At 46.3% G+C, this 71,905-nt stretch overlaps 2 protein-coding genes across 3 annotated transcripts in view; both read left to right on the top strand.

Moving 5' to 3' along the window:
• The window catches only part of ube4a (ubiquitination factor E4A (UFD2 homolog, yeast)), a 26,806-nt gene extending 14,130 nt beyond the window's left edge, over window positions 1-12,676 (top strand). For both annotated transcript variants that reach the window (XM_046315660.1, XM_046315659.1), the window contains exons 9-20: window positions 4,551-4,884; window positions 4,968-5,094; window positions 5,353-5,660; window positions 6,632-6,764; window positions 7,015-7,205; window positions 7,348-7,448; window positions 7,591-7,704; window positions 9,374-9,548; window positions 10,324-10,504; window positions 10,838-10,985; window positions 11,070-11,227; window positions 11,469-12,676. In XM_046315660.1, the coding sequence (XP_046171616.1) occupies window positions 4,551-4,884; window positions 4,968-5,094; window positions 5,353-5,660; window positions 6,632-6,764; window positions 7,015-7,205; window positions 7,348-7,448; window positions 7,591-7,704; window positions 9,374-9,548; window positions 10,324-10,504; window positions 10,838-10,985; window positions 11,070-11,227; window positions 11,469-11,598 (2,100 nt within the window). In that variant the 3' untranslated portion in view covers window positions 11,599-12,676. The remainder of the gene's footprint in view (window positions 1-4,550; window positions 4,885-4,967; window positions 5,095-5,352; window positions 5,661-6,631; window positions 6,765-7,014; window positions 7,206-7,347; window positions 7,449-7,590; window positions 7,705-9,373; window positions 9,549-10,323; window positions 10,505-10,837; window positions 10,986-11,069; window positions 11,228-11,468) is intronic.
• Window positions 12,677-22,529: 9,853 nt separating this feature from the next.
• Window positions 22,530-68,323, top strand: LOC124006249 (histone-lysine N-methyltransferase 2A-like). Its single transcript, XM_046316138.1, is given in 35 exon segments — window positions 22,530-22,781; window positions 34,925-34,997; window positions 35,541-38,887; window positions 39,601-39,778; window positions 40,032-40,266; window positions 40,372-40,436; window positions 40,529-41,065; window positions 41,255-41,334; window positions 41,494-41,736; window positions 42,385-42,531; window positions 42,740-42,835; window positions 43,087-43,207; window positions 43,437-43,550; window positions 43,874-44,058; window positions 44,370-44,540; window positions 44,886-44,996; window positions 45,890-45,963; window positions 48,279-48,490; window positions 48,675-48,775; window positions 48,904-49,041; window positions 53,879-54,037; window positions 54,340-54,457; window positions 54,576-54,654; window positions 54,740-54,900; window positions 55,097-55,264; window positions 55,375-59,884; window positions 59,990-60,058; window positions 60,149-60,369; window positions 60,583-60,657; window positions 60,813-60,939; window positions 60,941-60,988; window positions 62,571-62,675; window positions 62,899-62,982; window positions 63,360-63,489; window positions 63,768-68,323. Coding segments are annotated over 35 exon segments (12,804 nt in total). The 5' UTR covers window positions 22,530-22,535; the 3' UTR covers window positions 64,044-68,323.
• The last annotated feature ends 3,582 nt before the right edge of the window (window positions 68,324-71,905 follow it).

Genomic DNA, 71,905 nt, shown 5'->3' with positions numbered 1-71,905 from the left:
TAGTCAGCCACCAATTGTTCTCCCAGAGAGAGGCCTGTAATTTTCATCATAGGTACACTTCAACTATGACAGACAAAATGAGATAGAAAAAATCCAGAAAATCACATTGTAGGATTTTGAATGAATTTATTTGCAAATTATGGTGGAAAATAAGTATTTGGTCACCTACAAACAAGCAAGATTTCTGTCTCTCACAGACCTGTAACTTCTTCTTTAAGAGGCTCCTCTGTCCTCCACTCGTTACCTGTATTAATGGCACCTGTTTGAACTTGTTATCAGTATAAAAGACACCTGTCCACAACCTCAAACAGTCACACTCCAAACTCCACTATGGCCAAGACCAAAGAGCTGTCAAAGGACACCAGAAACAAAAATGTAGACCTGCACCAGGCTGGGAAGACTGAATCCACAATAGGTAAGCAGCTTGGTTTGAAGAAATCAACTGTGGGAGCAATTATTAGGAAATGGAAGACATACAAGACCACTGATAATCTCCCTCGATCTGGGGCTCCACGCAAGATCTCACCCCGTGGGGTCAAAATGATCACAAGAGCGGTGAGCAAAAATCCCAGAACCACACGGTGGGACCTAGTGAATGACCTGCAGAGAGCTGGGACCAAAGTAACAAAGCCTACCATTAGTAACACACTACGCCACCAGGGACTCAAATCCTGCAGTGCCAGACGTGTCCCCCTGCTTAAGCCAGTACATGTCCAGGCCCGTCTGATCCAGAAGAAGATTGGGAGAATGTCATATGGTCAGATGAAACCAAAATATAACTTTTTGGTAAAAACTCAACTCATCGTGTTTGGAGGACAAAGAATGCTGAGTTGCATCCAAAGAACACCATACCTACTGTGAAGCATGGGGGTGGAAACATCATGCTTTGGGGCTGTTTTTCTGCAAAGGGACCAGGACGACTGATCCGTATAAAGGAAAGAATGAATGGGGCAATGTATCGTGAGATTTTGAGTGAAAATCTCCTTCCATCAGCAAGGGCATTGAAGATAAAACGTGGCTGGGTCTTTCAGCATGACAATGATCCCAAACACACCGCCCGGGCAACGAAGGAGTGGCTTCGTAAGAAGCATTTCAAGGTCCTGGAGTGGCCTAGCCAGTCTCCAGATCTCAACCCCATAGAAAATCTTTGGAGGGAGTTGAAAGTCCATTTGACCTCTGTCATTGCCAACAAAGGGTATATAACAAAGTATTGAGATAAACTTTAGTTATTGACCAAATACTTATTTTCCACGATAATTTGCAAATAAATTCATTAAAAGTCCTACAATGTGATTTTCAGGATTTCTTTTCTCATTTTCTCTGTCATAGTTGAAGTGTACCTATGATGACAATTACAGGCCTCTCATCTTTTTAAGTGGGAGAACCTGCACAATTGGTGGCTGACTAAATACTTTTTTTGCCCCACTGTACCTACGTGTGGGTGTGCAAGTTGTATATTATTATTTTTTTCCTGTTCATCAGATCTCTTGTAACCCATTATACTCAATATTATGTTACTTTATCTATAGTAACCCATTATACATTTGTGTTACATCACAGATTACTCTTCTACACCAGTGTTCTATACATACAGAGGTTTAAATATTCACTCTAGTGTACTATTTGACAGCAAATTGGAATAGTAGTCTTTCATATTTCCATACATTTACATTACATTACATTTAAGTCATTTAGCAGACGCTCTTATCCAGAGCGACTTACAAATTGGTGCATTCACCTTATGACATCCAGTGGAACAACCACTTTACAATAGTGCATCTAAATATTTTAAGGGGGGAGGGGGTGAGAAGGATTACTTTATCCTATCCTAGGTATTCCTTAAAGAGGTGAGGTTTCAGGTGTCTCCGGAAGGTGGTGATTGACTCCGCTGTCCTGGCGTCGTGAGGGAGTTTGTTCCACCATTGGGGAGCCAGAGCAGCGAACAGTTTTGACTGGGCTGAGCGGGAACTGTACTTCCTCAGTGGTAGGGAGGCGAGCAGGCCAGAGGTGGATGAACGCAGTGCCCTTATTTGGGTGTAGGGCCTGATCAGAGCCTGGAGGTACTGAGGTGCCGTTCCCCTCACAGCTCCGTAGGCAAGCACCATGGTCTTGTAGCGGATGCGAGCTTCAACTGGAAGCCAGTGGAGAGAGCGGAGGAGCGGGGTGACGTGAGAGAACTTGGGAAGGTTGAACACTAGACGGGCTGCGGCGTACAGAACCTCTATATAAAGTTATAAATCTTTGGTTATTCACATCCACAGCAACTATCACAGCACAGCAGCCCGAGAGATACACATCTCTTTCATATCGAGGAAATCAGTGTCCGGGGGCTGTTATCCTCTCAATTTTTTGGAATCGATGGGCCAGTGGTGGACAGAACTCCTAGATAACGTTATGGATCTAAAAACTCAGCTCACACAACTGGTTGGGGTATTCATTATTTTCGTTATTTAACTATAGTTAGGTATTCACATCAACACCACTCCATGTGCATCCTATGCACCATATGTATCTATACATATAAAACAACACCCCGTGCTTAATAACACTTGTGCTATTATTAGTAGTCCCAGACTCAATCAGCTTATTATCCAAATTTAAATCTTAATAGTAGTAATTTCAATCAATTTATTATCCAAATTTCAATCAGCTTAATATGTAATTTCTCATATCGCACAACGATTCTCTTTCGTTACTTCCTATGCACCATATGTATCTACACTATACATATAGAATAGCACCTTGTGCTATTATCAGTGGCTGCAGACCACGTAGACACTTATCTTATGCCTACAGACAGCTGTCAGCGGGGCATGGTACTGTTACTTGCCCTCACTCTAGTCTTCTGTCTTATGTATCATTGCCACGGTTCCTCTATAGTTTCTGCAGTCCCCATAGTCTCTTAAATATCTATAGTCCCTGAGCATCCATAGTCCCTATAGCATCACAGTCCCAATAGCATCCATAGTATCTATGGTCCCTATAGCATCATAGTCCCTACAGCATCTATAGTCCCTCAGCATCCATAGTATCAATAGTTTATATAATCATAAATGCTATGGTCTCTATAGACTCTATAGTCTTGCCGCATAAACAGAATAACACACTCAGTAACTCCACACTCACACCACTTTCACATCCACTACATGCTATTACTTGACTTAGGATTAGTGGTACCCTCTCCTCCTTCATTTGAGTTTTTTTGCAAAAAATAATGTTGCCCCTTTTTTCTTCCCAATTTTTGCGATATCCAATTGCGATCCAGTTACGATCTTGTCTCATTGCTGCAACTCCCCAACGGGTTCGCAAGAGGCGAAGGTTGAGTCATAAGTCCTCTGAAACATGCGTCTTAACACCCGTCCGTTTCACTCAGAAGCCAGCTGCACCAATGTGCCGGAGGAAACACCATTCAACTGACAACCTGAAGTCAGCCTGCAGGCGCCCGGCCCGCCATGAGTCACTAGAGTGCGATGAGCCAAGTAATGCCTCCCCCCCGGCTAAACCCTCTACTAACGAGGATGATGCTGGGCCAATTGTGCGCAGACCTATGCTCCACCGGTTTTCCTCGCACACCCCCCACTGGAAAGCTGCACAGGCAGAATCAATTATACAGTTCATGACGCCAATTCGTTCTCTTAAAAGTTTAGTTAATTTTTGTTATATCTATCTATATCCATCATTTATTTTGGCTCAATAAGCCTGGCATATTCCCACTTTCAATGAGCTTTCCATTTTGATAGGGTTATTTTGCCTAAAAATCTTTTAGGCCTACCTAATAGAAGAGGAAAAAAACAACTGCATCTCATTCACAGCCTGGCAAAGAGTGGCCAAAAGGGTGTTTAGCATCCCCAGTGGCTCTGCAGGTGTGGAGAGGGTATTCTCTGCTGCTGGTCTGCTCTCCAGACACCATCGCATGAGCCTGAAGCCACAGACTGGCCAAACTCATGTTTGTTAATTAATTACACTGAGCCTAATAAGGCATTTTTCATCTAATTTGTATTTAATTCGAAGGAAGTCAGAGCCGATATGCACAATTTATAGACTATAATGATTTAATACAACAAATGTTTAAATGTTGAGAGCTTCATGTCCCTACCAGCATATGGTGTCGTACTCGCAAATGCTTCACAATATATTTCTTTGTAGGCTATAGCCTTGAAGTAATATAGCCTAAATAATTCATTTTTGTTCCTTCTTAAGCTCCCTGTCTAGATCCTGATCTATTACGAGTTGTATATGCTGTTTAATATGACAGGTAGCCTATTTGAAATGGTGAGCGCTTCTAAATTACTTCTCATTCAAATCATATGGTTTGGTTTCAATACTTCAAAACCAAATGGTAGATCCAGATAGTCAAGAAATTAGATGGGTGTTGGTTAAATTGTTAATGAATGGAGCGAATTTGGAGCAGCAGCGAACGCGGAGCGGTTTTTAGCGAAGTGGTTGAAAATGACATGGAGAGCCGGAGCTTGCGCACCACTCCATGAGTAATGAGCGGGATTTCAGACCACTCAACTACACTCACATACTCTGCTCTCCTTTCCTCCCAGTTCATGGACCAGTTTCATGACAAGCTGCACCAGCTCCTGAAGAACCTGCTGCAGCAGTCAGGTGAGACGCGCCATCTGCTGCTCTCCTGGCTGGGCGGTTGCCTGCAGGCCAATGCCGGGCGCGCCAAGATCTGGGCCAACCAGATGCCCGAGATCTTCTTCCAGATGTATGCCTCAGATGCCTTCTTCCTCAACCTGGGCGCCGCGCTGCTCAAGCTGTGCCAGCCCTTCTGCCGGCCGCGTTCGCCCAAACTGCTCACCTTCAACCCCACCTACTGCGCCCTCAAGGAGCTCAGCGAGGAGGAGCGGCGCAACCGCAACGTGCATGCCAGAGGTGTGTGTGCACATGTATATGCGTGCATGCGTGTCTGGGTCATTGGATATCCTTTTTACATAATAAAATCTCTATTTTATTAGGTCTGGACAAAGAGACGTGTCTCGTCCCCCTTCCCCCCCAGCAGTCAGTGGAGTACGCCCAGTCATACAGCCTCCTCACTGAGAACCTCATCCTCACCCAGATGACCCTGCACCTAGGCTTCCACAGGTAACTAACTGGCCCTGTTCAGAAGGGTGCAACGTTACAGAACATTCAGATATAATGCAAATTATAGGATAGATATGATTGTCTTTCAAGTAGAATAGGGAATCATGTCAGGTCCATTCTCATAGTGTAATCCTTCATAACAGCTGAGCCATGTGTACTGTATCTAATGTTGTGAACTGGACCTTGACAAATTTCCGTTGTTCGCTCTAACATATGGTTATTAAAGTTGTATTGTGTCTTCTCCTTGCCTCTCCCTAGACTCCACGAGCAGATGGTGAAGATGAACCAGTCGCTCCACCGGCTGCAGGGTACGTGGCGGGAGGCCCAGCTCACGGGCGGACCGGCGGCCGAGCAGCTCCGCGAGCAGTTCGAGCGCCTCATGACGGTCTACCTGTCGACCAAGGCAGCAGCCACCCAGCCGGGCATGCTGCAGTGCTGCCTCAACCTGCAGGCGTCCAGCGCCACACTCCTGGTTCAACTAGGCCTCAGCAACCAGGGGCCCGAGCACGCCCAGCTCTCCTTCCCCCTGCCGCCGCTACACAACAGCCTGCTCTGTCACATGCCAGGTAGCTACCCCTCCCTCCCTCTGTCATTTTACTTTTTTGATTTTATTTAGCTGGGCGACTTACAGTCAAGGCATTTAACTAAGGTAGGAAAGACAACCAAGTATCACAGTCATTGCAGGTAAAACTTTCCGTCAACCTTACTTACTTAGACCAATCGCCCCATGAGGAGCACAGGCCATCAAGAACTCTTTTGGAAGTCATTTCAATGTTGACACCATATCTTCAGTCATTTGAAAGATGCTCTTATGCTGGCTTGCAGTCAGTGCGTACAATAGAGGTGCTAAATCAGTGGTTTTCAACCAGTGTGCCACTGCAGGGACTCTCAGGTGTGCCGCAAATGTATTCCTAATCTTGATAATTGTTTTGAACACTCACTTATAAACATGACCTGTGGAGTGGGCGCACCAGTGCCGCTCTGATAATACATTGAATGGCACATGTTTACATCTGTATCGTTGTTTCAATTCCAGTTAGCTTAGGCTGTTGTTACATTTGTATAATTTGAGGGGCACGCATCACGTGCAAAGTCATTTGTAATCATTTTACTTTACCTGTGAGAACCATTAGCACAGACAAGTCTGATTAGGCTTAGCTGTACAACAGCCGCTGCCATAGAAACAAACGGAACATTGCTTTGTGGTGGTTGCACAAGTACAATGGAGAAAACCGCTCGTCTGTAGCGGCTGTTGACAGTGCAATAAAAGAGTTGTGAGAGAATAACACATATGTCGAGAGCAGAGGAGGCTGGTGGTAGTACCTATAGGAGGTTGGACTCATTGCAAATGCTGGAATGGAAGTAATGGAAACATCTAACACATCAATCACATGGAAATGTTTGATTCCATTCCAGCCATTTAAAACGAGCCTGTCCTCCTATAGCCTCTCCCACCAGCCTCCTCTGGTGGAGAGTGTATTAAAAGGATGACTAGTAGGAGGGGTTGGTTATCACAAGGATTCTTGTACGTCTGCAGAGTTCTTTGCGGAGAACTTGGGAGATTTCTTTGTCTTCCTCCGCCGCTTCGCCGACGAGGTCCTGGAGTCTTCTGCCGAGAGCTTGGAGCAGGTCCTCAACTTCATCACTGTGTTCATGGGAAACGTGGAGAGGTAGGGGAAAGAGAGGGAGATGCCTTGAGTTCATCCACGCACACATGCACAGTACCCGGCCACATGTTTACACCTCATCCATGTGTCCTGGTACACACAATGCCTTGAGGTCTGTTTATCTCAATTGTGGATCCCCGTCGGCTGTTACCACAGTCACTCTTCTGGATGTGATATTCCTAAGGGGTTTTATGTGTCTACCATTTGGACTCATCTATGTTCAAATTGTGTTACCCTTTATCCATGTACCCAGGATGAAGAACCCTCATTTGCGGGCAAAGCTGGCAGAGGTGCTGGAGGCAGTGATGCCCCACATGGAGCCGGCATTGGCCGGCTCGGCCCAGCCAGTCATGTTCCAGCGCCAAAGGGTCTTCTGCTCCTACCGCCACGCCCCTCACCTGGCCGAGGCGCTCATCGCTGTGTTTGTGGACATTGAGTTCACTGGTGGGTTTAGTGTGTGTGTGTGGCATATGTGTGTGTTTGTGTCTTGCACACATGTGTTTGTGCGTGCTAGCATCTAAACCTTTGTGATGAAGCTCAAGTGCATGCGTGATGTCACTTTTATGTTATTGACTTTTCTCCTCAGGTGATCCTCACCAGTTTGAACAGAAGTTCAACTACAGGAGACCTATGTATCCCATCCTCAAGTACATGTGGGGGAAGGAGAGCTACAGAGAGAGCATTAAGGCAAGCTCATTTCCCTTTTTCTTTCTTAGTTACTTAGATGGTACCACATGTAGAGTCGTCCTTATTGAAGACACACGGTATTGTTCTTCAGTTCTGCACCATTATGTACCAAACTGCTTATGTGGAATGTTGTTTACTTCAGAGTCTTGCTGTTTATGCTTCCGAGAACCTCGAAGCCATGAATCCTCCACTCTTCCTGCGGTATCTGAATCTCCTGATGAACGACGCCATCTTCCTACTCGACGAAGCTATACAGGTAAGAAACTGTCAGCGTTTAGCTCTTGTTTTATGAAAAGAACATTCCTGGTATTGACTTATAGCCATCTCAGTGGCGGCTGGTGCCACTTTAAATTGGAGGTCGGTTTTTATTTTAATGGCTGGAATGGAGCCAACAAACGGTATTAAACACATTTCTATGTGTTTGATACCATTCTATTCATTCCATTCCAACCATTGCTATAAGTCATCCTCACCTTACCAGCCTCTACTAATCCATCTTTTTTTGTGGGGGGCGGAGGCAAATAAAAGACTGTAAAAACACCAGCAAATCAGCTCCAATTTGTTTTCATTTTGGAAATCTGCTCCAAAGTATTCCCACAAATACTAAAGAGATACTCGTACGCGAAGCCCAAACATAGTGCCTTGCGAAAGTATTCGGCCCCCTTGGACTTTGCGACCTTTTGCCACATTTCAGCCTTCAAAAATAAAGATATAAAACTGTATTTTTTGTGAAGAATCAACAACAAGTGGGACACAATCATGAAGTGGAACGACATTTATTGGATATTTCAAACTTTTTTAACAAATCAAAAACTGAAAAATTGGGCGTGCAAAATTATTCAGCCCCTTTACTTTCAGTGCAGCAAACTCTCTCCAGAAGTTCAGTGAGGATCTCTGAATGATCCAATGTTGACCTAAATGACTAATGATGATAAATACAATCCACCTGTGTGTAATCAAGTCTCCGTATAAATGCACCTGCACTGTGATAGTCTCAGAAGTCCGTTAAAAGCGCAGAGAGCATCATGAAGAACAAGGAACACACCATAAAAAGTGTTGTTTAAAGTTTGCCACAAGCCACCTGGGAGACACACCAAACATGTGGAAGAAGGTGCTCTGGTCAGATGAAACCAAAATTGAACTTTTTGACAACAATGCAAAACGTTATGTTTGGCGTAAAAGCAACACAGCTCATCACCCTGAACACACCATCCCCACTGTCAAACATGGTGGTGGCAGCATCATGGTTTGGGCCTGCTTTTCTTCAGCAGGGACAGGGAAGATGGTTAATATTGATGGGAAGATGGATGGAGCCTAATACAGGACCATTCTGGAAGAAAACCTGATGGAGTCTGCAAAAGACCTGAGACTGGGACGGAGATTTGTCTTCCAACAAGACAATGATCCAAAACATAAAGCAAAATCTACAATGGAATGGTTCAAAAATAAACATATCCAGGTGTTAGAATGGCCAAGTCAAAGTCCAGACCTGAATACAATCGAGAATCTGTGGAAAGAACTGAAAACTGCTGTTCACAAATGCTCTCAAATTTTGCACGCCCAATTTTTCAGTTTTTGATTTGTTAAAAAAGTTTGAAATATCCAATAAATGTTGTTCCACTTTATGATTGTGTCCCACTTGTTGTTGATTCTTCACAAAAAAATACAGTTTTATATCTTTATGTTTGAAACCTGAAATGTGGCAAAAGGTCGCAAAGTTCAAGGGGGCCGAATACTTTCGCAAGGCACTGTATGTTTGGGTTTCTTGTGGTCAATTTGCCATCTACAATTTGCCATCAGCTCAAGAAGAAATTGGCCCGCGATTGAATCTAGTTGATGTCCTCTAGTTTACAAGAAGATCCTACATTTCAACTGTGTCATATGTTGTCACTACTTCTGTCTGGCCTGGTCCTTGTCGGTGGTAGTACCTGAGCAAGATCAAGCTACTACAGCTGGAGAAGGACCATGGCGAGTGGGAGGGCCTGGCTCCTGATGCCCTCAGAGAGAAGGAGTCCAGTCTGCAGATGTTGGGACAGCTGGCACGCTTCCATAACATCATGTCCAACGAGACCATCGGCACACTGGCTTTCCTCACATCAGGTTAGTTGGAGAAGGAGGATGAATGGATAGCAATGATTGGATGACGTCTTGGACATACGTCTGTACCTAGAGCTACACACACTATGGGTGTTTGTGTATTTTTGTTGATATTGTTGTCCAATTCATTGTTAGTGAAACCATAAGCAGAATTAAGAGATTGCCCTGTTAAAGATGAATGGCAATCATTTATATTTGATGGCATTGTGTTGAACAACTGACGATACAGACATTAGGAACACCTTTCTCATATTGAGTTGAATCCCCTTTTGTCCTCGGGAACAGCTTCAATTCATCAGGGCATGGACTCTACAAGGTGTCGAAAGCGTTCCATAGGGATGCAGGCCCATTATGACTCCAATGCTTCCCGCAGTTGTCAAGTTGGCTGGATGTCCTGTGGGTGGTGGACCATTCTTGATACACATGGAAAACTGTTGAGCATGAAAAACCCAGCTGCATTGCGGTTCTTGACACATTCAAACTTGTGCGCCTGGCACCTTCTACCATACCCCGTTCAAAGGCACTTAAATATTTTGTCTTGCCCATTCACCCTTTGAATGGCACACACACAATCCATGTCTCAAGGTTTAAAGATCTTTCTTTACCCTGTCTCCTCCCCTTCATCTACACTGATTGAAGTGGATTTAACAAGTGGGATTATAGCTTTCACCTGGTTAGTCTGTCATGGAAAGAGCAGGTGTTCCTAATGTTTTGTACACTCAGTGTATATGAATATATTGAAACTCATACTCGCTTCTCCCTCTTCATGATATCCCAGAGATCAAGGGTATTTTTGTTCACCCTTTCATGGCCGAGAGGATCATCTCCATGCTCAACCACTTCCTGCAGCACCTGGTCGGACCCAAGATGGGCGCCCTGAAGGTGAAAGACTTCAGCGAGTTTGACTTCAAGCCCCAACAACTAGTTTCCGATATCTGCAACATCTACCTTAACCTGGGGTACGTTTCAAAACTGCAATATTTCAAGGCTAAGACAAGGCTCAAGTAATTTGGGTTGAAATTTGCTTGTTTTTTTCAATCTGTACTTCAGACCTGTATTCTGATAGTATTTGAAATCCTTCAAATACTTTGAGCATCTGCCTGAAGTGCCAGGTGGGGCGGGTTTGCATGTTTTGCATGGTTCCATCGGTACTATTGTGTCAGGCAAGCACAGTCAGGCAAGGCTAAATGAGTTTGTACACTTTGTTAAGTACCATTTGAATCCATGTGTGGCATATAAGGTGACGGTTTGGTTTTTAGTGATTCTAACAATGTCCATTTTCTCTTTGACAGTGATGAAGAGAATTTCTGTGCCACTGTCCCAAAAGACGGGCGCTCCTACTCTCCCACGCTCTTCTCTCAGACTGTCCGAGTCCTGAAGAAGATCAACAAGCCCGGAGAAGTTATTGTGGGTTTCGGTCTCCTTGCTGACAAAATAAAGGTTAGATCTGTAGTAGTATAAAATCATATTATACTGTACCACTCCATAGCATAACCCTAAATGAATAACTACTTCCTGTCTTAGTCTCATGCAGACCGACAGCTGCAGGATGAGGAAACATACGCGGACGCCCCGGACGAGTTCCTGGACCCCATTATGTCCACGCTGATGCTCGACCCTGTGCTGCTCCCCTCTTCCAATGTCACGGTCGATCGCTCGACTATAGCACGGCACTTACTCAGGTGAGTGATTCCCTTAGGAGTAGTATGTCTACGTGCTGCTGGTTTATTCCAGGGGCTGTATGCATCAAGCATTTCAGAGTAGGAGTGTTGATCTAGGATCAGGTCTCCCCTTGTCCATGTAGTCTTATTCATTGTGATCTAAAATGCAAAATCAGCAGTCTTACTCTGAGATGCTTAAAACATATGGCCCGAGATCACGTTTTTTGTACGATATCAGGTATCAATTTTCATTTCCCTACAGCGACCAGACAGACCCATTCAACCGCAGCCCACTCACAATGGACCAGATCCGGCCCAACGAGGAGCTGAAGCAACAGATCTTACAGTGGCTGGCCCAGCAGGAGCGGCTGCAGATGGGCCCTAGTGGCTAGCCCTGGGAACTTCTCAAATAAACTATGATTGTACCATACCTTTCCTTACCGACAGTAGTATGCTCCACTTTGACTCATCCATGTGTGCTTGCCTTCAAGCTTCGGACTTCAAACCACATGAGAGACTGTTATCTCCCTCTCATGCAGCGCACATGTCACTTAAAAACCCTCACCAGTCAATGGAAGATCCCAGGTCTCAGAAACTGTCAGGAGAGCAGGGAGTGGTACAATTGAAAACTGAGTTGCACTGCTACATTGATATGCTCTATGGTGGTTTGGAATTCTGCCCCCTGCTTCAGAGAATATACTGTTTACTATCAGTGGTTGCAGTCTGGTCAGAACCATTGGTCTAACTGGAAAATAGTCGTTTAGCAATTCCTAAATGATCATCAGCTCTGCCAAATGTTTTATATTTTAAAAGTAGGTAAAGTATACTGAAAACTTGTAGTTCAGAACAAAATATTGTCTTATTCATTTCCCCTTGTCTCTATATTAACCATAGTCTATATGCACCATCCATCTATGAACCTAAACAAGATTATCTGATGTTATTTAGCAGTTACCATTGAAATAATGTGTTATGCAAGCATATAATACCCATAAAATAAAATGTGGTTAAACCAATCTTCATTGAAAGAATTGGTGCCTAAAACCACCAGCCTTGCTTTAATTTCATCAAATGAGACCAGACATTTTTCAAGTTATTATTTTGTGTCTTTGTTCCATTTCTGATATTAAATGCGCCGTCAATGGATATGTCTTATATCATAAACAAGAGATGGTATAGACCGTGGAGGAGACAGGGTGTCACTTGCTTTGGTTATTTACAAACTTGTGTGAGTTGCTCTTGTTTGGAATTTGAGACTTAATTCAAGTAAATTGTGATTTGCTAAAGAAATTAGTAGAACTTGGGAAAGAATACCCATTTGATAGCATGCATTTGCATATGGCATATCTATCAACTTAATGATTACCAGGGTGAAATTATAATGCAATATTTTAAATGTCAAAATGTATTTGGAATGTACAGTATGACTAATAAATAAAAAGCTTTGATGTGTTACAGTATCAAGCTTTCAACAAGTGTTTGCATTACTTTTTCCAGTACCATAATAACTGGCAATAACCAAGTATGGTTATTAATTGGTAGATGTTTGTACGCAAACAGTCACTCATTTATTCCTAATACTCACATACTAAAGTTACCATAACATAATGATAATTGAATGGTATTAGGCACTGAACATGAAAGTACTTCCTAATTAACACTATCCAGTTACACTTAACAAAAATAGAAATGCAACATGTAAAGTGTTGGTCCCATGTTTCATGAGCTAAAATTTAAGATCCCAGAAATTGTCCATATGCACAAAAAGTGTATTTCCCTCAAATGTTGTGCACAAATTTGTTAACATCCCTGTTAGTGAGCATTTCTCCTTTTGAATGTTCATTTCTCTACTACTTCTCTAAAACGTTGTTTTAGAAAATTTGGAAGTACGTCCAACCGGTCTCACAACCGCAGACCATGTGTTACCATGCCAGCCCAGGACCTCCACATCCAGGTTCCTCTCCTAGGGAGTCATCAGAGATAAGCCACCCAGACAGCTGATGAAAATGTGGGTTTGACCAACTGAAAAATGTCTTCACAAACTGTCAGAAACCATCTCAGGGAAACTAATCTGCGTGCTTGTCATTCTCACCAGGGTCTTGACCTGACTGCAGTTCAGTGTCGTAACCGACTTCGATGGCCACTGGCACGCTGAAGAAGTGTGCTCTTCCGAGATAAATCCCAGTTTCAACTCTACCGGGCAGATGGCAGACAGCTTGTATGGCAGTGTGCAGGCGAGCGGTTTGCTTATGTCAATGTTGTGAACAGAGTGCTTTATGGTGGCAGTGGGGTTATGGTATGGATAGGCATAAGCTAAGGACAATAAACAAAATTGCATTTTATCAATGGCAATTTGAAGGCACATCGCTGTGCCATTAATTCGCCATTATCAACATGTTTTAGCATGATAATGCACAGCCCCATGTCGCAAGGATTTGTACACAGTTCCTGGAAGCTGAAAATGTCCCACTTCTTCCCTGACCTGCATACTCACCAGAAATGTCACCCATTGAGCATGTTTGGAATGCTCTGGATTGACGTGTACGTCAGAGTGTTCCAGTTCCTGACAATATACAGCAACATTGCACAGGCCACAATCGACAGCCTTATCAACTCTTATGCAAATGAGATATGCCACGCTGCATGAAGCAAATGGTGGTCACACTAGATACTGACTGGTTTTCTGATCCACGCTCCTACCTTTTTGTAAGGTATCTGTGACCAACAGATGCATATCTGTATTCCCAGTCATGTGAAATCCATAGATTAGGGCCTAATGAATTTGATTCAATTGAGTGATTCTCTTATATGAACTGTAACGTAGTCAAATCTTTGAAATTGTTGCATGTTGCGTTTATATTTTTGTTCAGAGTAGCTAAGGACATCCATTTAGTGATTTGGTTGTTCTAATAGACGCTTCTACACACACTTTTTTATTGTTCGACGGTATCTGTGCAAAAATTGGAATAGAAAACAAATGTCGACCAATAAAAAAAGTGTGTTGAAGCGTGTACTTGACCAACCACATTACTCAGTTTATCATGAGTCTTGTGTAATTTTACAAAGATCACTATTACCTTGGTTTTAACCATTTTCTGAGGCCCTATGGGAAATCAACACTGAACGGTGCGGGTCACTTTCAGGTTTTAGAAAACAGTATCAGGGGGTGATTTCAATTTTAAGTGGCGTTGTCAGGACCCGGTTACGAACCCGGGTCTCCGGGGTGAGAAACAGTCACTTAACCAACTGAGCCACGAATAGTCGGCCGAATCCAGAAGATGAGGCAGACACAGCAGTACTTGAGACGGTGTATTTAATGAAGTAAAAAGTGAAGTTCTTCAGGAAAACATGTAACTCCACAACCTCAAAAGGAATTCCACAAGAACCAAGGTAATCCTCCAAGACAAAAAAGGTAAATCCACAAGGTGGAAGGTAAAGCACAAAAAGCCTCAAAAGATACTCAAAAACAAACAAGAACAAAAAACAGAATTCCACAAGAGAGTCCACCGGGATCAACAAGAGTTCAGAGTACTAGGGCTGGGTGCTAACATACAGACACAGAGCAAAGAACTGAGGAAAACAAAGGGTTTAAATACAATCAGGGGAAACGAGGCACAGGTGCAAATAATAATGGGGATCAAGGGAAAACAAAAGGTCAAAAGGCACAATGGGGGCATCTGGTGACCAAAAACCAGAACAACCCTGGCCAAATCCTGACAGAACCCCCCCCCCCCTAGGAACGGCTCCTGACGTTCCTACCAGCTCTCTCAGGGTGGAGGGCCCTGAACTGACGAATGAGGTCAGGGTCCAGTATGTCTTTGGCAGGAACCCAGGAGCGCTCCTCGGGACCGTAGCCTTCCCAGTCCACCAGATACTGCCAGGACCGCTGCATCCGGCGGGAATCCAGTATCCGATGGACGGTATAAGCTGGCTGGCCTCCAATGACACGAGGCGGAGGGGGGAGGTCTGTCTGCCTGGACAAGGGGAGAAAAAACAACAGGTTTTAATAAGGAAATGTGAAACGTGGGATTAATCTTAAGGGATCTGGGTAAGTGTAGGCGATACGAAACTGGGTTAACTCTCCTGGCAACCTTAAAGGGACCGATGTATTTTTGGGACAGCTTGCGAGACTCCACCCGTAGTGGTAAGTCTCTTGTGGAGAGCCAGACTCTCTGGCCGGGGGCGCAGGGTAGGCCCGGGATGGCGACGTCTGTTGGCTTGTTGTTGGTACCTCGGTGAGGAACGCATAAGATTAAGACGGGTCTTCCTCCACATAAGCCGACAGCGTCTGACGAACTTCAAGGCTGAAGGCACTCTGACTTCTGCCTCCTGGTCCGGGAACAATGGAGGGGCATAGCCAAACTGACACTCGTGCGGGGACATACCAGTGGAGGAGCGCAAGGTGTTGTGCGCGTATTCGGCCCAAACAATGAAGGACGACCATGTGGACGGGTTGTTACGAGTCATACATCGGAGGGTGGTTTCCAGCTCTTGATTCATCCTCTCTGTTTGGCCGTTGGACTCCGGATGGTACCCTGAAGATAGACTGGCAGAAGCCCCCATGAGTTGGCAGAAGGCCTTCCAAAACCTAGAGGCGAACTGGGGACCTCTGTCAGAAACCATATCTTGAGGAATGCCGAAGACTCGGAACACATGATTAATTACCAACTCAGCCGTTTCCTTGGCAGAAGGTAACTTAGTCAGAGGGACGAACCTGGCCGCCTTTGAAAACCTGTCAATAATGACTAGGATAGTAGTATTGCCATGGGATGGAGGAAGGCCAGTTATGAAGTCCAACGAGATATGGGACCAGGGTCTGTGGGGAACAGGTAAAGGGTGAAGGCGTCCTTGCGGGCGGAGGTGAGAAGATTTGCCCTGGCAGCACACGGGGCAGGCATTGACGAAAGTGGCAACGTCTTCTCTTATGGTAGGCCACCAGAACTTACGCTGGATGAACTCCAAGGTGCGACCTACGCCTGGGTGACAGGTGAGGCGAGAGGAGTGCCCCCACAGAAGGACCCGAGTCCTCACTGCCTTGGGGACAAACAACCGATTGGCAGGACCTCCTTTCGAGTCCGGTTCAATAGCTTGAGCTCGTCTCACGGTATCCTCAACTTGCCACGAGATCGGAGCCACGATCTTAGCAGCAGGAAGGACAGGCATGTCCGTGTCATCTCGAATGGCAGGAGCGTAGACTCGGGACAGGGCATCCGGTTTGAGATTCTTCGACCCGGGCCGATAGGTGAGGATAAACTGGAATCGATTGAAGAAAAGAGACCATCTAGCTTGTCTAGAGTTCAACTGCTTCGCCTGCTGGATATACTCCAGATTTGTGTGGTCCGTAAGCACTTGAAATGGGTGAGAAGCCCCCTCGAGCCAGTGTCTCCATTCCTTCAATGCCATCTTAACCGCTAGGAGTTCACGATCCCCCACATCGTAGTTCCTCTCAGCCGGGGTAAGCCGGTGTGACATTTAACATTACATTTAAGTCATTTAGCAGACGCTCTTATCCAGAGCGACTTACAAATTGGTGCATTCACCTTATGACATCCAGTGGAACAGTCACTTTACAATAGTGCATCTAAATCTTAAAGGGGGGTGAGAATGATTACTTATCCTATCCTAGGTATTCCTTAAAGAGGTGGGGTTTCAGGTGTCTCCGGAAGGTGGTGATTGACTCCGCTGTCCTGGCGTCGTGAGGGAGTTTGTTCCACCATTGGGGGGCCAGAGCAGCGAACAGTTTTGACTGGGCTGAGCGGGAACTGTACTTCCTCAGTGGTAGGGAGGCGAGCAGGCCAGAGGTGGAGGTGTGAGAAGAAAGCGCACGGATGAAGCTTCTTGTCTTCACCCCTCTGAGACAGGACAGCTCCAACACCAACCTCTGAGGCGTCTACCTCCACAACAAACGGTTCATCCGTAGTCGGTAGTATCAGGATGGGAGCAGAGAGGACGCGCTGCTTGAGTCCTTGGAAGGCCGTCTCAGCTTCTCTTTCCCACAAAAACCTTGCATTGCCACCCTTGGTTAAAGCTGAGAGAGGGGCTGCCACCAAGCTGAAGTTCTTGATGAACTTGCGGTAAAAGTTAGTGAAGCCCAGGAAACGCTGAACTTCCTTAATGGATTTGGGGGTGGGCCAATCCGCTACCGCCCCTACCTTCCTGGGGTCCATTTGGACTCGACCGGGTTCCACTACAAATCCCAGGAATTGTACTCGGGATGAATGGAATTCACATTTTTCCGGCTTAACGTACAGATGGCTGTCTAGGAGGCGTTTGAGTACTTGTCTGACATGCTTAGTGTGTTCTTGAAGAGAGCTCGAAAAGATGAGGATGTCATCCAAGTAAAGGAACACAAATATGTTAATAATAATAATAATGTTAAGCATATCCCTAAGCACATCGTTTATGAGCGCTTGGAACACCGCTGGGGCGTTGGTCAGGCCGAAGGGCATCACCAAGTATTCATAGTGACCAGTAGGCGTGTTGAAAGCGGTCTTCCACTCGTCACCAGGTCTGATCCGCACAAGATGGTATGCGTTCCGCAGGTCAAGCTTAGTGAAAACAACTGCTTCCTGGAGCAGCTCGAAGGCTGTGGCCATAAGGGGTAGCGGGTAACGGTTACAGACGGTTATGGCATTGAGTCCCCGGTAGTCGATGCAAGGACGTAATCCACCGTATTTCTTGGCCACAAAGAAAAACCCTGCTCCCGCCGGGGAGGTGGATGGATGCATGAGGCCTGCTTCCAGAGCGTCCTTGATGTAGGTATCCATAGCAGCTTGTTCGGGTGGAGATAGGGAAAAGATCCGACCCCTGGGGGGGCAAGTGCCCGGAAACAGTTCGATGGGGCAATCATAAGGTCTATGGGGTGGTAGCATGGTGGCCCTCTGTTTGCTAAATACCAGTTTGAGGTCATGGTAACACTCGGGAACTCGGGTCAGGTCGATGGATTCTAAAGACTCGGGAGTAGAACTCGGGAATTCGGGAAAATACAAGTAGCTTGGCACGTAGGACCCCACTGATTGATAGTGCCCACAGACCAGTCGATGTGAGGGTTATGGCTGTGAAGCCAGGGGTATCCAAGGACGAAAGGGAACTCAGAACAGGAGATCAAATGAAAGTTCATCAATTCCTGGTGTTGTGAAAGTTAAAGTCGCAAGGAGGTAGTGACATGAGTGACAAGTCCAGATCCCAAAGAGCTTCCATCCAATATAGTAACCCTCATGGGGTCACTTAGAGGTTCAGAGGGAACGCTATTCTCCTTCGCCCAGAAACAATACATGAAGTTACCTGCGGCTCCAGAGTCTACCAAGGCTTGAAGGTGAAGCTTGTGGTTGTCCCAGGAAAGGGTGACTGGAATGAGCAGACGGGAGTTGGACGGATGGGAGGAGGTTATGTTTCTAGTTACAGTTCCCCCCGGTCTGTACGGGACAGAGCGTTTCCCTGGAGCCCGGGACACATGGAACGGAAATGGCCCGGTTTGCCGCAATATAGACAGCGTCGCTCCCTCATCCGGCGGTCTCTCTCAGCCTGGGAGATGCGTCCAATCTGCATGGGTTCCGGTGGAGCCAGCGAGGATAAAGGTGGGGACTCGGAGCTGGGACTGATAGGGGCTAGAGGTCTACGGTTGAGTTCTCACTCTCAGACGCTGGTCAATGTGTGAGGCCAACTTGATCAGGGACTCGAGATTGTCTGGTGGTTCCCGAGTGGCCAGTTCATCTTGGATAGTGTCGGAAAGGCCTTTCAGAAAGCACACAGTGAGCGCCTCGTTGTTCCAGCCACTCGCTGCTGCCACCGTGCGGATCTGGATGTTATAGTCCGTCACGCTGCGCCGACCTTGGTGGAGAGTCAGGAGCTGTTTGGCTGAGTCAGGACCACTGCTTGGGCCTTGAAACACTCGTTTGAATTCCTCAGCAAAGGCAGAGTAGCTGGCACAGCAGGAACTATGGACATCCCACACAGCAGTAGCCCAGGCCAGGGCTTTTTCCGACAGCAGGGTGATGATATATGCGATCTTAGACCGGTCGGTGAGGAACGACGAGGGTTGCAGCTCGAAGGAGAGAGAACATTGGGTGAGAAACCCTTTACAAGCACTTGGATCACCTGAGAACCGTTGGGGAGGTGGAAGACGAGGTTCAGCCAGAGGGTTAACTGCCATGGGTATGTGAATCTGAGGTACTGGGACGGGAACTGTTGCCGGGGTAAGTCGATCAGATATCTGCTTTATGGAAGTCAGCATCTCCGACAGAAGATGAGAATGTCTAGCCATTAAGGCCTCTTGCTGAACCAGGGCGGCTTTGTGGCGTTGGACAGTCTCCTGGTGGTGGGACAGCATGGCAACAAGGTCCTGGGAACTGGCTGCCTCTGGGTTCATTATTGGCTCTGTGTTTCTGTCAGGACCCGGTTACGAACCCGAGTCTCCGGAGTGAGAAACAGTCACTAAACCAACTGAGCCACGAATAGTCGGCCGAACCCAGAAGATGAGGCAGACACAGCAGTACTTGAGACGGTGTATTTAATGAAGTAAAAAGTGAAGTTCTTCAGGAAAACATGTAACTCCACAACCTCAAAAGGAATTCCACAAGAACCAAGGTAATCCTCCAAGACAAAAAATGTAAATCCACAAGGTGGAAGGTAAAGCACAAAAAGCCTCAAAAGATACTCAAAAACAAACAAACAAGAACAAAAAAACAGAATTCCACAAGAGAGTCCACCGGGATCAACAAGAGTTAACAGAGTACTAGGGCTGGGTGCTAACATACAGACACAGAGCAAAGAACTGAGGAAAACAAAGGGTTTAAATACAATCAGGGGAAACAAGGCACAGGTGCAAATAATAATGGGGATCAAGGGAAAACAAAAGGTCAAAAGGCACAATGGGGGCATCTAGTGACCAAAAACCGGAACAACCCTGGCCAAATCCTGACAGGTGTAAGATCATATTAAACTTTACAAGGCAACAGTTAACAAACGATGCAGTGCACCCATTGGGCCAAACAGTGTAATTTTGTAGATGACGGATCTCTATGCCAAATCCCTTCATTCACCCAAGTTTCGTCAAAATGGGGCCAGTGGTGTCTGAGATATAGCGTGGGTTAGCTAGACATATCCCTGAGCATGTGTGCCAATTGTCAGCTCTGACAGTGTTAGCATCATGTGTACCAAATTGTGTTGCAATATGAATATCCTTCACTGATTTATATGCATTTACAGTGGCAAGAAAAAATGTGAACCCTTTGGAATTACCTGGATTTCTGCATAAATTGGTCATCAAATTTGATCTGATCATCTAAGTCACAACAAAAGACAAACATTGTGTGCTTAAATACAATAATTTGTGTTATTAGTTTTTCTTGACGATATTGAATACATCATTTAAACATTCACAATGTAGTTTTGAAAAAGTATGTAAATCCCTAGGCTAATGAGCTAATTGGAGTCAGGAGTCAGCTGACCTGGAGTCCAATCAATGAGACAAGATTCGGGATGTTGGTTAGAACTGCCTTGCCCTATAAAAAACACTCACAAAATTTGAGCTTGCTATTCACAAGAAGCATTGTGAACCATGCCTCAAACAAAAGAGCACGCAGAAGACCTAAGATTTAGAATTGTTGACTTGCATAAAGCTGGAAAGGGTTACAAAAGTATCTCTAAAAGCATATATATACATGGAGAAAGTTCAGCACTGTTGCTACTCTCCCTAGGAGTGGTTGTCCTGCAAAGATGACTGCAAGAGCACAGCATTCCCAAGTTTATCAAGACATTTTGATGGAGAATGTTAGGCTATCTGTCTGCCAATTGAAGTTCAACAGAAGTTGGGTGATGCAACAGGACAACGACCCGAAACAGGGGTATATCAACAACAGAATGTCTTCAACAGGAGAAAATAAGCCTTCTGGAGTTGCCCAGGCAGAGTCCTGACCTCAACCTGATTGAGATGCTGTGGCATGACTAAGAGAACAGTTCACACCAGACAGCCCAAGAATATTGCTGAACTGAAACAGTTTTGTAAATAGAAATGGCCCAAATTTCCTCCTGACCATTGTGCAGGTCTGATCCGCAACTACGGAAAACATTTGGTTGAGGTTATTGCTGCCAAAGGAGGGTCAACCAGTTATTAATTCCAAGGGTTCACACTTTTTCCACCCTAAACTGTGAATGTTTACACTGTGTGTTCAATAAAGACATGAAAACGTATAATTGTTTGAGTGTTTATTAGTTTAAGCAGACTGTTTGTATATTGTTGTGACCTAGATGATCAGTTCAAAATGTATGACCAATTTGTGCAGAAATCCATGTATTTCCAAAGGGTTCACATACTTTTTCTTGCCACTGTATGCCCAGAATGTTTATTGGTCAAAAGCAACCATGTTTAAGGTACAAGTCTGCCAGGGGCATCTGGCTCACGCCCAGGAGGCAGGCCGGTTCCAAATCGAATGCAATAAACTTTTAGCTGGTCAAAACAGCCTACATGGGCGCCCAGGCGAGATTAATTGAACCCTGTTGATTTGTTGGATGATTTTAAACCATATAATTTGTTGTTTGTTGCAATTGCCCATTTGTTTCTAGTTATTTGCCAGGTATGGTAGGTATGGCACCTCTTTTTAAAATATTGTGGACTTTTCTATTATGAACAAATACATTGACTGGATTGATTATTCATTGATTGGTTATGATGAAAACCCTACTGAATATTTGACATCGACTGTTCTCTTTAGTGGCTTTTTTATTAATTTTTTTACAAATTAATGAGCCGAAATGTCTTGAGTCAATAAGTATTCAATAATTTAATCCGAGTTTTGAGATGGATCAAGCGTCAGTAGTTTTCCGGCACGGCCCAGGAACGTATTTAGTTAAGCTTTGCCTTCAGAAAGTATTCACACCCGTTTAATTTTTCCATATTTTCTTGTGTTAAAGCCTCAATTTAAAATTAATCAAAAACATGTTTTTGTGGCACTGGTCTACACACAATACCCCATAATGTCAAAGTGGCATTTAATTTTTTTTTTTTAAAAACAAATTAATGAGTCGAAATGTCTTGAGTCAATAAATATTCAATAATTTAATCCGATTTTTGAGATGGATCAAGCGTCAATTTAGAACAGTTATGTGTTTTTTCGGCACGGCCCTGGAACGTGTTTAGTTAAGCTTTGGCTATAAACTGATTGACTAGGAACATTGAAGAAATGCGTATTCGGGGCCACTTTATGCCCACCCCGCAACATGGTTACGGATGTTTTTCACGTTGGAGAGTGGCTGGGGATTATGCGAAATGCTGGTTCAGGGCCACGCCCACTGAGTTCTCTGATCTTAGGGCAGACAGGCATAGTGTAAAATGGCGCACAGCTGTCGGTGGCGGTTCCCCGCTCGGCCCGGAGGGAGCAGCAACTTAGGCACCGGGAGGAGAGCGGGCCGAATCCGGGTCACGGCCTCCCTCCGAAGTGGCACTGGGACCCACCCGAACACGGCTGGGCTCGGGCCCGGGTTTGATGCAGCGTTACAGGTCTCATCTGCTATCGGTTACAACCTGCAGACATTTCGGGATGTTTTGGGGGAGTCGAGTGGTTCAAGCAGCGGGGAGGTAAGCGAAACACCAACTTGATTGTGGTTGGTTGTTAGCTAACTTGTTAACGTTTAATAGCTTCAAGGAGGAAGGTATAACATTAAGTGCCCACACTCGCTAGCAATGTTAAACAGTAACGTTAGTACCAAGGAGTTGGATGATGCTGCCTCTGTATGCGGTGTTAGGAGTGTGACCTAACTTGTCAACGCCAATAAGCCAACTTTTTTTGTTTGGCCTTCATCCCCTCACTGGGTATCAAGCCCATCGACATGCTTCAATCCATGTGCTGCTATTACTACCCACAACAAGGATTCCCGTGTAGGATTAGTAACGTTAGTTAGCCGAGTAGCACTAACGGTGCTGATGTTGCAAAGAGTTAAAAGTAGCCTGCTCTCTTTCTAGCCACAATTTGGCCAAAGTGAATAAATTGACTCTGGTTGTCCAATATTGCCACAGAGGCGAAAATTGAAGGATTGGATCCAAAGCTAAGCCATCGTTCGTTGGCTTAGCGGGGTGGTGACTTGTAGAGAGAGAGCATCATATATCACAATCAACTCTTCAGATTTCAGAATTAGGTCTTACGAGCCAGTTTCCTACAGTATACCTAGCTTAACAGCTTTCTAACTTCATCGTTATTTAGCTAACGTTATCTCCGTTTTTTCACTGTCTGTGATGTTAGTGTTACATTGATTTACAGTCGCATGTGACCTCCCGGTTAGCGAGCGAGGCTCCTGTTTGAAAACAAAACATGTCAACTTCGGGAGGACAGGGCACCTGAACTTCATGTTTTTGATACTTGCTAAGGCACATGGCTAGCTAACGTAATTTATACTCACCTCGTTTGAATTGCCCTAGCGTGGTATGTAAACATTACACGCGTTAGTTAGCTTAGCATTAAACGCCGATATTGACGCGTTCAAGAAGCTACGGTTGTCACTAGCTTGCTGGGAGGTGTCAGTGCATAATGCTAATTTTGGCTAACCCTTAGAACGAGGCTTATTTACCTTGCCTAAATGATCAGCTAGCTAGCATGTATTCATCTTTTTGCCTTGATCCACGCATCTAAATTTGCTAGGCGCTAGTTGGAAACGACGTTATTAGCGATTTGTGTTTGACTAATGGTCTGTTTAGCTCGCTAGGTGATGGATTTAGGTTGAAGTATTAGTCGCACATTTTGGCTAAGTGTTTAGCTCATGAACCTCTACCACGCTACGCACTTACTACGCGTAACTAGCTATCGCTGATACATAGGAAAATGGGAGGTGGACATGTTTCCCCCCCTCTACACACAGTGCCTAGTACCAAAATAATGTCGGAATTGTGGACATATGATGACGTGCTGGCGAACTACAATTGTTGGTGGCCTGAAGGATTCGCCAGTATCATGCATGTTTGATGCGTGTTACTCCAAATTTAATCTTTCTAGTACAATGAGCTCGCAAGCTACAATAAGGAGCCTTTTTGACGGACCTTGTGATTGTGGGGGTGCGTTAGGTTTTACCATCTTTATTTTTTCATGAAGAGCACGCGTTCAGTGCAGTGTAAATGTAGACCCTAGTGTTGTAGATCGGGACACTGAGGTTAACTCGCCACTTTATCAACGTTGTAAGATGTACTGTTATATTAGAGTACTTATTGGTGTTATTCAGATTTGATGTTTAGATTATATTCTGAGTGTTCTCTAGTCCATTACTCATGTGTGTGATTTCAATGAGCCATTTATCATAAGACCTATTGTGAAACTGGAAACGCCTATTCTGTCCTGTGTGTGTGTACACCTCGTACCATCACTAGTAAATTACCAGAAAGGTTAATATAATCTACTTTGATGTTGGCCAGTACTATAGAAATGAGTCCCCCTGCCTGGGCTAACACTTTAGGAAGGGGGATCAACATGTCCCTCTCCCTCTATCCCAAGACACACAAAGGGGGGGGCGCACTATCTGGGATGCGGTGGGACAGGGCCAAAATCCCAGTGGAATTTGCAGCTCGTGGAAGTTGTAGACAGAGTTGTGATTTCATTCAGAGTGGATGTTGCGCCTGGGCAGGATTGTTCTTGCTCATCACAGCCTGCTGAGCTCACAGAGCAGCCGGACGCTGAGCCCCTCCTTCCAGGCAGACCCGTATCCACTTCAGCCACACAGGGGCTGTCTGAGCTCAACTTTTCTTCTGACAGCTGCCACTTTGGAATATATTAGCCAAGCCTTTTGGAATCCCTCAAAAGAGGGCTTGTAGACCATTGTTGTTCAAATGGCAGCGTTTGTAGGCTATTGAATTTAGTTTTTTTTAAACAATTTATTTTATTGATCCAGTCAAATGATGGTTGTTTATTTAAGCGGACATTTGTCATAGTTGTATTTTTGGGTACATTTGTTTGCCCCCCCCCCCATTTGTCATAGTTGTATTTTTGGGGACATTTGTTTGCCCCCCTGAATTGAACCAGTCTCGCTCTTGGCTCAGATTAAGACCGATGTCAATCCCTCACACAAGTGCAGCTGAGTAGATGTTATCAGAGGGAATACTTTGCCCCACTGGTTTTTGCTCAATTTTGTGTTTGGAGGAAGGGGTCCAGCAGGTGTTTGCCCTATTTATATGGCAGAGCTTTGTCTGCTTTTATTCCAGCTTTCATGAAGTGCAGACGGCTGAAAGAGCACAGGCACGGATATCAAAGGGGAAGAGCGACGCTTCCTCCCCCAGGGACTATGCTGGGAGGAGAATTAGTCACAGGCCCTCCCATCCACGGCTTTATTCTGCTCTAGCAGGCGACCAAAGGATTTTTGCCTCTGCTTTCAGAGCTGTGAGAAAGCCGTCAATTGTGTCTGTTTGGGGCTGGTCCCCCAGACTTTATGTCCCTTATTCCACCTCGCAGGAGGTGTGTCCTCATCTTTGTTTTTATTAGGGTGCCGGTTGGAGCTGCCTCTCCCTGCCCCGTGAGAGTGAGTGTTGGGAACATGAGCCGTCGATCCATCTCCTTGTCGGTGTGTGTGGGTAGATGTGAACCCATGTTGTTTTTTTTAATCTAGTGTTTTGGCACCTGAGAGAGACTAATATCAAGTTTTTTGTGGGACACTCAGAATTCCTCTTTCTTGAGTTCGTCGAATTCTTCAGAGGCCCACCATTGTGAGTCATTGGCCAGAGCCACCTGAGAGGAATTCCCCAGTCGCCTTTTAGTAGGAATGTGTCACCGGAAGGGCATATACAGTATGATCTCCCCAATTGAAGTTCAAAGGAGGGATGGAGTATCGATACTAAATCGGAGTGATGCCTCTAGCCCTTAATTTGGCTGTTCCAAATTACTATCATGAGAATATGATCATTAGGCCAATTTGTCCATACCCAGCTCTAGGCCATTGTTTTTATTGTTTTTTGATTGGATTTAGTCTTATAGCCCACATTAAATAATACAGTTGTGAAGTACAAAATATCATGCCATTTTTATCCTGCCCGACATTCATTGCATCAATCTCAATTGTTAAATAAACAGATTAAGTTCTCCCTGTGATCGTGATCTTATTCCCTGACCACATTCACAATTTCGAGACTTTCTTTACACATTTTATCTCGGCATACATATTTTTTTCTGACGTCTCTCGCCACTGACTTGGGTTTTAACATCACAGTCCCAGGTTAGTGCAGTGATGTACAAGGACAGTCTGATGTACATCACTTGATATACAAGGACAGGCAAAAGGCTGATGTCTCACAAGATTATACCGCATGGAATTGTTTAGAATTATGAGGAAAGCATCAAAGTTAAAACTAACTTTAACAGTGCTTGTATTTAAAGGGGACTTGAGGTTCTCTAGACATTTGGATTCCCTGGATGTTTGGAGCTGATTTCTACCGCTTTTAAATATCCCAGGGCTGAGAGTTAATGTTCGGTTTTTCTACTTGATGTGGAGGTTACAGGGTGTGTGTGTGTGTGTGTGTGTGTGGATCAGCAGCCCTGATGAGCAGAGCAGCTGTCTGTGACTCTTATTTACCTTGCTTTTTAAAGGGAGCTACTACAGGGACCTTTCTTCTTTGCCTGGTCTTTAAAATGATCGTTGAAATTAAATTGTTGAAACTAGGCAAATACATTTTTAATAAACATTTAGCTGAACATCACTACTAACTGGGGTTTTATTTTTTTCAGGTTATCATCCGATTTTTATGGAACAATCATAATTGGGCTTCTCACCTCACCAAATATACACCCACGTACTAGTGATGCATAACAGAATACCTCAAACCACTTTTACATCCGGTCTGATGGTTCTGCGCTTGCAGGGGACAGGCCCAACTAGCAGACCGAAACATGAACATCTCCGCTATGAGTCGGACTTGTTGCTCTGTCTTAACTAATCTATGAGGGAAAACGTCAATGCATGATGTGGTAGTGTAGGTTAAAATTAGCATGTTGTGGATGGGGAAACAAAAGGAAGCAGGGGCTAAAAAAATATGGACAGTCTGAGTACACTACACAAGCTTTTCTTCTGACTAGGTTATGCATATGCTACATTTCATCACCTTTCTCTCCCTGGCCTGCTTCTTTGTTTACTACACTTTACATTTGATTAATTTAGTAGATGCTCCAGAGCAACTTACAGGAGCAATTAAGGCCTTGCTCGAGCACATAGACAGATTTTCACCTAGTCGGCTTGGGGAGTCGAACCGGCTACCTTTTGGTTACTGTCCCAATGTTCTTAACCGCTAGGCTACCTGCCACCCCTGTCCTAGCGAGCCCATAGACCCTTTTGGTTTTACAGCACACTGCTCTCCCCGGCCTGCCTGTGGTCGTGGAGCGAGTTTGTGCGCATGGCTGGCTGCATGGGGGAGTGAGAGTGTGTGTGTGTGGGAGGCTTGTTTAGATTGGGATTTTGATTGCGTCTGTGCAAGAGTGTTCATCCCCTTTTCATGCTCGCAGTCCCCCTGGAAACATGCACAGGCTCAGTTGCTGTACCAGGTGGTCAAGATGCTGCTCCCCTTACACACACCATGCTTTTCTGCCTATCCTCCTTCCCTCTCCTGTTTTGGCTCTGTTTACATCTTGCGGTGTGGTTCATGCGGAGTGAGGAGTGTGTGTGATGTCATCGAGCTACTCGTGTCACGTTCCGCCCCCTTAGCACTCTCCAACCAACCAACACCTATAGCAACTTGCCTGAGAAGATTCTGAGAAATGCTGCCTGTATGAACTGTAGCACAGTCTGTCAGAGTTGAAGTTAGAGATGGCTAGATTGAAAGATTCTGGTATCAGAGGGCAACATGATTAACAAAATTAGCGGCTGCTACTATATTGCAAATTATCGACACTTGTCGTCATCACCAAAAATCTAGGCTGTATTCCAAATGAAATTGACGCTGACTGAATGTTGCCTGATCACAATATTAATAGTATATGGGACATTAACAGTTGGCTGTGCTATTCAGGTTGGAGTTAAGACTAGTGTGGACTCCTCGACAGCAGCTGCTCTACAAATGGGGCCGAAGGGACTTAAACTGCAGCCCCATATTCTGCTATAAATAAAGATTATGAAATGACACACCCCTACCCCTCTGGCACGAGAAGTGACACTAAAGACTTCCATAGGAACTCTGAGATATTAATCATCTCACCAGTCCTGCGGGGATGCTGGGGATGCTTTATGGACTGTGGCTAGTTGGGTTAAGGCATCGCTACGGTGACATGCAAAGGTGGGCATCTAAGGCCTATGTGTCTGACCTGCATGTATGAGATATCTTTGGCCTCTCAACTTGCCCAGTTGCCCAAGTCTAATGGTCAGTAGTACTGACAGTCATAAATGACAATACTTGTGCTATATAAATGGAAGTTTGCTGGTCCCACCTTGGTGTTGGAGGACATTGACTCTGTCTGCCTCCTGTTATATCTATAATTACTGTTACACACTCATCCTGTGGCCCAGATGTAATTACAAATGGAGGGTCCTGGAGACTGAATAATATTCCATTTCTGTCCAATTCCAATTGAGCAGCTCTTTAATTGAATCAATCCAAGGACACACTTCCTGGTCCTATGAGTGACTTGTTTTATATCCTGATATAAAACATCCCACACCCCACTGTAGAGACTGCACTGATTAGGTCCACCATCATGTATACTTGTAGACAAGGGAACCATATGGCACCCTATTCCATATCTAGTGTGCTACTTTTGACCAGAGCCCTATGGGCCCTGGTCAAAAGCAGTGCACGAAACAGGAAATATGGTTCCATTTTGAGGTGCAGCCTAGTCAACTGAGAGCTCCATTGGATTTTGTTGACCTCACTATGAGTCATGGTTAACATGCTGTCTGCGTAGCTTTGGAATTATTGCCTTCAGGTAACTCTTATCGCTAGAGATGGCCTCGTTCACTGTGCCTAACCTCAACATTAGGCAAGAGTGAAACATTTGAGGAAATTTAAATAAGTATCCTACTAAGTGTGTGTGTGTGTGTGTGTTATGTCAGGAGATGAGTCCCATCAGGCCCTCTCAAAGATTACATGACTGAGTGGGTGACATCACAGCTGATGTCAGGCAGCCTAGCAACTGCTACTGCTAAGGCTACCTGTGTGACCTGATGGGACTTCCTGGAAGTGATGAAAAACAAATATCATGCTCAACGGTGCCATGGGCATCATTAAATACATCTGTGTAGCCAAATAACTGTCTGTGACCATCATATGCTACATGCAACATTGAGTTAGGCATATAGGCAATTTTCCTTTTGGCTACTAAAAAGCCCTTAATTGACATGGGTCCTGTTAATGCAGAATTGAGTTTTTCACCCAGGGAAAAAAAAAGAGAATGGCTAAGAAATATTTTGCTGCGTTTTGTAAACACAGATCTTAAATGCTTCTTATTGTAACTTCTGTTCGGCACCGGAAACATTCTCTCAACTCTTGTTTTTACTTAACTGTATTGTTGGTTAAAAGGGCTTTTAAGTAAGAATTTGACTTAGGTCTATTCGGTGCATGTGACAAAATTTGGTAACATTAGAAATATCCTGGCCATTTCATCAGATTTACTTTTTCATTATTAACTAATTTACTTATGTGTCTGATGGCCAAATAGCTTTGCACTTCTGTTCTCCTGTTTTTTTTATTTTATTTAACTAGGCAAGTCAGTTAAGAAAAAATTCTTATTTTCAATGACTGCCTAGGAACATTGCGCAGAACGACAGATTTGATTCGGGGATTTGATCTTGCAATCTTTCGGTTACTAGTCCAATACTCTAACCACTAGGCTACCTGCCGCCCCTTATGAAAACGAAGCTATTTTCTGCCGAATGTTTTCCACTAATGTATTTTCTGTGAAGGGAAAAGTATAGTTGTACGTCCCTAATCACTCTATCGAAGCAACAACAAAAAACGATATAAAAAGCAGAGGAGATGGTTTAATAAAATATAAAACGCAGGTGAAATGGCTTAATAAAATATAAAACACAGGTGAAATGGTTTAAAATGCAGATAAAAACATGCTTTTAATGTATGATCTGCGTTTGGAAATGTAGATTTCTGAACACTAACGTGACTCCTGCACATTTTGGGCTGCACATTTTTGGGGAATAATCAGAGGTGGAAGCTTTCCGTGGAAATTAACGATAATATATGCATATTAATGAAATTTAAATGTAGATGTTTTTTGCATTTGATATATTTACCATATCATATGGAGACAGAAACTTACACCTTTTATACTTGTATGTAATTAATTATTTTTTGATTGGGGGGGTACATTTTAATTTAGGGAAATCTTCGTTCCGATCTCCTAACCCACAATATGTAAATATACAGAAGAGACAAACTGTCGGTTGCTGATGGTTTATGTTTAGACCGGCATTGCTTAGCAATATAATCTTGCTATGCTTATCTCAGGGATTTACCTAAAATGACACTTAAGTCTTTTTAAGTATTAAGTTGTAACTTATTCTGTTTAGGTTTAGGCAGACAGAGTCCATGTCCTCCAACACCAAGGTGGGACCCTTGGTGAACAATTTTAATCGTGGGATACTCCTCAGTTCATATGTTAGAATTTCTAGAATCGTGAGATTCTACGTACTGTTGGGATTTTATTTTTGTTTTACCTCTCGTCTCAGGTCGCACCGTGCAGTTCTGGCATCGGCCAGTTTATTTTTAAACTGGCATCGGCCATCGGCCAGTTTATATTTAATTTTCTCTCCCATTTGTTGAGAGGGGGGGGGGTCAGTTGGATACTGCTCGGGTGTAGGTGATCAACTGATAAACTGATCGTGATGGTTTTCTCCAATTTTGTGGTATCCAGTTGTTAGTAATTACTAACATCTTGTCTCATCGCTACAACTCCCGTACGGGCTCGGGAGAGACGAATGATTTAAAAAAAATCAAACCTATTTGATATATGGAGGATCTCTAACCCTACGGGTAGGGAATACTCCTTTTACTCTCGTTCACAATGTTTACACTCGAATTGACTACTTTTTGGTTGATGTGAAATTACTCCCCTATACCTGTAATGTGAGGAATCATGACATTATAATCTCTGACCACAGTCCACTCACCTTCTCCCTGAGATTGGGTGACATCGTACCAAACGAGAGGGTCTGGAGGTTGAATCCTCAGCTCCTCACAGAACCAACATTCTGTGAACATCTTAGACCAAGTTAAATATTTCCTTGATACCAGCATTATTGTGGGAAACACTGAAGTCTTATCTGAGAGGCTGTATCATCTCCTTTCAGGTTGCCAGGAGTAGGCAAAACAGAGAAATTGGAACAACAAATTCACTTACTGGATAGTGAAAGTGCTAGCTAGCCATCCATCTATGGAGAAACATAATATTCCAATTTTAAAGAGGTAATTTATCAGGTTCTCACAGCTAAAATTGCTAAATCTTTTCTCTATGCCAAGCAAAAATATTTTGAGTTTGGTGACAAATCACACAAATTACTCGCCAGACAACTTAGAAAACATGTGAGTCACCGACTGATTCACAATGTTAAATCTGTATCTGGGGAATTACTCTCTTCCCTCAAAGACATCCATGAGAGATTCCGTCAGTTTTATGAGACTATATACACATCTAAAGCGGATCCTAACCCCTTAATTATGCAAAACTTTTTGGAGGACTAATCTCCCTGCCCTGAACCAGGAAGATTCCAACTTCCTGAATAAGGAAATATCTCTTGGAGAAATTTGCAAAACAATTAAATCTCTACAGCGTGGCAAGACCCCGGGCCCAGATGGATACCCTGGTGAAGTCTATAAAAGATTCAGCAACATGCTCTCTCCCTACCTGCACAAAATGTTGTTTCAGGCCAGTGAGGATGGAACTCTCCCACCTACTTTGGATGAGGCGTTCATACAGTTATACATAAGAAGGGTAAAGATCTGGAAGAGGTAGGGTCATATAGACCAATATCTCCCCTTAATACAGGCCAAAATATTTGCACAAACTCTGGCTAACAGGCTTAGCATTTTAATGGGCAAATTGGTCCATTTGGACTAGACCGGCTTTATCTCTGAAGAATAAGTTTCTGTTAATCTCAGGCGCCTCTTCAACATTATGTATTCGTAGGGGTTACCTAAAGTGGACCTTGCCGTTATATCTCTCCAAAAAGGCCTTTGAACAAGTTGAGGAGTCCTATCTATTCAAGGTCCTACAGAAATGTAATATTAGAGATGGGTTCATAAATTGGATCCAGGTTTTATATAGGAACCCCTGTGCGAGAATACACACTAACCAATCATTGTCGCCCCGATTTTAACTTTTTCAGAGGGACAAGGCAGGGTTGTGCGCTGTTGCCTATGCTCTTTCCTCTAATTATTGAACATCTTGCTCAGGTGATCAGATCTCATGCAGCAATTACACGGCTATAATACTAAAGATAATCTAAATAAGATTTCACTATACGCAGGTGACATTCTCCTCTATGTAAAAGAACCCCAACCTAGTATCCCAGCTATTCTTGATGTGATTAATTTGTTTGGTACCTTCTTTGGAACAAGTGAATTAATGCCCATATGTTTGCAAAACACCTCTTGGCTAGAACATCTTCCAGTTAAGTTATGTTCAGAAAAATGTACCTACCAAAGAATTGTAGTTACCAAACAATACTCCTCACTATTTAAAGAGAATTTCCCCTCGCTGATGCAAAAACTCAAGGCATCTCCATCCCAAAGCCCTTGCTTGGAAGTGTACTTCACCAGACTGCCAAGAACCTTGCCCTCATCCAGGCCAAGGTGATGAGACATGCTAGTGATGACACTATAGGCCTTGTTGATCTCTGCACCAGCCAGGATGCTCTTGCCAGCATACTTGGGGGCGCAACATGTATGCTGCGGTGTGAATGAGCTTCAGGCAGAAGTCTTCATGTTTTTTGATGTATTTCAGAACTGTGGTTTCATCTGCTTGGAGCAACAGGGAAGTGGGCAGGGCAGTATGGATTTCTTCAGACCGGATGGCATTGTCTCCCTAAATCGGTGCAATGGCTATAGGTTTCAGGCTGCTTACCACTCTCTCCCAAAATACATCATCCAGGAGGATCCTCTTGATGGGGCTGTCCATATCGGCAGACTGTGATATGGCCATTTCTTGGAGCAACTCCTTCCCCTCCAGGAGACTGGCAAGCATGATGACAACACCACCCCAACGGGTGTTGCTGGGCAGCTTCAATGTGGTGCTCTTCTCACTTTGCTTGGTGAGGTAGATTGCTGCTATAACTTGATGACTGTTCACATACCTAACCATTTTCTTGGCTCTCTTGTAGAGTGTATCCATTGTTTTCAGTGCCATGATGTCCTTAAGGCGCAGATTCAATGCATGAGCAGCACAGCCAATGGGTGTGATGTGAGGGTAGGACTCTTCCACTTTTGACCAAGAGGCCTTCATGTTGGCAGCATTGTCTGTCACCAGTGCAAATACCTTCTGTGGTCCAAATTCATGGACTGCCTTCTGCTCATCCTCAATATAGAGACCGGTGTGTCTGTCCCTTGTGTCTGTGTTCTTGTAGAATAATGGTTGAGGGGTGAAGATGTTCTAGTTCATTATTCCTTGCTCACGAACATTTGACCACGCATCAGATTGCAATACAGCCTGCTTTCTCTGATTTGCTTGACCTTCACTAGAACCCTAAATCCATAAAATGAGTAGATAAAGCATGTCTGGTTGGAGGGGTGTATGCTGGGCAAAGAAAATTCAGAAATCGCTTCCAATACACATTGCCTGTAGCATCAGAGGTGAACCAGTTGCATGGACAGTGCGAGCAAGACATTCATTAGCATTTCTTTGACTGCGTTCCTCCATTGAGTCAAAACTTTGGATTCCAGGAGGATCATGAGCTGTTGCTATCGATAAGGTGGCTGATTCATAATTTGTCAGGTTGCTTGTTGTGAGCGCTGAGGGAACTTCATGCACTTGGCCAGATTATGCATCTTTGCATTCTTCACATGTGATTTGTCACAGTATTTGCAAATGTGCAAAGCTTTTCCTTCTACATTAACTGCAGTAAAATGTCTCCACACACCTGACAGTGCCCATGGCATTTTCCTGTAAGGATTATAATTTTTGTAAAAAATATAAAAAAATCCATGCACAGATAAATCGTTAAGCAGTTCGATTAAACAACTCCTTTGTAAAATAAATGTTTTAAAATAAAATGTATGGAAATGGGTAAATTAACACTGCTCTCAGTTAGCAGGCTCAAGCAAGCTAAAACCCACATGGTCCTATCGATCTGTCCAAACGAACTAGCAGAAATGATTTAAACACACTTTGCTGACTTGTGGTTTTGGCCGCACCGTCTGTTACTCAGCTCTGAGTTGGACAGTTTCAAATTGAGAATGTCTAGCATTCTGAAATGAGCCTTCTCCATCCGCTTTAGGCAGCAAATCTGGAAAGCATAGGGAAACAAAATGACTGGAACCCAACTGGAATGATTCAGCAGCCAGGCGAATGTGAGATTGGACTGCCGTTATTGTCAAGGGGACTAAACTCGGTCCTTGTTTTGAGTAGTTTCAATATGGGATGACTGAAGTGTAGAGCTAGGCCTGAACATTGTGGTTTGGGTGGAGCCTTTTGAATTCTGAATCTGTTATTCACTCATCACTTTGACCTGTAAAAAAATTTAAATTCTCTTATTCGGTTGAAGTATTTCAGAAAACATTTTGGCCATATTTCATGTGTTTCTTGTATTTTCCCTCCATAGGAAGGAGCATTTGGAGGGTTTGGTACACTCGGTGAACACCGACGAAAACAGAGTCCGCCAAGGACGTTGGCAGGTGAGATTATTTTATGTACACTACATGACCAAAAGTACGGGGACACCTGCTCGTCCATCTCATTCCAAAATAATGGCCATTAATATGGAGTCGGTTTCCCATTTGCTGCTATAACAGCCTCCACTCTTCTGGGAAGGCTTTCCACTAGATGATGGAACATTGCTGCAGGGACTTGCTCTCATTCAGCCACGAGCATTAGTGAAGGGCACTGCTGGGTGATTAGGCCTGGTTTGTTGAGATTGGTGTGGAAGAACTTGACTGGCCTGCAAAGAGCCATGACCTCAACCCCATCGAACGCCTTTGGGATTAATTGGAACGCCGAATGCGAGCCAGGCCTAATCGCCCAACATCCGTGCCCGGCCTCACTAATGCTCTTGTGGCTGAATGGAAGCAAGTCCCTGCAACAATGTTCCAACATCTAGTAGAAGGTGTTCACATAGTTTTGTGTGTACAATCACAATCAATATCTCGTTCTCTTAGAAGTAGTGTTTTGTAGTTCAGCCCCACTTATTTGAAACCCATTCTGTTTCTGTTTTATACCAGTTACTCCCACGCAGGAGAAGAAGCCCAGAGGCCGACCCCCACGAGCCCTGACTGCACAGAAAGGGGGCGCAGGCGCCAGCCCTTCCGCTTCGTCTGTCTTGGGGAAACCTGAGGGCCAGGAACGGCTTGCGGAGAAGGCCAAGCGGCTGCCCGGGAGGCCGCCTGGCTCCGGAGAGAAGAGGAGAGGCCGTCCTCCAGCCTCTGTCACACAGAGGAGTTGGGAGGCCCGCAGCCATGCAGCCAACAACAATGACAGCAGGCAGGTGGGGCAGGAGCACGCCTCCACAGCTGCACACTGCAAGGACAGTGCCGAGGACGGGAAGGAGAGGAAGGCCACAAAGAGAACGCCTCTGGGCTCCGTACAGCACGACACAGAGGCCAAGCCTCTCAAAGCGAGCCGTGTGTCCAAGGTGACCAAACTGAAGCGGCTGCGCGAGGTCAAACTGAGCCCGCTCAAGTCGCGGCTCAAGGCCATCGCCAGGAAATGTTTGCCGGTGTCCGGCGTGCCTCGGCGCAGACGAGGACGGCCTCCCTCTGCTGAGCGCCGCAAAGTCGAGGCTGCTGCCCAAGCCTCTGGTTCAGATGAAACCAAACAAAAGGCCTTCAGGGTCCGCCGGGACAGATATAGGGACCCCCACACTCCTCAACAGCAGTCTAAGCTCAGGGCGTCCCACGTTGCTGAGGACGACGACAGCCCCGGCGTCCACAGCTCCTCCCCGCCCTACAGCCCGCTCGCCGAATCCTCTCCTTCCAAGCTGGGCAGGCCGCTGAACCTGAGAACCAGCCCTCGCCACGTCAATCCCGTGCGGATCGTTCCCCCCTCCAAACGCACTGATGCCGCAATCGCCAAGCAGCTGCTGCAGCGCGCTAAGAAAGGTGCGCAGAAGAAGAAACTGTTAGAGAAGGAGGCAGTGGCCATAGGAAGCCAGGGGGGGGCAGGCATGGAGGCAGGCATCCGGAAGAGGAGGAGAACGCAGCTGAAGAACATCAGGCAGTTCATCATGCCCGTGGTGAGCACAGTCTCACTGCGCATCATCAAAACCCCAAAGCGCTTCATCGAGGACGAGGGCAGCTTCGGGGCCCCTCACCCCCACATGAAGATGGCACGGTTTGATGCTGTCCCGCACCCTGTCGCTGCCCCCCAGCCTGCCTCGGCCTCCTCCCCCATGCGGGCGTCTACAGCTGCAGTTACTACCGCCGTGACCGCAGCTCCGGTCGACACCATCCCTCCCCCCGCCACCATCGCAGCCAGCAGTGCTACGGCCGTGGCGGCCAGTCTGCTCAACAACCGCTGCAACAACGGCACCAGCAATGGGCGCTTCAGCAGCAGCGCCGCCTCGTGTGGCTCCAGTGCCATGTCCCAGCACTCCTCCCAGCTCTCGTCGGGTGAGTCGTCCCGCTCCAGCAGCCCCAGCCTGGACGACTCGTCGTGCGACTCCCAGGCTTCGGAGGGCACTCAGGCCCTGTCCGAGCGAGACCACTCCCCGTCCTCCCAGGGAGAGAGGGAGGGGGACTTGCTGCACACCTCCAGGCCGCTGTCGGAGCCCGAGCCGGAGCAGCGGGTGCTGATTCAGAGGGGTCGGCGGGGCCGCAGAGGCCAGGGTGAGGGCAGGGGCAGCCTTGGGGCAAGGGGAAGAGGCAGCCTGGCCACCGGAGGGAAGAAGGCCATCATCAGTCCGGCCACAGGAGTGTTGATGTCCAACTCTCAACAGGCTGCCTCCACCGCCTCCTCTTCCCCCCCACCTCCCCCTCTCCTTAGTCCCTCGCTGCAGGCCCAGTCAGGCTCAATTACGGCGGAGCATCACCCCCACTCCCCTTGGATCCTGCCCCACCCGTTTCGCCAAGGCCCGTCATTGGTGCTCTCCAGCCTGCAGGACAAGCGAAGGTCCATCTTGAGAGAGCCCACCTTCCGCTGGACATCACGGTCTCGCACCGAGCAGCAGTACTTCTCCTCCGCTAAGTACGCAAAGGAGGGCCTTATCCGCAAGCCCATCTTTGACAATTTCCGCCCTCCCCCTCTCACGGCCCAAGACGTAGGTCTAATGCCCCATGGTGCCGGAGGGGTTGCTCCAGCGGGTTACCCCGCACAAGGCGGTGGGTCTGGAGCGGGCACCCGCCTGTTCTCCCCACTGCACCACCACCACCACCAGCAGCACCCCTCGTCCCGCTTCGAGTCACCGCTCCAGAAGCGCAGCCCGCTGCTGCGCGCCCCACGCTTTACTCCCAGCGAGGCGCACTCGCGCATCTTTGAGTCGGTCACCTTGCAGTCGTCATCGGGGAGCAGCCCGGGATCGCTGTCTCCCCTCCAGTCCTCCCCCAAGTCGGGCCGGTCGGTGAGACACAGGAGGAGGAAGACCCTGGGACTCCTGCGTTGTCAGCCCCGGTCTCCTTCACACTCCATGACCACGCGGAGCAGCCAGCCAGGGGCCCCGCCAGGAAAGGCCCCCTCTGAACTGTATCTGCTGACAGGCTCTGTCTCCACTGGTGCCAGCAGCACCTGTAGCTCCTCCAGCTCTCTGCCCACTAGTGCCTTAACGCCTGCTCCTTTCACTACCTTCTCACCGGGCTCCCTGGGCCTCTCCTCACATGGGCCTTCCTCCTCCGATGGACACAGAGCAGCCGGGAGCCTTGGTGGCGGTACAGGCGGCAACTCCGCCTCTTCCTCCACTTCCCAACTCTTCCCCCTCTTCACTTCCAGCCCCCAGGAGACGGGCCGCGGTGCCGGGAAAGGGGGGAGGGGCACCTCTGCTTCCCGGGACTCGGCTCCAGTCAAGGAGCTGGAAAGGGAGACTGAGAAAAGCAGAGAGCGTGAGAAAGAGAACAAAAGGGAAGGTAGAAAAGATTGGGAGAGGAGAGGGAAGGCGTCCACTCCAGACGCCTCTCTTAATACGACCCCCAGCCTGTTTGCCGTGGAGGGGAGGGACGGGGAGGAGTCTCTGACCTCCGTTGCTCCTAAAAAGACACCTGGGAGGAAGAAGTCTGTGTCTGTGGACTCTGGTACAGAGGCAGCACCTGTAGAAAGGGCTGCAGTCCACTCTTCTATTCCCCTTATCTTGACCAAGGGCCGCACCTCCAAAAAGACCCGGCCCTTGGAGAGGGGGCCAGAGGCTGAGCCTGGGGAGAAGGAGAAAACAAGTGGCCCTGCCCAGCAGACAGGCCTTCCCCTGGGGCAGACCGGCAGCAAGAAGCCCCTGGCTGCCCCGTCACTGGGTTCCATGCTGGCGCACGCAGAGAAGCTGCCTGTGGCCGACAAGCGGGTGGCGGGCCTGCTGAAGAAGGCCAAAGCGCAGTTGTTCAAGATCGAGAAGAGCAAGTCGCTGAAGTCTCCAGACCATCCTAAATTTCAGGTTAGTTCCCCTCTTTCTCCCCCTGTTCCTCTCCCCTTCACTGACTAAGCTATTTCTGTTGGTTTATTTTGTCTCAACATAACCACGATAAAATCATTTGCCATGATTCTGAGAATCTTTGCTGCCATAAATAGCATTGCGAGTGTTTTGAACACAGACTGAAACTTGATAGCTGGAATCTCCCTGAAAGGGGGTTATAGAAGGGGAATTCTGCCAAGCCACCTTGTACATTATGCAGACAGCCGTGCACAAATTCTGTTGAAGTACTCTCCTTCAGAAAACAAAGATGAGTATCTGTCGAGGGAAGAGGGCCTAGAGAAAGATGGTTTACAGATTAGAGCTGTCACGATACCAGTATGGTGATACCGGATTTTCCACCACACAAAAATTAATTTGAAGCGGACTGAACTCTACAGTCCTTTCATAACCTGCTGTATATAAAATATTGTATAGATGGGCAATAGCTTGGAAAATTAACGTGTCACTGCGTGATGACAAGGCTGTGTTTTTTTTGTCTGCTTCATATTTTGTTTCCGTTCCCACGATACAACCCTATTAGAGTTGCCCCTTCAGAGACTGATTTGTAAGAGTTAATATAGATGTCTTTTTAATTTAATTAAAAAGTACTTGGAAATACAGTCCCAGAATTTGGGCACTTCAACTCGACCAAGTTAAGTTATACTGTGTTGATATCGTTGGTTTTGCTCTGCCAGAGCCAAGAGAGCGACTCTTCGGAGACGTCGGTGCGAGGGCCGCGCATCAAGCACGTGTGTCGTCGTGCCGCTGTGGCCCTGGGCCGCAACCGGGCCGTGTTCCCCGACGACATGCCCACCCTCAGTGCCTTGCCGTGGGAGGAGAGAGAAAAGATCCTGTCTTCCATGGGGAATGATGGTAAGATCTGCGTTAAATGGGCACGTCCCCTTTTTTAATATTTGTAATGAAGTATGACCCACTCGCATACTCAAATGCTCCCGAACACCTCAATGACGTCATGGCGTTTCAGGGTAAGGGCCATACCTTATTCTGTTTCATGTTTCTGGCCTTGAACGCCGTTTCAAGAGTGATTTCCATTTTCCTATTTCCAATTGGGACCTTTTTAGTGTCACCATAGTGTGCTGCAAATGTCTCCCCACCCCCACCATAGACAAATCTTCAGTGGCGGGTTCGGAAGAGGCGGAGCCCCAGTCCCCTCCCATCAAGCCTGTGATGAGGCACACCAAGACTATCCAGGAGGGAGGGGCGGTGCCCAGGAAGGGGCGGCGGTCGCGGCGCTGCGGGCAGTGTCCTGGCTGCCAGGTCCCTGAGGACTGCGGAGTCTGCACAAACTGCCTGGACAAGCCCAAGTTCGGGGGCCGCAATATCAAGAAGCAGTGTTGCAAGTAAGTATGAGAATCCTGTTATGTTGAGTTGAGCGATTTCGCAGTCTCACTCATTTAACGCCACAATGTTGAATATGTGACTGACTGTATGCGTGTACGTCACAGGGTCCGAAAGTGTCAGAACTTGCAGTGGATGCCTTCCAAGATTTTTCTCCAGAAGCAAGGGAAAGGTCATTGTCTTTAATAAAGCCTTTTTCCACAATTCCACAATGTCTTCAGTTCTCAGTGTAATTGACGGGATTGCATCATTTTGCATTTTTAGGCAAAAAAGACAAGAAGAACAAACTGTCAGAAAAAAAGGAGGTGCTACACCCCGTCAAGGACCCAACAAGCGCTGAGCCTAGTCTCAAACCGGCCCCACCCCCTTTGAAGGACGAGCCCCCTCACAAAAAGAGTGAAACCCCTCCCCCGAAGCCAGGTGAGGAGAAGCATAAACAGCCGCTGCCACAGTTGCAGTCCCCCCCAGCCGAGAATCCTAACCCCCCAAACGACCAGCCCCCCCAGACCCCCAGCTGCGCCACCGCTCTTGGGCAAGACCATAAACATCTTGCAACGGCACCCACGGGTGCTGCTAGTAGGAAGGAACGCAAGCCTCAGCAGCCTACCCCTTCCTCCTCCCCTTTCTCTTCCTCGCCCCAGAGCTCCCCCTCCCCACCAACACCCCAGCCCCCGCAGCAGAGGCCCCAGCCCACCCAGGGGCCTCTAAAAAAGGAGGGAGGAGGGGCTCCCAAGTCTCCACCCACAGAAGCCAAGGGGAAGCCCCAGCAGCAGTGCTTGGCCACACCTATCACAGACACAGGTAGGAGGAGCCATATTGTAATGGTTAAGATTACCCCTTTGTGAAATAGCTAGAAAATAGCTGTTTTCCATTGTATTTTCTCTTAACACTATGAAATAATATAATTGCATTTCTCTGTTGAAAAGCACTGATTTGCTCTAAATGGCATAGTAGCTATTGTTGGTACTGTTATAACCTGTGTCCCCTCAGCACCCGAAGGGAAGCAAATGAAGAAACAGACTCCTCGCTCTGTCCCGCCACAACCTAAATCCACCAAACCAAAAGAAAATGTATGTTCTGCAGTTCCCTTGTTGTAAGGCGATGCCAAAGGCAAATGTCTATCTTTGGATGGACAATAAAATGATATAGAATTTATATTCCATAAGTCCCATGCATGCTCCCTTGGCCTTCATCCCTGACCCCTCTCTCATCCACTTCCCTCTCCCTAGCAGCAGAAGCCGTTAGCCACCAAACCTGAGAGCAGTACTTTAAACTTGCTGAGCACTCCCTCGACTGGGGGCACCGCCAAGCAGAAAGTGCCCAGCGACGGAGTGCACAGAATCAGAGTAGATTTTAAGAAGGACCATGATGTGGACAACGTGTGGGCCACGGGTGGCCTCAGCCTCCTCACCTCTGTGCCAATCACTCCACGGGTCGTCTGCTTCCTCTGTGCCAGCAGTGGCAACGTCGAGGTGAGTCACGAGAGCCTCTTTCTCTCTACTCCTGTGCACACCCTCTCACTCACACATAACAAAGGTGAGAACAGGCTGGCCTTGCTCTCAAAATGAGGGAAAAGGAGCACTTCTTTGTATTTCAAAATAAGAATGGAATAAAGTGAGCTACTCGTCTAACAACATGGTGGAACACCCCCCTGGACATGCCGCTGGTCTATCATGGGGTTGTACCGGACAGCACCAGCGGGCCCACTTCAAGCATTCAACATAGGACATATCAAAGGCTACGACTACGGTTGGGCGGTATACTGATTTTTCATACCGGGGTATACTGTATTACCAAAGCAATTTAAGCAACATGGATCTTAATCTAGGAGTGGATTGATTGTCTCTGCTGTAACCAAGAAGCTTGATCTAGCCACTTAACTAGCAAGTTAGCAAACTAAATGCATAGCTAGAGCCCTGAGCTGGATATAATTTATTTGGCACATCTTAGTTAATTTATAGTTTTAACCGGTGGTGTAGCACGCACCCCTGCAGCCCCCCCATACTGTCGGTATGTCCAATACCTGTTTTATAGCCACATCCTACTTTAGTACCCATTTTATTAATTTCAACCGTACTGACTGTGCTGCACTGACTCTCCTCCCTCTTATCCACCTCCAGTTTGTTTTCTGCCAGGTGTGCTGTGAGCCCTTCCATCTCTTCTGCTTGGGGGAGACTGAGCGCCCTCTGGAGGAGCAGTGGGAGAACTGGTGTTGTCGCCGCTGTCGCTTCTGCCATACCTGTGGCCTCCAGCACCAGAAGACTAAAGTAAGGCTCTCCCTTTCGAACGATTTGATTCTGAGTAACAAAGGCTATTCGGGGTTTGGGAGTTTGAGAATACTTTATTTGGTTTATCATTATCCTTGTTTTGTCTGGCTCTAGTCAATGTCTTCCACTAAGAGGTAGAGATTTACGTTTTAGGCCAGGGTAATTAGGTTGCTAACTTGCTTGTCTCCACCTCTTCTTCCCCAAGCAGCAACTTCTGGAGTGTGAGAAGTGCCGAAACAGCTACCACCCTGAGTGCCTGGGACCCAACCATCCCACCAGACCCACCAAGAAGAAACGGGTCTGGGTATGCATCACGTCATCCTTCCTCATCCAAGCACTAAAATGTTGTTGTTTTTTGTTAGTGTATCTTCGGGCAAGTAGACCCAAACGTTAAGGCTAGGTGTAGGGATGAAAATTGGATATGTTTTTAGGGTAAGGTTTAGACACTAACTACACCCTGGAGACATTTAATGTTTATTTCATATCGACTGCCTTTTGTTTAACCATATTCATTTGTCATGAATTGTCTCTCCTCTGTGCCCTTGTTGTGTCCAGATTTGCACCAAGTGTGTGCGCTGTAAGAGTTGTGGAGCCACGAAACCTGGGAAGGCCTGGGACGCCCAATGGTCACATGACTTCTCCCGATGTCATGACTGTGCCAAACTCTTTGCTAAAGGTAACTCGCAAGCAGAACTATAAATGAAGATTTTATATTAAAAAATAAAAGTTAAGAGCACATGTTTCTTGTTGGCAAAGTCCAGGTAGCCCGTTCAGTCAGTCTAGTTTTGTTTGGTCCCTAATGAACACTACCCTGGCATCTGTCGCAGTACTATGAAAAGAGTTAGGTTTTGGAGGGAAGTGTGTGTGCAGTAGCTTTCTATGACACAATGACTTGTGTTTTCCAGGTAACTTCTGCCCCCTTTGCGATAAGTGCTATGATGACGACGACTACGACAGCAAGATGATGCAGTGTGGGAGATGCGACCACTGGGTCCACTCCAAGTGTGAGAACCTCACAGGTTAGCGGGCGCTCTTGTTTCACAACTCGACTCACTGGAAACAATGTCCTCTTTCAGTCTCTGTTTCTCAACACCTCTCCTGTTATGAAGCGATACAGATTTGAACTCTGCACCATTCTTTCTTTTGGCTGCTGTATATTCACTACTTAAATGTGTTTATCAATTTCAACTTCTGTTGATATACCCAAAAACACTTGTGAAATGTCTTTCCATAGTCATTTACTTCGCATGGAAGTAAATCAACACTTTGATACGGTGAATCTACCGATAAATGAGTGTAAAACATCAACCTCCCTTTCTACTCCCTTGTCTCCCACTACTAGACGAGATGTACGAGTTGCTGTCCAATCTGCCAGAGAGCGTGGCCTACACCTGCACCAGCTGTACGAAGCGTCAGCCGGCCGAGTGGAGGACTGCCTTGGAGAAGGAGCTGCAGGGCTTGGTGCGCCGGGTCCTCACCGCGCTGCTCAATTCCCGCACCTCCACACACCTGCTCCGCTACAGACAGGTGAGAAGAAGGGATATCTGTGAGAAGGGGATATTGTGTTGCATGTTTAGGGCCGGGGGTTTTTCCTGACCAAGTTGGGAAAGACTTAAAGCTCTGGCTGTTTGGTAGAACCTGGCCAAGTTTTTCCTGCTCATGTGACGGGGTCGGGAAAACCTCTTGGCCCTGGAATGTCAGCTATAACTAGTGCCTAGAGTTTATTTTTGGTCACATGAAAAACACCTGGCCCTACAGATTATTTGTTTGTTTGTCTGTGAAGTGTAAGGAGAGAGCACATGAACAGATGTAAACCCTCCCATCTCATCTCTCGTTAGGCTGTGATGAAGCCGCCTGAGTTGAACCCTGAGACTGAGAGTTTACCCACCCGACGCTCCCCCGAGGGGCCAGACCCCCCAGTCCTGACTGAGGTCGCGCCCCCCAATGACTCCCCCCTCGACCTGGAGTCTGTGGTGAAGAAGTTGGACGCGGGGCGCTACAAGTCTGTGGTGAGTCTAAAATCACGTCCCACTCGTGTACTCTCACAACCTCACGCCTTCGAAACACATTCAATCAACTTCCCGCTGCGAAAGCTTTGATATTTTCAGACTGTGTCGTTTCAGTCCATTTCAATTATTTCATCCTATCAGCATCTGCCCAGCATTGCGTGATAACACTAGCTATGTGTGTATGAATACACAGCCACATCATCCAGACACCCGAGTAGGGGCATGGTTGCTCAGCCCTGGGGAACTCTCTTCGCTCAGTTCAAACGCAGTTCACTCTCAGAGAGGGGGTGGAGGTATGAGATAGAAGGCAGTGTGTCACTCGGTGTGGTGTTTTCTCTATTTCAGCTTGAGTTCAGTGACGACATAGTGAAGATCATCCAGACGGCCATCAACTCAGACGGCGGGCAGCCAGAGAACAGGAAAGCCAATAGCATGGTCAAGTCCTTCTTTATCCGGGTGAGGATAGCCTACATGAATTAGCCTATGGAGAACTTGCTCAGCTTCAGTAGTAGTAGTAATTCACCCTGATTGAATCCACTGGTAGACACAGGCTGCTTCCCAAATAGTAGGGTTATACTTTTGACCAGGAGCCATACGGCTCTGTGCAAGGTGCAATTTGGGATGCAGCTATAGCTGTTAAAGCCAGAGTCCTCAGTCTATTTCAGCCCAACGTCAGGTGAGATGTAATTATCCAGTTAATAGACATTGCTATGGATGCACTGACATTACACAAGATTTGCCATGATGGTTATAAACATATTTTGAAGCTATACATTGTTTTCTTTTGTTACCATTTGAGTGATTTTGGGGGTATGGTAAGACAGTGGTGCTAAGCTCTTGACCCATAAGTTATATTCATTCTTCAACTATTGAACAAATGCCCAGGTCTGAGACTGAACTTTTTTAAAGGACCAATGCAGCTGTTTTTATGTCAATATCAAATAATTTCTGTGTAACAATAAAGTACCTTACTATGTTTTCAATTAAAATGGTCAACAATAGGTTATTAGCAAAGAGCAATTTCTCAAGCATTTTGCTATGACTGTCAGTGGTCTGAGTGGGGAAGGGGAAATGAGCTGTTATTGGCAGAGGTTTGGAACTCTTTTCTTATTGGTCTAACTAATTTACTGCATGGTGACGTCACCATGGAAGGCCAAAACTCCCATCCCACCAAAACAGGCTTACATTTAAAGTGGTCTTTTCAAATAGCTCTTACACTAAAAGGACATTAGCTTAACTTTCATGGTATTATTCCAACATCATAGTGTGGAAATGTGTATAAAACACAGAATAATCAGTTTGACTGCACTGGGCCTTTAACATCTATTTTCCCCCTGTCTCTGTTGCAGCAAATGGAGCGCGTGTTCCCTTGGTTCAAAGTCAAGGAGTCCCGATTCTGGGAAACGCACAAATTCTCCACCAAGTGAGTGTGAACAGCAACATATCAATGAGATTAGCCTGTCGCATTGATGATTCATATTGACTAACTCAATTCATGTGTAACAGTAGATTTGATGAATCAAGAGCTGGCTTCTTATTTGCACCATACCATAAGGTTTTAATCCCATTTTAAGTGAACTTCTCAAGTACTCTCTGATACATAGGGGCCTACAAGGCACGGGAGCATCTGTGCAAACAAATGACACTAACTGACCTGAGGAGCCCAGTCCATCTATGTTCTCCTCTCCTCTTGCTCCCCAGTGCCTGGATATCATCTTTCCATAGCTCATGCATTGTGCATGCTCCCATTTCCATTGTGAGAAAGGGGCCACCCCGTGTCCCTATTTGATATATGAGCTTTGAACACTCCTCTGCGGTTGCGCGCCATTTTAGTCCCTCTGTTCAACCGCCAATTGTTAATTTAAATATTTAAAGCGCATGTAGCGTCTTTCCCAATGCCAGAAACGCATATAGTAACTTGGAAAACGTTCCCAAATGGAAAGCTCTAAAATACTTTTTTTTATTTTCTATAATACTATAATATTGTTCTATAAGTTGGGTTTGTCTTTTTCCAAATCTGCTTCAACTTCAGAAATATTCACACAACGTACCGCGGTCAGCGTTACACAGTGAGGAAATACAAATCCATGCTTACCCTTCATATACTCGTTGGTTTAAAAAAAAGCTGTTGCCTAGTAGTATGGGGCTTAGCTAGCAATTTTTTATTTTACTAGGCAAGTCAGTTAAGAACAAATTCTTATTTTCAATGACGGCCTAGGAACAGTGGGTTAACTGCCTGTTCAGGAGCAGAACGACAGATTTGTACCTTGTCAGCTCGGGGGATTTGAACTTGCAACCTTTCGGTTACTAGTCCAACACTAACCACTAGGCTACCCTGCCGCTTTTGTATTCAAGATGGCCAAGCTTTGTGGTAGCAGGGTGTAGCAACACTTGCTATGCAAATGTGAGTATCTGCCTCTATGGTCACGCAAATGAGACACTTCTTAAAAAGTGGTATACATTTGTAAGAATGAGGCGGGCTAATTGGGCGTCTACTCGTCAATCTGCGGGGCACATTTCATCATTGAGAACCTCCATGGCTTTCAACAATGGAAGGGGGGGCTTCGGCGAAACATTGCTTTTTCAAAGTGGATACTGTCGCTACCAACAACGTGGTTTATAAAGTTTTACAAACAGCCAGCAGAGACAGAGAATTGTTCAAGGTTTCACCAGGTAAGTGAAAGAGCTAGTTTACAACCTCTATGCTAGCTGTAAAGCTACCGCATTTAGCTCGTGTCTTCCATCGAAATATCACTTAACACTAAACTAACCAATTTAACACGTCTGCCAGCTGTTGGTAGCTAACTGCTGGTGCTGTCATAATATAGATGGTACAAGCCTATAGGAAACGAGTAGTTTCTGTATTGGGCCCAGTAGCTGGGGCCGAAACTGTGTCGGTGGGCTAAACCGGAATGCAATGCTTTGGCCATGTGACAATTCACTTTCTGTTTCATCTGCTGCTGGCCTGACTCAAATACGTTTTTCCATATGTAATTAATCAAATGTGATTAAAAAAAATGTTATTCTTTGATTGTAATTATGTCAGTTGTGAATATTGTAGAAAAATCCTCACAGCTGTTTTCCACACTAAAACATGAAGTTCAACTTGTGTGTACCAGCTTACATGGTACAATAGACTACAGTAGGCTCACCATGTGAGTCATCAAAATTACCATCTTGGGTTCAGACCTTTCTGACAGTCTTGTGGTTTTTATATGTGGGGAGCATAAATTGTACAGTTGTAAACTAACAAGTAATTGTTCAATTATTAGAGTCCATGTATATTAGTTAAACAGGACCTACTACATAAATATCTGATGGGCTCTGTTATGTGCTACCTGGACTTTTTTGTATTTTGGCTCATTAAAGTTGTTAACTCAAGTAGTCAGTCGTTGAGTAAATGCTAAATGACTTAAATGAGTAGATGATAAACGGTGCGGTTTGGAAATGGGTTTACATTTAGGATCGTTTATGCTCTTGAATATCGACCGAATTCACTGCTTTGGGGTAGAGTTACTTGGGGTAAAATCGGTTGTGTGTGTGACCTGTGCAATTATTTCAGTCAATGTGTTAGACCCTGTTCAAATATTCTTACTGTGAAGTACTGTGTTCACTGATCTAAATTGACATAAATGGTGAAATCAATGCAGTAGAAAACAACCTGCTCTCCCCAATCCAATGTTAACACGGCAGGAAGGATGAATTCAAACAGGGTCTGAGTCTATACTTGTCTTGCAGCAGTGGCCTCCTCCCCAATGCCGTGCTGCCCCCCTCTCTGGACCACAACTATGCCCAGTGGCAGGAGCGCGAGGAGATCGCCCGTGCCGAGCAGCCCCTCAGGAAGAAGATCATCCCGGCCCCTTGCTCCAAGATCCACGTAGAGCCAGACTATCCCACCTCCTCCCCTCCTCTCAGACCTCTACTTCCTCCACCTCTCCCTATGCTCCACGGTGAGTCTACTCAACACAAGTAAAGGGCAACGCCCCGGGACCATAGTAGTGCACTATTCATATGGTGCCATTTGGGATACACTCCTACACTAAGTATGCAATTGATACACTTTCTGATACCATTTCAGTTGCAGGATATGACGCTGATGTGTTTGTGACATTCATGTTTGTGACAATCTCTCAGACCTGAGCCGTGAAGACAGTCCTGAGCTGCTCCCACCGCCTGACGTCAGCGACAACCGCCAGTGTGTGCTGTGTCTCAAGTACGGAGATGATCACATCAACGTAAGTAAAAGTTGTGCTAAACAGTTGCTATTAGTTGTGGTACCGCTCTTGGTCGTGTTCCCCTGTTACTGAAATATATCTTAGTGTTTTCTAAGTACTTTGTGCGTCTGCTGTGTGTCTGGTTGCAGGAGGGTGGCAGGCTGCTGTACATCGGGCAGAACGAGTGGACCCATGTGAACTGTGCCCTGTGGTCAGCCGAGGTGTTTGAGGATGACGATGGCTCTCTGAAAAACGTACACATGGCCGTAATCCGAGGGAAACAGTTGGTAAGACTTATGATCCTAAATACATATTCATACTAATGTGTATTCTTTCTTTTGTATATCAAATTTATTTATATAGCCCTTCGTACATCAGCTGATATCTCAAAGTGCTGTACAGAAACCCAGCCTAAAACCCCAAACAGCAAGCAATGCAGGTGTAGAAGCACGGTGGCTAGGAAAAACTAATTTACATTACATTTAAGTCATTTAGCAGATGCTCTTATCCAGAGCGACTTACAAATTGGTGCATTCACCTTATGACATCCAGTGGAACAGTCACTTTACAATAGTGCATCTAAATCTTAAAGGGGGGGTGAGAGGGATTACTTATCCTATCCTAGGTATTCCTTAAAGAGGTGGGGTTTCAGGTGTCTCCGGAAGGTGGTGATTGACTCCGCTGTCCTGGCGTCGTGAGGGAGTTTGTTCCACCATTGGGGGGCCAGAGCAGCGAACAGTTTTGACTGGGCTGAGCGGGAGCTGTACTTCCTCAGTGGTAGGGAGGCGAGCAGGCCAGAGGTGGATGAACGCAGTGCCCTTGTTTGGGTGTAGGGCCTGATCAGAGCCTGGAGGTACTGAGGTGCCGTTCCCCTCACAGCTCCGTAGGCAAGCACCATGGTCTTGTAGCGGATGCGAGCTTCAACTGGAAGCCAGTGGAGAGAACGGAGGAGCGGGGTGACGTGAGAGAACTTGGGAAGGTTGAACACCAGACGGGCTGCGGCGTTCTGGATGAGTTGAAGGGGTTTAATGGCACAGGCAGGGAGCCCAGCCAACAGCGAGTTGCAGTAATCCAGACGGGAGATGACAAGTGCCTGGATTAGGACCTGCGCCGCTTCCTGTGTGAGGCAGGGTCGTACTCTACGGATGTTGTAGAGCATGAACCTACAGGAACGGGCCACCGCCTTGATGTTGGTTGAGAACGACAGGGTGTTGTCCAGGATCACGCCAAGGTTCTTAGCGCTCTGGGAGGAGGACACAATGGAGTTGTCAACCGTGATGGCGAGATCATGGAACGGGCAGTCCTTCCCCGGGAGGAAGAGCAGCTCCGTCTTGCCGAGGTTCAGCTTGAGGTGGTGATCCGTCACTAACACAGTGACATATCAGTTATGTATTAACCCTGACCTTTAACCCCTAACTAACACAGTGATATATCAGTTATATATTAACCCTGACCTTTAACCCCTAACTAACACAGTGACATATCAGTTATATATTAACCCTGACCTTTAACCCCTGACCCTAACTAACAGTGACATATCAGTCATGTATTAACCCTCAGGTCTGGAGAGAGACAGAGATACACATTAACCCTGACCTTTAACCCTCATGTTGTTTTTCATGGTAGGCTAACTTAAAGCAGGTACAGTCTCAGTGTTCACAGTAAAACTGTAACTTAAAGCAGGTACAGTCTCAGTGTTCACAGTAAAACTGTAACTTAGTGGGTACAGCCTCAGTGTTCACAGTAAAACTGTAACTTAAAGCAGGTACAGCCTCAGTGTTCACAGTAAACCTGTAACTTAAAGCAGGTACAGCCTCAAGTGTTCACAGTAATACTGTAACTGAAAGCAGGTACAGCTTCAGTGTTCACAGTAAAACTGTAACTGAAAGCGGGTACAGCTTCAGTGTTCACAGTAAAACTGTAACTGAAAGCGGGTACAGCTTCAGTGTTCACAGTAAAACTATCTTAGTGGGTACAGCCTCAGTGTTCACAGTAAAACTAACTTAAAGCAGGTACAGCCTCCGTGTTCACAGTAAAACTGTAACTCCATAGAAAGGCCAAAACCTAGGAAGAAACCTAGAGGGGAACCAGGCTATGAGGGGAGGCCAGTCCTCTTCTGGCTGTGCCGGGTGGAGATTATAACAGAACATGGCCAAGATGTTCAAATGTTCATAAATGACCAGCATGGTTGAATAATAATAAGGCAGAACAGTTGAAACTGGAGCAGCAGCACGGCCAGGTGGACTGGGGACAGCAAGGAGTCATCATGTCAGGTAGTCCTGGGGCATGGTCCTAGGGCTCAGGTCCTCCGAGAGAGAAAGAAAGAATTAGAGAGCACACTTAAATTCACACAGGACACCGAATAGGACAGGAGAAGTACTCCAGATATAACAAACTGACCCTAGCCCCCCGACACAAACTTACTGCAGCATAAATACTGGAGGCTGAGACGGGAGGGGTCAAGAGACACTGTGGCCCCATCCGAGGACACCCCCGGACAGGGCCAAACAGGAAGGATATAACCCCACCCACTTTGCCAAAGCACAGCCCCCACAACCACCAACTTACCATCCTGAGACAAAGTCGAGTATAGCCCACAAAGATCTCCACCACTGCACAAACCAGGGGGGGGGAGGCGCCGCCAACCCAGACAGGAATATCACATCAGTGACTCAACCCACTCAAGTGACGCACCCCTCCTAGGGACGGTATGAAAGAGCCCCAGTAAAGCCAGTGACTGAGCGGTGGAAAGAGGGGAACCGGCCAGGCAGAGACGGCAAGGGCGGTTCGTTGCTCCAGAGCCTTTCCGTTCACCTTCCCACTCCTGGGCCCACTGAAGAGATGAGTCTTCAGTAAAGACTTAAAGGTTGAGACTGAGTTTGCGTCTCTTACATGGGTAGGCAGACCATTCCATAAAAATGGAGCTCTATAGGAGAAAGCCCTGCCTCCAGCTGTTTGCGTAGAAATTCTAGGGACAATTAGGAGGCCTGCGTCTTGTGACCTTAGCGTACATGTAGGTATGTACGGCAGGACCAAATCAGAGCTAGGTAGGAGCAAGCCCATGTAATGCTTTGTAGGTTAGCAGTAAAACCTTGAAATCAGCCCTTGCTTTGACAGGAAGCCAGTGTAGGGAGGCTAGCACTGGAGTAATATGATCACATTTTTTGGTTCTAGTCAGGAATCTAGCAGCCGTATTTAGCACTAACTGAAGTTTATTTAGTGCTTTTTCCGTGTAGCCGGAAAGTAGAGCATTGCAGTAGTCTAACCTAGAAGTGACAAACGCATGGATACATTTTTATATTTATATATATATATATATATATATATATATATATATATATATATATATATATATATATATTAATTTAGGATGTGGAAACTCATTCAAATGAGTGGATTTGGCAATTTCAGCCACACCAGTTGCTGACATTCTACTGCCAATAGACGAACATTGGCAGTAGAATGGCCTTACTGAAGTGCTCAGTGACTTTTCACATGGCACCGTTGTAGGATGCCACCTTTCCAGCAAATCAATTCATCAAATTTCAGCCCTGCTAGAGCTGCCCCAGTCAACTGTAAGTGATGTTGCTCCTAGACATTATCACAATAACAACAGCTCAGCCGTGAAGTGGTAGGCCATAACAAGCTCACAAAACTGGACCGCTGAAGCGGATAGCGTGTAAAAGTCCTGTCAGTTGCAACACTCACTACTAAGTTCCAAACTGCCTCTGGAAGCAACGTCAGCACAATAACTGTTTGGTTGGGAGTGTCATGAAAGGGGTTTCCATGGCCGAGCAGCCTCACACAAGCCTAAGATCACCATGCGCAATGCCAAGAGTCAGCTGGAGTGGTGTGAAGCTCGCCGCCATTGGACTTTGGAGCAGAGGAAAGGCGTTCTCTGGAGTAATGAACCACGCGTCACTATCTGGCAGCCCGACGGACAAATCTGTGTTTGACAGATGTGAGGAGAACACTACCTGTATACTGTATAGTTTGGAAGAGGAGGATTAAGGGTCTGGGCCTGTTTTTCATGGTTTGGGCCAGGCCCTTTAGTTCCGGTGAAGGGAAATCTTAATGCTACAGCATACAATGACATTGTAGAATATTCTGTGCTACCAACTTTGTGGCAACAGTTTGGGGAAAGCCCTTTACTGTTAAAGCATGACAATGCCCCTGTGCACAAAACAAGGTCTATACAGATATGGTTGTGGAAGAACTTGACTGGCCTGCACAAAGCCCTGACCTGAACCTCATCAAACACCTTTGGGATGAATTGGAACGCTGACTGCGAGCCAGGTCTAATCACCCGACATCACTAATGCTCTTGTGGCTGAATGGAAGCAAGTGCCCTCAGCAGCGTTCCAACATCTATTGGAAAGCCTTCTCAGAAGAGTGTGGGCTGTTAAAGCCGCAAAGAGGGGACCAACTCTATATTAATGCCCATGATTTTAAAGTGAGATGTTCGACAAATGGGTATCTACATACTTTTGGTCATGTAGTGTATGTTTCCCTTGAAAATATGTTGCTATTGTACTTGTACATTTGCACTCACACATGTGTCTTCTATGCAAGCCAGTTTCTTGGCTAAGAGTTGTGGAAAGACTGACTGCTTTACTTGTTTTTTTTTAAATATAAGAAACATTGTTTGAAATCACGTAGTCCACTTACTCACAGCGCTGACACACACTTACCCCACTAGACAGTCCCCAGGTCCAGAACAAATTCAAGGAAACATACCATCTTATATAGTGCAAGTGAACAGCAAACCTGGTTTCAAAAAAACAAATAAAGCAACACCTCCCGGCACAACGCCTCTCCCCCATGTGGCCTACTTGTTATCTGTATGTTCTGACTTATGTGGAACTGATAGATGCGCGCACACACTACATGTTAATAATTTTAAATGTTTTTAAATGTATGTAAGTTGTGAAGTAGTTTGTCTCTGTCTTCGTTATGTCGGACCCCAGTAAGATTAGCTGTCACTAATGGGGATCCTAATGCATCACATTCTATTATGCATGCCCTCTTGCTAAAAAAAATAGACTGATGGTATATTTATTATTACTAAAATGACCTTGTTGCTGTTGTTTATCTATCTTGTGATGTTTGTTTTCCCCTCTGCAGCGCTGCGAGAACTGCCAGCGTCCCGGCGCAACAGTGGGCTGCTGCCTGACCTCCTGCACTAGAAACTACCACTTCATGTGTGCCCGGCAGCGCCACTGTGTCTTCCTGGAGGACAAGAAAGTCTACTGCCAGCGCCACCGGGACCTCATCAAAGGAGAGGTGAGATGCAAAGCTGAACTCCTCCCTTATCTTCTCCAGCCCACCTCCCTTACCCACCTGCAGAATCACACACAAACATCTAGAACATAAGATACGAAAACTTTACAGATAAACTACCCATTTTTATGTCAGTTTTATTTTATGCTCTGGCTTACTCGTAAAAGGTAAAAACAACATGCATGCATTTAGCCCAACCATTATCTATAGAAACCATATTCCTGCTTGGGTCAAAATGAGGTCACAGTGAGGAGAAGGGTCTTCTTGTGGGCACTTTGTTTGAAATGCATGACTTTCTTGCCCAGGTGGTGTCAGAGTCTGGCTTCGAGGTCACGCGGAGGATCCTGGTAGACCTGGAGGGGATCAGCTTGCGGAGGAAGTTCCTGACCGGCATTCAGCCGGAGAACATCCACATGATGATAGGTGTGTGTATGTTCATATAAACCCCTCACAGCCATGTATAGAGAACTCTATGGTCGAGTCACAAACGCCCCCCACCGTTATCTGATCTATTTTTAACTCTTCCTTTCTTCCATTGCAGGCTCCATGACAATCGATTGCCTTGGAATGCTGACTGAGCTCTCGGATTGCGAGCGCAAACTCTTCCCCGTCGGCTACCAGTAAGTACCACACAGTGCGCACGGCTTATGTGAAGGAGTCAATGCAACATGACTGATTTTCATTGGTTTGTTTCTGTTACCGCAGGTGTTCCAGGGTGTACTGGAGCACTCTAGATGCCCGGAAGCGCTGTGTCTACACTTGCAGGATCCTGGTGTGTCGTCCCACTGTGGTGGAGCCTGACCTGAAGAGTGCTCTTCCAGAGGAGAACCGCACCATCTCCCACAGCCCTTTAACTCCCATCTCAGGTGTGAGCCAGAATGTAGAATCACTGAATTATTAATTATTTAAACTGCACTACATTTGGTCTAGCATGTAAACGCATTGATTACATTTAATTTGTTACGGGTACAGCAGGTATAAATGGTAAATGCTTACTTGGAAGCTCTTCCTCAACAATGCAGTATTCTGAAGAATTTGTTGCATTCAACTTTTCATTGACAGAGAAAGTGCCCTCTCCAGTGCCTGAGCCGTTTGACTCCTTGAAGCCCTCCGACCGCCTGTCCCTGCTGCCCTCCAGCCCAAATCCTCCTAAAGTTTACAAACGGAACAGACACCCCAGCTACCCCCCGTGCCAGCGATCCCCTGGCTCCAGACCACTTCCATCCCCAGGTATCTTGAAACTCTTTACCCCAATTTGCCTCAAACTGTCATTGTAAACTACCATTCACACGTGGAGACATGCAGTATGGTCAAATGTTTGTGTCCATGTTGTTTTGCAGATGGTATCTCCCAGTCTGCCCATGAGATTGTGACGGTGGGGGACCCCCTTCTGAGTTCCAGCCTGAGGAGCATCGGCTCCCGTCGCCACAGCACCTCCTCCCTCTCCCCCCAGCCCAGACAGAAGGTAGTCTCCTCTTCACAGGCCGCTATGAACCAATTGGCCCGGCTCTTCTCTTCCGCCCCACCCATTCCCCTCTCCTCCTCCAGAGACCTGGGTCTGAGGGAGAAGGGGAAGCCACCTGCCAGTGGCGTCCGAACGCAGGGCCGCGACACTAGTTCACTCAGCCCTGGAGGTCAACACAGCAGACGCCGCCACAGCATCTCTGAGATGAAGACAGACGGTGGGAAAGAAAGCGTGCCTGGCAAGCAGGCTCTGTGTGAGAATCCTAAACTTTCCCCAATGGCCCCAGAGATGACAGGAGCGAGCCAGGCCTCTCCATCACCAGGTACAGGTGTCCTGACAGGGCACCAAAGGGCGAGCAGCAGCAACTCCCAAGCAGAGAAGGGGAAGCAGGACGGGAAGGACCCAGACCTGTCGGCTGGCGTCACGCTCCTCTCCCGCCACCGCGCCACCACAACCCTGTCCAAGGACAAAGGTGGTGGAAGTAGTAACCTGACCAAGGAGGGAGGGGTTACCTTGGCTCCAGCTTGTAAGGATGCTGGAGAATTGGAGTCTCCCCAGCCTCCGTTCCACAAAAGCGTCGGGAAGAAGTCCCAGGATTATCTTTCGGGAAAAGCCGCTGCCATGAAACCCCTGTGGTCTTCAGAGGCTATGGCCGAGGAGGACGCCGTCAAACGGAGCTCCCAAGCCACCCCGGCTGTCCCCTCCAGCCATGCGGCCCCCACTACCAAAGACAAGCACTCCAAAGTCCAAAACATTGACAGCAGCGAGACATCTAAAGAGCGGGAGAAGACTCCTCAGAACAGCAACAAGAACCTCAACAATGCTAAAGAGACTGGTGGAACCACTAACGCTCCAACCCCAACTTCTCAGAACAGCAACAGCAAGGCTGTGACCCTCAGCAACAACACCAGAGCCACTGGCAAGCAGGAGGTGGAAAAGCTGGAGAATCAAGGAAGAGGGCGATCTGCAAAGAGCAGGGAGAGGTTTTCGAGCCCTGAGAAGAACCGTGCCAGCCTAGAGGCCATAAAGCAGCCCAGGTTAGCCTCAGAGAGAAGCATGAGGGCTTCGCAGGTTCAAGCAAGACTAACAGCCAACGTCATCGCCGCTGCTAGAGACAAGAAGCGTGCTATAGTCAAGGCGTCCCTGACGCCGCTGAAGACCGACCCTAACGGGACCAACACCGTGAGTTCTTCCTCTGACTCCTGCATCACCGCTTCCATCTGTCCCACGGGCCAGGAGGGACCCCCCCACCGTAAGTCTTCCTGCTCCATGCTCTTCTCACCGCCGACACGCTCAGAGTCGAACAGCCCACCACTGCACCCTGAGGATTGCGTGGAGAAGCGCCTCCTAGCTCACTGCACCGAGGACGAGGGGACCAGCGACCGGGACGACCATGCCCTGCTGGAGGAGGAAGGTGGCGACAGGGATAAACATCACGAAGATGACAGCGACTGCTCGGGTTCGACCAAGCGGCGTTACCCGAGGCGCAGCGCCAGAGCCCGCTCCAACATGTTCTTCGGCCTGACTCCTTTCTACGGAGTGCGCTCCTATGGAGAGCAGGATATCCCCTTCTACAGCAGCCGTGGGGATGGGCCCGGGAAGAGGAAGGCCGGAGGCAGCAGGCGCTCGGCCGAAGGCCAGGTGGACGGTGCGGACGATAGGAGTACCTCTTCTTCGGGGGACAGCGGAGAAGAGGAAGGGAGATTCAACCAGTGTTCCAACAAGGATCCGTACTATTACAACTTCACCCGCACCATCATCAACCCCGGCCCCGTGATGCCCTCAATCGAGGGTATGGGCCAGTGCCTGGGGAGGGGCTCTCGGTTGCAGAGCTTCCTGAAGGAGGAGGAGAGGGTTGTTGCCGCTGTGGATGAGGGTGTTCCCACCCAGAGCCTCCTGGGCCACCAGCAGATCGGCCAGCTGGACGGCGTTGACGACAGCTCAGAGAGCGACGCCAACGCAAACAACACCACCGCCACAGCGGCGACTTCTTCCCACAAGAGCACGGGTAAGAGGAAGGGCAGAGAGAGGCACACGGAGAAGCTGGAGCATGACTCCGGGAAGGAGGCAGACAATGGCAGTGGGGGGGGTGGGAGCAGCGGTAGCAGCAGCAACAACATCCGAGAAGGGAGGAAGAGCCAGAAGGACAACTCCCTCCCTCTGGGCGGGGTGAAGTCGTCACAGGGACAGGACCCCCTGGAAGCCCAGCTCTCACTTAACACTGACCTTAAGTCGGACTCGGACAACAACAACAGCGACGACTGCGGCAACATCCTGCCCTCGGACATCATGGAGTTTGTCCTCAACACGCCCTCCATGCAGGCCCTGGGGCAGCAGCCTGAGGCCGCCTCCTCTGAGCTCCTTTCACTGGACGGGGGCTACGGGGTGGGCGTCAACCGCCGCAAAGACATCCTCTTTGAGGACTTCCCCCAGCCGCTGGCCAGCACGGAGCCCGTGGAGAGCAGGGTGAACACATCCATCTCGGTGGAAGAGCCGTATGGTCTACCTCTGGAGCTGCCTTCTGACCTCTCTGTCCTGACCACTCGCAGCCCCACGGTCAACAACCTGAACCACGGTGGCCTCATCTCAGAAGGCTCAGAGTGCACCATGCTGTCCCTGACACCCTCGGACGAGACTATCACTGAAAAAGGAGGCGAGGACAAGCAGCAGAAAGGAGGGGCCGGCGTGTCCCCTGAGAGCCAGCAGGAAGGAAGTGGAGGTAGCCGAGAATCTCAGGTAAGAGAAGGTCACATGACCCCGGTGCAGTTTGAGCACATCTCCAGTGCCTCCCTGGGAGAAGTTGTAGAAGCAGGTAACCAGGATCTGACCAGGAGTTCTGGGACCCCAGTCCTACCCAGCTCACCCACCTTGCCTCTCCAGGGACAGAAGTACATCCCTCCTCCATCTTCAGTCAGCCCCGGACCTTCCCATGTGGCCAGCACGGCCGTCCAGACCACCTCCCATTTAAAACCAGGCCCGGAAAAACTCATTGTGGTCAACCAGCATCTGCAGCCCCTCTACGTCCTACAGACGCTCCCCAATGGTGTCACTCAGAAGATCCAGATCACCCCATCGTCCAGCGCAACAGGAGTGATGGATACCATGACTCTAACCACAGGGCTCACCACCGGGATAACCACCTCCCAGCCGATCTTTCCTGCTGGGGGTAAAGTGTTGGGCACCATGCCCCATCACCCTCAGATCCATACTTTCACCAGCACCACCCAGACGGGCTTCCAGTCTGGCATTCCCAGCACCACCTCTGGCCTCCTGATTGGGTTGCCTTCCCACGAGCCCCAGATTCTGGTGACCGAGGCCGGACGGAGGCATGACCTGGCCCCCAACGTCACCATTGTGTCCAGTGCCTCAATCTCCACGTCCTCGACTGTGCCCGCATCTGGACACGGCAAGAAGCGACCCATCTCCCGTCTCCAGCCACGGAAGACTAAAAAACTGGCCCGCTCTAGGAGCCAGCCCACCCTGGGCCCGTCTGAAGTGAGACCCAACATGACTCTGATCAACCTGTCCTCGCCACAGATGGCCCAGTCTGAGCTGGGCACCCTGACCACGGCCGTCACCACTTCTCACCGCAAAGTCCCCAACATTATCAAGAGACCCAAATCAGGAGTCATGTACTTTGAGCCCATCCAGCAGAGGATGCCTCTTCCCAGTGGGCAGCCTGGCATCCTGGGCCACGCCGCCTCCACCCACCTGCTTCCCTGCACCATCTCAGAGCTCAACCCCAACCAGTCAGCAGTGCTGAACATGGTGTCCATGGCTCAGCCCAGCGGGCCCGGAGGCCTCATCACGCCAGGCTCGGTCTCTCTCAGCACCCCGGTGCTCAGCTCCACCGAAATCACAGGACCCATCAGCAGCCTCCTCTTCAAAGCCAGACCACACAACCTGCTCCAGTCTGGAGCTCCCCTGTCCCAGCTGTGCAGCCCCGCCCAGACCTCCATTGCCAGCAGCATCTGCGTGCTTCCCTCTCATCAGACCATCAGCATGTCTGTCAGACAGCAGATGGACCCGGAGAGCGGCGCCTTCCAGCGGCAGCAGCACCCACCAAATGCCAGTGGACAACCTGTGGCTCCGGCCCCCAGCCCGGTCCAACAGGATTCCGACAAGGGACACCTGGCCGGCGTGCTCTCCCAGAGTTCCAGCTCTCAAAGCTCACACACCATGTCTAAATCCAGGTCCTCCTCAGAGCAGAAACAAGAGCTGAAGTGTAGCGCTGCCGTAACGGCATCCACATGCTCGGGGAAAGGCAAGCAGAAAGCCAAGCGGACGAGGCAGAGTCCAGACAAGGCCAGCGGGAAGAAACACAAGGGCTGGCTGGCAGAGCCTCCTCGGGAGATGCAGGGAGACCGGCCCACCTCCGTTCCTGGGTAATATTCTCACATAACCGATAATAATTAACTAGGACTATACTTTAACACACTACAGTTGCCACCTGCTGCTTATCCATATTTGAATTCCCTCTACCACTGCAGGTCTAGAGAGACAGTCTCTCCCGAGCCCATGGACACAGGCAAGCCCAGAGAGAGGGGCACCAGCAAAAAGTGAGTAACGCAAGCTTGTCACCCCTTCCATTCCATACTATTAATGTCAATGGATAATGAGATTAATTTCAAAATCTATTTTATTTGCAGTGTTTATTCTGCCAAGTCTGCTGAACCTCCTGCTTTAACCAGTAAAACCAGTGAGTTCCCTGAGGAGAAAAGCGAGACCACTGCTGGTTCTCTACTGGTGGCCAGCCCTGACCAGGAGGGTAGCCGCAGGGACTCTTCTATGGACAGCAAGCCCAAGAAGGGACTCATCTTTGAGATCTGCAGCGACGATGGCTTCCAGATCCGCTGCGAGAGTATCGAAGGTCCACGCAGTTCTAATCTTCTTGTTCTGTTTCCATGTAGTGTAGTTATGACACTCGATGGCAGAAAATGTCGCTAAAGTTATTGAAGTGAATGTGTAACAGGAAAGATCTCTTATTTCAAAATCCTCATACAGCTGAACTAAACTGTATTTTTAATACTTACACCGAGATGAGACACTAAGCTGACATGTGTCTTCTCCTTCCGTCCCACAGAGGCCTGGAAGTCCCTGACAGATAAAGTCCAGGAGGCCCGCTCCAACGCCAGACTCAAAGAGCTCTCCTTTGAAGGTAAAAGTGCCTTTTTTATCAGATTGTATTTTGTTTATGCAGGTTCAACAACTTGAGGAATTAACTTTTTTTTCCCTTTATTCCTCCACTCCTTCCTTTTTTTTGTTATCTTTCTCTCAATCTTATCTCTTTTCTTTTTGTTTGTTCTCTCTCAGGAGTGAACGGTCTGCGGATGCTGGGGGTCCTCCACGACGCTGTGATGTTCCTGCTGGAGCAGCTGTATGGTTCCAGGCACTGTCGCAACTACCACTTTCGCTTCCACAAGCCCGAGGAGGCCGACGAGCCCCCCGATCAACCCCCATGGCTCAGCCCGCGCCGAGCTCAACCACCGGTACGGACACTCCCAGAATATGGATGGCTAAGTCACACACAGCCCTCTTCCAATGCTTAAAAAGTGCAAGGTGTTGGATTGGTATCCAGACAAATGTACAGTTACTCTTCATTATAACAGGCCAGCCTCCATGTGCATCCTTCCTTCATCCCGTCCTTAAAGTAATCACTGAGTCATAACTGAACAGGTGAATATCATGTGGCAGAGACCTTACGTTCACCTGATGAATCATGTCTAATGATTACTTCAGGAAGGATGCATTTCTACAGTTTTTGAACTGGGCCCCTGCCTCTTAGCTTTCCTTTGATTGTTGAAGAAATTCAGGTCTATACGTGATCTATGCATTCGACTTCAGCAACGCAAATCTTGTGAGCCGTTTGTACACTGGCTCTTAACCACTTGCTCCTACCTGGCACGCAGGCGTCCCATCTAGAGCTCTGGAAATGCAAATGCGCTACGCTAAATGCTAATAGTATTAGTTAAAACTCAAACGTTCATTAAAATACACATGCAGGGTATTGAATTAAAGCTACACTCGTTGTGAATCCAGGCAACAAGTCAGATTTTTAAAATGCTTTTCGGCGAAAGCATGAGAAGCTATTATCTGATAGCATGTAACACCCCAAAAGACCCGCAGGGGACGTAAACAAAATAATTAGCATAGTCGGCGCTACACAAACCGCACAAATAAAATCTAAAACATTCATTACCTTTGACCATCTTCTTTGTTGGCACTCCTAGATGTCCCATAATCACTATTGGGTCTTTTTTTCCGATTTAAATCGGTCCATATATAGCCTAGATATCGATCTATGAAGACTGTGTGATAAACGGAAAAGAATAGCGTTTCATAACGTAACGTCATTTTTTTAAATTCAAAAAGTCGACAAACTTTCACAAAACACTTCGAAATACTTTTGAAATGCAACTTTAGGTATTAGTAAACGTTAATAAGCGATCAAATTAATCCCGAGACGAAGTGTTTTCTATAGGGGTCCGTCTTGAAATACTGTCCGTGTATTTATCAACCAAAATATCCGGTCGGAGACCTGAAGAAAAAGTCTGTCTCTTGTTCGTTTGACCAAGAAACAATTGGCAAATGACAAGACTGTTGACATCGTGTGGAAGCTGTAGGTACTGCAACCTCAGCCATATTTAATGTCTTTCGCCCATAACAATGGGTTGAAGCGGCGGATGGATATATTTTTCCACTTTCAGTGATCAGATTTTCCTGCACTTTTCAATGAAACGCACGTTCTGTTAAAGTCTCAGCCGTGATTTAACCAGTTTTATAAACGTCTGAGTTTTCTATCCACACATACTAATCATATGCATATACTATATTCCTGGCATGAGTAGCAGGGCGCTGAAATGTTGCGCGATTTTTAACAGAATGTTCGAAAAGGTAGAGGGTCGACTGAAGAGGTTAACTGATGTTTTGGAGCTGGTAACTGTGTATACCCGTTACCAAATCTCAACTCACTATTTGGGAGAGGTCCTTCCTAGGGTTTAGAGTCTGCATCATTGAGTTGTATTTGCCTGCGTCCTCTGACCTGTCTGCTCCGTCTGTTCCTCGCCACAGGAGGTCTGTGTTTGACATGTTCAACTTCCTGGCCTCCAAGCACCGCCAGCCTCCCGAGTACAACCCCCACGAGGAGGACGAGGAGGTGCAGCTCAAGTCTGCTCGGTGAGTCACTCCGCCCTGCTACACAATTCCTGTTTATTTTTAACTTCTGTAAATCAGGAGGACTATCTCTATCCTCCATCTCCTCATTACAGTGGACTTGTAGTCTTTCCTCTGGGTTTTCTGATCAACATCCCTGTATCCACCGGTCGGAGCTTCACGCTGTTAGTAGACCATCCTTCCTTCATTGGAACTCTTAACACACTGTGCTACTGTTGTTTTTCAGCCGGGCCACCAGCATGGACCTCCCAATGCCCATGAGGTTCCGACACCTGAAGAGAACTTCCAAGGAGGCGGTGGGGGTCTACAGGTTAGGAAAACGCTGGCTACGTAACGTTTAAGGGGGGGTTACATTTTTAACTAGGCAAGTCTGTAAAGAACAAATTCTTATTTACAATGATGGACAAACCCGGATGACGCTGGGTCAATTATGCGCCGCTCTATGGTACTCCCAATCACGGCCGAATGTGATGCAGCCTGAAATCGAACCAGGGACTGTGGTGACGCCTCTTGCATTGAGATGTAGTGCCACAGACCGCTGCACCACTCAGGAGCACGAATCCCAAATTCAGTGGAATGGTTTTAACAAGAAAATGAACTACTACTGTAGCTTTGCTATAGCTTGTTCCAGAGAGTGGGGTTAGAAGGTGAAACCCTTTGGTGAACCCCTGTGTCCTCCCCTCACAGGTCAGCCATACACGGCCGAGGTCTGTTCTGCAAGAGGAGCATCGACGTGGGGGAGATGGTGATCGAGTACTCTGGCAACGTCATCCGCTCTGTCCTCACCGACAAACGGGAGAAGTACTACGACGGCAAGGTGAGAAGAGGTCTCAATGGAACACAGTCCTCTGCTCATACGCTTTGAGTCTTTACAGGGCCACGGTCAATAGGCAAATGTTGCACATAGAAATGTCATGACTAGATCTTGCGTGGGTCCTTATTCTACTTGTCAGAGGCATGTTTGTTCTACGTAAGGTGTCAACACCACCCTATTAACCTGTCAGGATCTTCAGTCATTTTATAATGGGTTTTGTTGACTGCAATCCTCGGCCAATAGCGTCTCACCCTTTTCTCTTCCTGTCCCTTCCTCTACAGGGTGTTGGCTGTTACATGTTCCGCATCGACGACTATGAAGTGGTGGACGCCACCGTGCACGGCAACGCTGCACGCTTCATCAACCACTCGTGCGAGCCCAATTGCTACTCGCGTGTCATCAACGTGGACGGGCAGAAGCACATCGTAATCTTCGCAACACGCAAAATCTACCGCGGCGAGGAGCTCACCTACGACTACAAGTTTCCCATCGAGGAGCCGGGCAATAAGCTTCCATGCAACTGCGGAACCAAGAAGTGCCGGAAGTTCCTCAACTAGCCCCCCACTCTGATGTGTGATGGGAGTGGTGTTTAGCGGTCTTTCTCCCACTCTGCCATAGCGGTCCCCTCGACGAGCACGAAGCCATCCATGCTCTGCCAGGTCTTAGTGCAGAATGATGCTCCCTTGTTGCTGTAAGGCTTGGGAAGAAAGATGTGCGAAGGACCCTGTTAAGTTTTATACGAGCAGGTCTCTGTTTCGGGATGGGACATTTTTGAAGGAGAACAACTTTATTGTTGTGCCTCCTTTGGTTTTACTTTTGGATCGGATTGTTTCAGACTCTGGGAAGTCCAAGGAAATGGTAACTGATGTTAGTGATGTTTTCTGTCTCTGAATGATACACAAATTGCCCTTTCATTCTGAATTTTAACATGACCTCACATTATTTTCTAGATTATATCTCAATTCTGTGTGAGCATAGAATCCATTGATTTATGTTTCACACGACAATAATTGCCACCTTGTCGTTCCATTTTAAACACCAAAGTGCAATTTGTGGAAGGGAATTTTCTCTGCATTTTAGAAAAAGAACCAGGACGTATAACTGATCAGACAACGCTTTTCTCTTGGCCTCATCTGTTTGTACACATCTGCCTGTCGGAATGTGCGTCCTGTGCAGCCTTCTGAGTATCTCGTGAGTATCATAAAGAATTGCTTGGGGCTGCTTCACTGTGTGTTCAGCCACTGTAAATAGTTCCTATGCCCGTCCAGAGCAACAAGTCGCAAGATGTGTTAGGAAGAGAAACACTAGAGGGAGCTGTAGTCAAAGCGATAGAAAGAAGCCTGTAGGTTATTTTCAAGTGTTATGTTGTTTAATTAATGATAACCGAGAGTGTACTTGTAGAGACGTTGTGGAAGTCGGTCGGTGGTAATTGGATAAAGTCGTGACCGTGACTAGCAAGCTACGCTGAGATTCTGGTGGACTGACAGCTGAGGTGTGAACTTATATTTAGTTGTTTTTTTTGCTTTAGTATGTTATTGTTGGTTTAGTATAGGAAAGTGATAAAGGCAGAGCCGTCGATTTTGTATCGCAGGTATGCACACATTGTCTTTTGAAATTAGGTTAGGACAGAGTCCGGAGTTACAGCGATGAGAACCAAATGTCACCCCCCCCCCAAAATCTGATTTCCCTTTAATCCCATTTTAAGATCGAAATTATTCTTATTATGGCTTATTTCATGAATTACTTTTGCAAAGGAATTGTCTTTTTATTTGTGTCAAACCAATTTGTTTGAAGTCTTGTCTCTGTCCCTTTTTTTATGGCCAGAAAAATATCACGCTTGCTTTGAGAATGTAAATAATGTCTATTTTTCTATACAAACGACTAAAAAGCACTCAATAGTGAATAGCACTTAATGTTATGAAATTGTATTTATATTTTTAAGAAATCGTATTTATTTTATTGCCATTTTTTCGTAGGAAATAGAGGTTTTTCAAACACTAACGCTTGTGCTCAATTTTTGTTGAGCTGCCTTTTTTCCAAGCTGTTTTTTTTTTCGTTGGCGTTTTAATTTCATTTTGTAGCCTGAATGTTTCTTTTTGGATTCCAAAGACTGAAGCTGTCGCTCCCTGCTGAGCCCAGTCCACCAGTAGCTCTATTTGCCAATCTGTTAATCAAGGATATTTCTAATGACTGCCTGTTAGCAGCATTGCATTATTATATGCACTTGAGGGAGTCCATTTGAGTGCTGGTTTATTATAATGGCTGTCTGAACTCTTTTTCCCAGCCTTAATTCCACACTACGTGGAGGCTCCAGCCAGTCCATTCAGACTTGGGGCTGCTCGCTGTGTGTAATTCGTTCACTTTCAGCTTTTAAAAAATAAATCAATTTCTCTACAAATTTTAACGTCTCTCTTTCGGGATCAAACGCGCTCCAAAATCTGTTAACTGTGTTTTATGTCCTTACAGTTAACGCCTGTAGCCACATTGTACCTCCATTGTCTTTCTGTCAGTGTTGCCTTCATATTAATACTGTCAATGTTTTATGGCATTTACATGAGACCGGCTACACATGGAAGGCTTTTTAGAAGCCGTGTAGAAGCTGATTAAGTTAGGAAAGGTTAGAGGCTAAGCTTTACCATTGACCACAATGCAACCTATGTAGGAGTTTGTCTGCTCGCTTGATCTCTCGCTTTGCCTTTGTTGTAACTGAGCATGCTTCGTTTAGAGAACTCTGACTCGTAAATTGACAGTAGTAGTCCCAGTTTTGGTGGGACATCTGTGTACAAAAAGTGGCTAGGTTGACAGGCGTGTATTTCCTTGCATACCTCGAACAAAGCTCACCAAATTGCTGCTTTGTGCAACTCTGGCTCGAGTTGTCCTATAGTGAGCCACTTCAGGCCAGTAACTTTATTTGTTATGTTTTTGGTTTGTAATCCATTTTTCCTCGTACTCGGACTTTATCTTGTAAGGCCGTCGCAGAATCTCGCCAACCCTTACCCTGCCCAGGCTGTGAAGTGAAACAATAACTTTGCCAACACTTCAACTGTGACAGAGGCACTGACCTGCCATGGGGAAACAACTTTCTACTCCTTGTAAACCCAATGGGTTCCTATGTGTAAAAACCACAAGCACAGATACTGTTTAAGCTCCCTTAGGAATTGTGGCCCCCCAGCAAAGTGCACTTCTGCTCGACCTTCCCCCAAAGTGTGTTAGGGACGTTCAGAGTGCAGGGACCACTCTGGAGGCCAACACTCTCCTCCACCTCCTTGCAGCCTGGGTTTTGCCAGCTAATTCGGGGATAAAGCTTTGGTTCAGCTCTCGCTGTCCTATCCTGGCTAGCCTTAGGGTGAGGCACAGGGTCATTCTGAGTTCTGCTGCTGTGTCTTTAATGAATGTATATACAAAACAATGGAATTGTGGTGATTTCTGATATCAACCACTTGTTTTCTTTAGTTAAAAACAAAAAACACAGACCGGACTGAAAGATGATCTCGCATGAGTTTGTTTCATTTCAGAGGGGAAAATGATTTGAGGGAAAGTTTTCTAAATTAACATCGACAGGTCACACTGAATAAACTCAGACTTCAAAGATGGCTTTGGTAATCCTTTTACTTAATCCCAAAGGCTTCTGACTCCTACAGATCCACAGCAGTGACGTGTCCGATGTTTTTACAACAACCCATTAGTCAAGTGTTTTTAAATGGCAAGACTCTTGTTGTTTCTTGGACTTCATAATACCGCGCCACACCAGTGGCCCTTGTCCTTCACTTGTAATTATGATAGATCTATATCAAAATATTAACACGTACTTCAGTATCTATACAATATACAGAATGGACAAACTTAGTTACAGTAGCAAACAGCAGGTTTATAATGGGTAATAGCAGTGTTCAATGTACTCTAATGATTTTGTGTTACAGTATCAGTTTAGAATAAGTAATGTAAGGTTTTGTATATTGATATCCAGTACCAGGTGTCCTGTGTATGTTCCGTTTGGCAGGAGCTTTGCAGTTCTTTTCTTTCTTTTTTCTTCTCAAAAATAAACAGTATTTATGTAATGATGCATAAAGTGGTTCTGAACATCTTGAGGTCAGCCATTTTATTTTGTGTTTTGGTTGTTGTAGTGAATGTTTTTATTCTTTGTACATTTTTTTTTACAGGGATTTTAGACTACCTACTTGATTGTGATATGATTGAGTTTGTGGAGACCAGGAAAAAACAAATCCCACCCAAATGTTATTTTACCCTTCTTCCATGTCTCCCTCACCACCCCTCTTCGGAAGCCTTGGTTGTACTTATGTACTATTTTATAGAAAGTGATGATGAAAATAAGTTGTATTTATTTATTTTGTGTATTGGAACGTCCATGAATTTATTTACAGGTCAAGGTAGTTGCTGGAACCTGCTTGAAAGAAGTTGGGGGGGGGGGGGTAAAAATACTGAACTGTATTTGTAATTTTATAATTGTTCCTTGTGTATAGAACTTATCAGCCTGAGATGAGAAATGGCATCAAGGGGAGTTGGCGGTAGGACTTGGAAATGGTTAAACGGCTCTCTTCCTCTGCCTTGAATATACCTTTTGTCTTGTTAACACTTCCTCGTGAGAATAATTGTTTTTTTTCCCATGTTAGTTGTACATCAGTTCTCTCATGTGTCACAGAAATGAAGGAAAGTTGAACCACATGAGTAAACCACAAACTACTTAAGGTTGAATGTATAATTAGGAAACACAATTGTACATAACTGTAAAAAGAAAAGTTTCTAATCATGTTTATTTTCTATGCACTTTTTTTATTTAAGTGATAGTTTAAATAATAAACATGTCTCGTTGACTCTTCAGGCTCTCCATTTCTTGTTCTGTCAACCTAGAAAATAGTCATTTTTATATTGATATTAATGATACCGGGGCCCGGTATCCTGATGGCGATACTCGTAAGCCTACGTTGTATCAAAAAAAAAAAAATATATATATATATATATATATAAATATGCATTGTTCCTACAACCACCGAAGATGTAACTCGCGTTTCCCAAAACAAAACGCAAAAAGTGTGTTCCGTAAGTGCGCATGTGTCGATACTCGGGGTTCGAAAGACAGCTGCTGCTCTGATCAGATTTCTACATTCAAATCTTAACCTTTTAACATAATTATTCCACAACACTGACGGATCAGCTCCTAGACAGATCACCTTATGACTGCAATTAATTGAGGTGGCTTATTATATTACTTGCCCTATAATGATGCACTAAATTGCATCGATTTGGCACCTTATTGTGCCCATTACACAATATAAAAAATATATTTGCACAGCGTAGCCTACCAAATAAAACAATTCACTGAACATGGAATTTGAGTTCAATATCCTCCTAATATTGGGTTGCACCACCCCCTTTTGCCCTCAAAAGCCTCCAATGGTTCCCACAGTTGTCATGTTGGCTGGATGTCCTTTGTGTGATAGACCGTTACTGATACATAGGAAACTTTAGTGGAAAACCCAGCAGCGTTGCAGTTCTTGACACAAACCGGTGCGTCTGGCACCTACCATATCCTGTTCAAAGGCAAAAATATTTGGTCTTGTCCATGTCTCAAATTTAAAAATCCTCCTTTTAATCTGTCTCCTTCCCTTCATCTACACTGAAGTGGATTTTACGAGTGACCTCAATAAGGGATCACAGCTTTCAACCTGGTTAGTATGTCAAGGAAAGAGTGTCTCTTCAAAATGTTTTGTCTACTTTTTAATGCAGTCATCTCGGTTTTAATTTGAAGCATCTTAACTTTAGCTTGATAATTTGCAGTTAACTTTGTTCCGAAGTTATTGGTGGTCACAGAGGCAGATGAACAGCTTGATTCTGTGTGTAGTGGATGTATATAAAGTGACACGGTTAAGGGGGGAAAAAACATCTGACGCACTTAGCTGTCTGAGGCAGTCGTTAAAATAACGACCGTTTTCAAGTGCAACTTTAGTAACGATGCTTTTGGGAAACGGCTCGGAGATTTAACAATGCTCTTAAGGTTCTACTGATGAACTTAGCCTTACGATGCTTTTGGGAAACCGGGCCCAGATCTGTCACTCTCCTTGTTCAATTCTCCATTTCTATGTTTATGAACCCCACAAGTGTATCCCACTGACGTAAACTTGATAAAAACGTAGCACTTTTTTAATCTAGTTTTTAGACAACTTAATTTCCTCAATTGACTTATTTTTAAAGCAGCGGGGTAACGCCAAAGTATAACAAAGCCTAGATTAAGTTGTCCAACTCCGAATAGAAATCCAGGCCAAATGCAAGTTCCTTCAATTTACAATTTTATGGCAGCTGGGTAGCTCATCTTTTTTTAAAGTTGAAACCGCTAACATTTGTGTAAGGTATCAATCAGTGTGGTCATAGTATTGATGAAACAAGCATACTAAACATGTGCAATGTTGTGGTGACAATGACACCCGCTTCTGGAACCTGTTCTGGAATGCTTTGAACGTAGCTCAGGCGCTCCAAAAACATTACTGTTGCAACAGAGATCTGTGCTTTAAAAACCCCAATTCGAATGGTTTATAACGATACTGAACAAATGTGTACTAGCAGATAACCATATTTGGTAAATTGAGAAAGCAGGTTGTGTAATAGCCGAATCTGGTTCAAGCAGTGTAGACACCAATTCAAGACAAGCAATTATTTTATACACTGAACAAAAATATAAAAGCAACATGCAAAGAATTTCAAAGATGTTACTGAGGTACAGTTCATAGAAGGAATCAGTCAATTGAAATAAATTCATTAGGCCCTAATCTACGGATTTCACATGACTGGGAAAACAGATATGCATCTGTTGGTCACAGATACCTTAAGGTAGGGGGTGTGGATCAGAAAACCAGTCAGTAGCTGGTGTGACCACCATTTGCCTCATGCAGCTTGACACGTTTTCTTTTGCATAGAGTTGATCAGGCTGTTGATTGTGGAATGTTGTCCCACTCCTCTTCAATACCTGTGCGAAGTTGCTGGAAATTGGCGGGAACTGTCGGGTGAGTACACAGGCCATGGAAGAACTGGGACATTTTCATCTTCCAGGAATTGCGTACAGATACTTGGGACATTGGGCCATGCACTATCATGCCGAAATGTGATGGCATAAGATGAATGGCACAACAATGTGCTTCAGGATCTCGTCACAGTATCTCTTTGCATTAAAATGCCATTGATAAAAAGTCATTGTGTGTTGTCTGTAGCTCATGCCTGCTGATACCACTACCCCACTGCCACCATGGGGCACTCTGTTCACAACATTGACATCAGCAAACAGTTCGCCGCACACACCGTCTGCTATCTTCACAGTACAGTTGAAACAGGGATTCATCTGTGAAGATCACACTTCTCCAGCGTGCAAGTGACCATTGAAGGTGAGCATTTGCCCACTGAAGTCAGTTACGAAGCCAAACTATAGTCAGGTCAAGCCCCTGGTCAGGATGACGAGCATGCATATGAGCTTCCCTGAGATGCTTTCTGACAGTGCAGAAATTATTTTGTTGTGCCAACCCACAGTTTCATCAGCTGTCCGGGTGGCTGGTCTCAGACATCTGGCGAAGGTGAAGAAGCCAGATGTGGAGGTCCTGGGCTGGTGTTTTCACACGTGGTCTGCGGTTCTGTGGCTGGTTGGATGTACTGCCAAATTCTCAAAAGCAACGTTGGTAAATAAATTAACATATTCTCTGGCAACTGCTCTGGTGGACATTCCTGCAGTCAGCATGCCAATTGCACACTCCCTCAACTTGAAACATCTGTGGCATTGTGTTGTGACACAACTGCACATTTTAGAGTGGCCTTTTATTGTCCCCAGCACAAGGTGCACCTGTGTAATGATCATGCTGTTTAATCAGCTTCTTGATATGTCAGGTGGGATAGATCTTTTTTCTGAAAAGGAGCAATGCTCACTTTGTGCATATGGAACATTTCTGGGATCTTTTATTTCAGCGTATGAAACATGGGACCAACACTTTACATGTTGCATTGATATTTTTGTTCAGTATATTTTTATTCATAAGAATATTTGGTGTTGTGGCATGCAGTGCATTCGGAAAGTATTCAGACCCCTTTTTCCAAACATGTTTACAGCCTTCTAAAATTGATTAAATAAAATATATATATAAATCTACACACAATACCCCATAATGACAAAGCAAATACAGGTTTTTAGAATTTTAGAAAAACAGAAATACATTATTTACATAAGTATTCAGACCCTTTGCAATGAGACTTGAAATTGAGCATCCTGTTTCCATTAATCATCCTTGATGTGTCTACCTTGGAGTCCACCTTTGGTCAATCCAGTTGATTGGACATGATTTGGAAAGGCACACACCTATCTATATAAGGTCCCACTGTTGACAGTGCATGTCAGAGCAAAAACCAAGCCATGAGGTCGAAGGAA

The sequence above is a fragment of the Oncorhynchus gorbuscha genome, linkage group LG19 (assembly GCF_021184085.1).
Source record: "Oncorhynchus gorbuscha isolate QuinsamMale2020 ecotype Even-year linkage group LG19, OgorEven_v1.0, whole genome shotgun sequence".
Taxonomy (NCBI): Eukaryota; Metazoa; Chordata; class Actinopteri; order Salmoniformes; family Salmonidae; genus Oncorhynchus; species Oncorhynchus gorbuscha.
Note: the sequence above shows the minus strand (reverse complement) of the source record. Positions and strands in the feature narration are given on the sequence as shown.